Source organism: Procambarus clarkii, chromosome 1, assembly GCF_040958095.1.
Source record: "Procambarus clarkii isolate CNS0578487 chromosome 1, FALCON_Pclarkii_2.0, whole genome shotgun sequence".
Taxonomy (NCBI): domain Eukaryota; kingdom Metazoa; phylum Arthropoda; class Malacostraca; order Decapoda; family Cambaridae; genus Procambarus; species Procambarus clarkii.
In genome coordinates this window covers 47553251-47625339 of record NC_091150.1, presented here as the reverse complement: position 1 = coordinate 47625339, position 72089 = coordinate 47553251, and the positions used below count along the sequence as shown (strand labels likewise).

General features: G+C 40.6%; 3 protein-coding genes and 1 long non-coding RNA gene across 6 annotated transcripts in view; 1 reads left to right on the top strand and 3 right to left on the bottom strand.

The window, feature by feature from the left end:
• Positions 1-18425, bottom strand: part of LOC138353991 (uncharacterized) — a 20687-nt gene extending 2262 nt beyond the window's left edge. Inside the window, exons 1-10 of the mRNA XM_069307698.1 lie at positions 18168-18425; positions 15733-15947; positions 12217-12424; positions 10859-11082; positions 9460-9637; positions 7242-7323; positions 5768-5870; positions 1574-1754; positions 991-1109; positions 528-697 (exon numbers count right to left, since the gene is read on the bottom strand). Of these exons, the coding sequence (XP_069163799.1) occupies positions 528-697; positions 991-1109; positions 1574-1754; positions 5768-5870; positions 7242-7323; positions 9460-9637; positions 10859-11082; positions 12217-12424; positions 15733-15947; positions 18168-18219 (1532 nt within the window). The 5' untranslated portion in view covers positions 18220-18425. The remainder of the gene's footprint in view (positions 1-527; positions 698-990; positions 1110-1573; positions 1755-5767; positions 5871-7241; positions 7324-9459; positions 9638-10858; positions 11083-12216; positions 12425-15732; positions 15948-18167) is intronic.
• LOC138354079 (uncharacterized) lies at positions 9826-10852 on the bottom strand. Its single transcript, XR_011223412.1, has 2 exons — positions 10592-10852; positions 9826-9967 (listed from the first exon to the last, which is right to left on the bottom strand). It is a non-coding gene; the product is annotated as an uncharacterized lncRNA (long non-coding RNA).
• Positions 18426-36407: 17982 nt separating the features above from the next.
• Positions 36408-66738, bottom strand: LOC123772849 (RNA polymerase-associated protein LEO1). Of its 3 annotated transcripts, none has more exons than XM_045766324.2 (14): positions 66610-66721; positions 63921-64207; positions 63580-63675; positions 62604-62809; positions 55225-55513; positions 53467-53636; positions 51879-51969; positions 50489-50590; positions 49765-49888; positions 47981-48274; positions 45970-46127; positions 38410-38605; positions 37796-37962; positions 36408-37002 (listed from the first exon to the last, which is right to left on the bottom strand). In XM_045766324.2, exons 2-14 carry the CDS (start codon positions 64179-64181, stop codon positions 36910-36912), a joined length of 2247 nt encoding a protein of 748 aa, XP_045622280.2. In that variant the 5' UTR covers positions 64182-64207; positions 66610-66721; the 3' UTR covers positions 36408-36909. The 3 variants fall into 3 exon arrangements, with proteins under 3 accessions (XP_045622280.2, XP_045622188.2, XP_069163696.1); XM_045766232.2 differs by having other exon boundaries at positions 36724-37002; positions 55225-55558; positions 66610-66738; XM_069307595.1 differs by lacking the exon at positions 66610-66721 and adding an exon at positions 66216-66234 and having other exon boundaries at positions 36724-37002; positions 55225-55558.
• A 2799-nt stretch (positions 66739-69537) lies between these two features.
• On the top strand, positions 69538-70173 carry LOC123754425 (putative uncharacterized protein FLJ45035). Its single transcript, XM_045736832.2, has one exon. It carries the CDS (start codon positions 69538-69540, stop codon positions 70171-70173), a length of 636 nt encoding a protein of 211 aa, XP_045592788.2.
• The last annotated feature ends 1916 nt before the right edge of the window (positions 70174-72089 follow it).

Below are 72089 nucleotides of genomic sequence, written 5' to 3'. Positions count from 1 at the left end.
ATCTTAATGGAAAACTGAACAAATTCTCAAGAGCATGTGAGCATTACTAAAAACGTGTATATGTCATTGACAAACTTATACAAATTGTGAAAGTTATTTTGATGTTGAAGGTGATGAAAACATTCTTATTAGGAGGTACATTTAGAAAGAGGTACTATTTGAAGGTGGCACTTATCTGGGAGGCACACATGAGGATGACATGAAAACGAAGTATTACAACTGATCGACAACTAATATTTGTTGAGGTTGTAAAATAGGAGATGGCACTAGTGGGAGGAGGCCCTAGTCGGTAGTGGCAATGAGAGGTTACACTAGTGGAAGGCTGCACTAGCGGAAGGTTACACTAGCAGAAGGCTGCACTGGTGGAAGGTTCCGCTAATGGAAAGGGCCCAAGCGGAAGGTTACAGTAGTGGTATAACAAGGATGTGGCAACAGTTAGATGTGGTAGGTGTAGAGGCCAGGTATTGGGAGATGGTTATACTGGGAGTCGGACTAAATACGTTGGTACAAGTGTGAGTGTAACTGACCTGCCGAGGCGGTCCATAGCCACCACATGGAAGTTGTTACCGTGGAGGTGGAAGGGATGGTTCTCATCACCAATGATGCCCTCATCCACCAACACCAGCTCCACTGTCTCCCCTAACGCCACCTCCATCACGTAGGTGCAGCTGCAGTAGTTTCCGATACAAGGCGGCTCCTGGTTACGTGAAAAATTATGTTACTTAATTCGTATTAATTGTAAGACCTTCCACAACCCTCCAATAAGCATAGTTATTCCTAGCAAGGCACAAACCATCCTCCCGCCTTGCTGCGGTCGTCCCCAAACAGGCAGCCATTAATTTTGTATACAAATTAATGACTTCATATAATATAGTTTTGTGCGTAGTTAGATTAGTGTTTGAGTTCCATTGACCACAATTTATACGTAGAATCAGCGGGTGAAGCATATTAAGAGGTGCTGAAGCATAGGAAGCATTAGTGTTGACTCACCTCGCCGTAGAAGCAGACGGTGGGCTGAGGGTCCTGTGGCTGGGAGAGCGGAGGGGAGAGCGGTAACCTGAAGCTGATGTTGTTCAGCTGGGGGGTGTTTGCTTGCCATCCCGCAGACACTGCAGGAACCAAGTTTTCGTTATAAAACTTGATTGACTAGGTTAACCAAGTTTTGCCATAATGTATCATTATACTTTATTAAATACTCTGAAAAAATATCACGGGAGGTCAAAGTTATGGGAAATATATCTACAATAATAATGAAATGTGGGTATTTGATTTAGAAACAAAAAATGTATTTGAGATAACAATATGTGCATTTCCCCTACAAATCCCAGTTTTCGATTAAAGTTACGTAAATGTTACTAGCAAGGCGTAGTCTGTTAAGCACTGCTGGATTTGGCCAGTAACTGGTTGAGTGACTGAGGACAGCCTCGCCCTTTGCTAGGTGGGCTTCTATAGGCTGAGGTGAGCTCCAGCCTCCAATAACAGTACAGCATGATAACCATGGGATTTAAGGCATCTGGGAGCCTATCATCTGTGTTCTATCTTCTGAGGTGCTGAAGTGGCTCCTCGAACTCACCTTCGAAGTAGGAGTATAACTCAGGGTTATACATCAAAAGGTTGTCGATCTGGTTGAAGTTAAAGCCAAGAAAAAACTGCTTGTCGACGTGTTCCTCTAAGGTGCTAGGGACGAGGGAGGTAAGTTCAGCCATGGTAACCTCTTCTAAGGGGACTCCGGCTGTGTTGAGGGGATTCACCACCTGAGGACAGCACAGATGAGATCATTACCTTAGGGTATTACAGAGTTGAGAAGGTTCCCTACTTTGGTCACACAAGAATTTAAGAGTTCACCCGTTTGGGATGTAATAATATTGAAAGATATTAGATTCAGGTAGAAAGCATGTTAAATTAAGGACCTGCCCGAAACGCTATGCTTGTTAGCGGCTTTTTGAGAATGTAAAAATACCAATCTTATGTAATCTCATATGTGGGAAATTTTTACCCACTATATCTATATTATTATCTAAGAAATGTATTATTTCTATATCATATCAAAATCATATCAGAATCACTATAGCTTCATTATACATCTTGATCCTAGATGACAATGCCTATGATCACGTAGACCATAGGGCCCTTGGTTGCCTACATGACTTTGTGCATGATTTCTCAAGGATCCAGAAGCTTCTAGAAGGATTTCTTAATTAAAAAACTATTGGAACATAGAATCAATTTCCGGTAAGGATTAAATGAAATCCTTAATAAGAATCAGTGGTACTATCAACTACTACTTATAATCTTTATATCCTATATCTAATTATATTATAATCACATCTTATCTCAATCATATGTCTAGACAGTAAAAATAATCAATCAATATTCATAGAAGGCTACCGTGCTCAGGGAGCATGGGGTGGGGGGGGGGGGGGGCGATGGCTGGGAGAGAAGCGCCCACCACACCCCGAGGGCGAGAACGCGTGTGTTTACAAACAGTGAACAAGTGTCGCGTGCCTTAGAGAACATTAATCGACTCAGAACACCTTATCGAATTATCTTTATCACCAGTGATTACTCTCTAGAACTGGGGGTGTACCTGGACAATATATCTACAAGGAAAAATTCCTATATAAGTGTAGAGTGGAGCACACAAAGTGACACTGTCTCCACCTAAACCATCATCATCCTACTGCAAACGCAATTAAGGACAATCACGTAGCAATGCTACTAGATCATCTACAGCAAAGCTGTTATATAAAATATCGTGCCTAAACTCAACAAGAGAGTTATCCAGTCTGGCACACTGTCAAACAGGCACCCGGCAATCAGAGAAGTACATTGAATGTTATTTAGTATATTAATTGACCGCCAATTGTATGCTTGTATTACTTTAATATATTTAATAAGTCTGTCTGTCGGTTATAGAGTGAGGCAACGCCTCATATTTCAGTAAGTTTATCAATATCGTAGTGCAGCTGTTGAATCTTTTTCCAAGCATAGAAAAGCTCATGAGTGTCCCTTGTGTGGGAAAAGATTCAATCAGGCTGACTGAACCTCTTCATATAAATTGAATATATCTATATATATATACTTGAATATATAAATTCAGTTAACAATTGCTTGCTTAGTTATCTTTAATTTATCATATAAGTTTATATAATTGAATATAATCTTTAGTGCTTATTTAATAGTACTTAGACTACATTTAAGGTAATTTAATATCATACTTCTACAATTTAAATTGTTGTTTATAGTATAAGAATATATTGGCTGTTGATAGTTATGGTTCTAGGCTGGAATATGTATATGTTTAAATCCCTGATTTAAACAGAACCAGTCTTCAGTCATAGAATTGAATTGATTAAAATCTTATCCTTGTATAAAATACAAGTTAATGTGAGATACCTGTCTGCAGGTGGACTGAAACTTCAATCAACTAATTCATTTACCCCACCTGCCCCTTACAGCCAACAATCTGTCATTAGGAAAAGAGGGGCTAGGATTTACGACCCTAGCTAGAGACTTTAGTTGAATTAATTTGCAGACAGTAATTTTTAATTTAGTTCAGTACAAGTCCCTGGTAGTTCTCCTCTCATATCAATCCCGGCAGGTTTTTCCCATATCATAAACCCATTGTACCTTTTTGTAATTCTAATTATTATAATTGTAATTATAAAGACACTTCCTTGGCAAAAAAAATAGTATGTTATTATGGTGAGTGCAGCCCTGGCCATGATGGGAGACCGCTTGCCGTGCACTGTTAGGATACCACAGTCCGTCATAGACTAAACCGGTCTTCATCGAGTCTTATGCACATACACTAGCACAAGGGACTGAGGCCAATGTTTGTACTGAAATATACAAATTTATGTAATAAGACTGATGTTTAATGTAATATTTAGGGTCAAAATGACGCTCTGTTGTGGTCTAACGCAATATCCGTTGACGATGCTTTATAGGTCATGTGACCCGTGATTATGGTACAGAACGTCACTTGTTTAAGGTCACCGAATGTGTGTGTGTTCGCCCTCTATGTTTTGCGCTCATTTAAATCTTATTCTATCTGAGCCTCCATAAGCAGAACCGAGCCAAAGTTTTGAGCAGAGGCAATCTGTTTGATGCAGAAAAATCAGACGACCCACTATTAAACAGAACTAATCAATGTCAAGGAAATGCTTGTGACTGGCAGAAAATCAGAGGTGTCCTCTGCAGTGTGACAAGAGTTAAGGTCTGTGTGACAGTTGTCAATGCGAAATACTGCTGATATCTTTTAGTTCGGCAAGAAGTCATTTAAAGTTTGGAGGTGTAACATGGATTATTACTTCTCCATATACATACTGTACTGCATACTTCAGGCCACGGTTGTGACCCGTGCATCATCACATGAAGTCATACTCATTGTTTGGTAGAAAAAGTCCTACTTTTTGTGCTGATAAACGTTTGTGAGGAAGTTGTCTTGAGAAGTTGATTTTTGTCTCGACAAGATAAAGTGAAACTGGACAACCATTATCCATAGAATAGGAATCACCTCAACAGAACACATATACACTATTGTTTACAGGTAACTCTTCACTGGTGTGACGTTGAGTGACCAGGGTCATCTCACTGGCTCTCTAGTACTGTTATCACAACATCAGTGATTGTCTTAACAATCTTGGAAGGTTGTAAGAGACACACATACATCCGGCAATAATCTTGGCACAGTTATTTCATCAATTCAGCGAACATGGAGGCTAGTAGCCTCACCAACTTTTCAAGTTGACACGTGAGGGGTAGGGGAGCTGGGGTTGGCTCTAGTGTCACTTTTTTTTTTTTAGATATATACAAGGGTTGTTACATTCTTGTACAACCACTAGTACGCGTAGCGTTTCGGGCAGGTCCCCGAAATACGACCCCCACGAAGAATCGTTTTTACAACCAAGTACCCATTTTACTGTTGAGTTAAACAGAGGCTACAGTTAAGGATTTGCACCCAGTAAATCCTCCCCGGCCAGGATACGAACCCATGACAAAGCATGACTCTTAAAGCAACATCATCTACTATAGCGACCTCTGCAATTTTTATAACGTCTGAAATCTGGGATTCGTTTCTTGATGAATGTTTAGCAGTTTTCAACACCTCATAATATTAATTTGTCATCATGATTGAGAGAGAAGGTGGGAGAGGGGGGAAGGGAGAAAGGGAAGGAGATGGAGGAGGAGAGAGATACTCCCTCTCCTTCCCCACCTTCCCTACTCTTCATCACATTCCTTCTACACCACATACACTAAAATGTGAGATACCCTACACTAAAATAGTTATCCGTTTGTTTTGAATTCGTTTCAAAGTATGGGGCAGCCTTCAGAAGAAGGGGACGGAGGGAAGGGAGGAAGATTGTACTGAAGTTACGTGTTTTGTGGTGCTATGGCCAAATTAAGAATTTCTGTTCATTTTCCCATCAGTGAATAATGTTGTATATTAATGAAAGTGACGACTTTTGAGTCCGTCCTGGACCCTTATCAAGGCATGACAAGCAGGAGTGGGAGAGGCAGTCAGTATAAAGCTAGAGGGAAGGTAAGCAGCAGGGGGGGGAGGGGTAACCGAAGTAAACCATGATATCTGAGCCAATGTCTAAATTGCGTTTACTCATTACAAATAAAACCATGAAAATATATAAATATATAATAGGCATTATGAGATGTGTCGACTCAAGTCAGGGAAATTGTTAGTGAGACATCAGGGCGGTTAAGGTTGCCTGTAGAGTGTTAGAGAAATACTGAAGAATGACAGACTCACGACTCCTGGCGGGTAGTTGGGGTCGTAGGCCAGGATGGCGGCCGGGTCCTCCTCCGGGGCGCCCTCGTACCGGAGCACCGCTCCCTGCATGCACTCGTTTGGCCTGGTGGCCAAGATGACGATCACTCACAAGACAACAGCTGGACAAGCACCAGGCTTTGTCGCACGCAAATATATTTGTTCGCACACACACATACACTCGTGCACAGTGCACGCAAAAGTGTACTTACGTGTTTACACACTCGTGCACAGTGCACGCGAATATGCACTTGCACTCATGTACTAGCAGCATTAATGAACAAATTATATTATATTTTAATCTAAACATTGTTCCCACTGTGTATGCGATGCACGTATACACTTCGACATGCACTGTACACCGAGAGACGTACCCAGCCTCTGTGTATTTATGCTGAAAGTTTACTTTAGTCCTGAACAATGTACAGGACTTTAGTATATATGATACTTTTTGGATAGAAAGTGTACTTTTTAAGATCTAAATATTTTAAAATGTTCATATACGATACATTTTTAATGGAAGCGGTACTTTTTAAAGATTTAAATTATTTTAAACTCACGCTTTTTTAATTTCTGAATGTGTATGTTTATGTGTATAAATATGCCTTAAATTAATATTATGTATCATAGAAATGTTCACCATTGTTTTCAAGGTGGCAGTTTAGGAACTATTTCTCATGAATAGTATTTTGGGGGATTCTTTCGGTCAATAAATATGTCTGAGGTCACATAATGTGCTGTATGTGTGTCTGGGGGTCACATAATGTGCTGTATGTGTGTCTGGGGGTCACATAATGTGCTGTATGTGTGTCTGGGGGTCACATAATGTGCTGTATGTGTGTCTGGGGGTCACATAATGTGCTGTATGTGTGTCTGGGGGTCACATAATGTGCTGTATGTGTGTCTGGGGGTCACATAATGTGCTGTATGTGTGTCTGGGGGTCACATAATGTGCTGTATGTGTGTCTGGGGGTCACATAATGTGCTGTATGTGTGTCTGGGGGTCACATAATGTGCTGTATGTGTGTCTGGGGGTCACATAATGTGCTGTATGTGTGTCACATAATGTGCTGTATGTGTGTCTGGGGGTCACATAACGTGCTGTATGTGTGTCTGGGGGTCACATAATGTGCTGTATGTGTGTCTGGGGGTCACATAATGTGCTGTATGTGTGTCTGGGGGTCACATAATGTGCTGTATGTGTGTCTGGGGGTCACATAATGTGCTGTATGTGTGTCTGGGGTCACATAATGTGATGTAGGTGTCCCTGGGAGGAGAGGAGAGAAATAATGAGAGAAGAACTAACGGGAAGAATATAAGGAGATGGATCTAAGTGTTTTTGGACGGTTTTTGAAGTGTTTGATGTTGACCACGGTTATCAGCGGTCGCGTCCGCGACGACGCTGTGGTGGTCATTTAGAAGGTATCTGACATCGCAACATAAATGTGATTCTTACTGGCAGTCGATGAGGCCGTTGAAGCGGATCCAGTAGTTGTCGACGGGCTGGTCGGCCGCCAACACCACATCAAACCTCTCTCCTGTGGGACGCCACCTTAATTATTATTGTGGTTTAGTTCCCATCGTCGAGGACAGCATCCCTGTGAGGATAACTGAGCGCCTCCCATAGGTTGACTCGCCTGCCCCAAGATACAACCCACAACAGTTGATAAACTCCAGAGTATCTATTTACTGCTGGATAAAGAGAGGCCTCAGAAGATATGAAACATACACAAATGCATATGTCCTGCTGCAGGAATCGCACACGGGATCTTTCGGGTGTGTGCCGACTGCGTAGGCTACGACGCTACAGGACTGCTACATTGTAGGGAAGTGAACTCTCTACTTAGTCGGGGGCAACTCGCAGGTGAATTTACAAAAGTATACACTTAACTTTGGCGCAGAGAAGCGAGGTTTATCGCAAATGTTCACAACTAATATTAAATTCTGAGATTATTCTGTAAGAGATAGTGCAGGCAAAATATAGGAGGGTGGGGGGGGGGGTGCTGTAACTTACACTACGAGTCTAACTTACATGGTGGAACTGTAACTTACAATGTCGGACTGTAACTTACAATGTCGGACTGTAATTTACACGGTGGGTCTAACATATATTATGGGACTGTAAGTTACACTGTGTAGCAATGGCCTGCATTATATTGAATATAATTTACACTTTGGAACTGTAACATACTGTGAGACTGTACCTTACACTATGAGTCTTCAAGGCAGTTGTGTTCACATCTCTTTTGAAGCCAGGTGAGGTATATTTGATGTTGGATTTAGAGCATATCAACTGCACGAGGCTTATTAAGGCCATGACACTAGCTTAGTGACCAACCAGCATTAATATACTATAGCCATATTCAAACTCCAAGACTTTACTAAATATACAGAGTTTATGCACCGAGAAATGGGGCACACTTATAAGTGTATAAACCCTGATGCAAGTTATCCAAATTCCTGATATTAAGAAATCTTTTAGTAATTACATAGAACTAGTAGGACATCTGAACTGTTGGGACTGACTAGAACTTTGCCTGTATTCGCTGAAACGGAGATTAAAGACATTTTTGATGGTGTATACGTATGGTTACTCAAAGAAAGAGACAACCAAGAGACGGCCTATCACAGTCTCTTGGTGTGATAGCCTATTAACAAATATTATCTTTAAGGAGAACCCTCTAGTCTCGCGTTAACACAGTGAATATAGCACAAGTTGTTAAATTGTTCAAAATAAAACAATATACTTTCGTCAACACTACAGCTGTGAATACATTGGCACTGCGGTATTTGTTTGCACTTACAAAAAACTTATAAGTATGCAGCAGAAAATGACTCGACAGAATAGACACAACAGTAGTCATCAGAGTATATGATGACACAACAGGACTCACCAGAGTACATGACGACACAACAGGACTCACCAGAGTACATGACGACACAATAGGACTCACCAGAGTACATGACGACACAACAGGACTCACCAGAGTACATGACGACACAACAGGACTCACCAGAGTACATGACGACACAACAGGACTCACCAGAGTACATGATGACACAACAGGACTCACCAGAGTACATGATAACACAACAGGACTCACCAGAGTACATGATGACACAACAGGACTCACCAGAGTACATGATGACACAACAGGACTCACCAGAGTACATGACGACACAACAGGACTCACCAGAGTACATGACGACACAATAGGACTCACCAGAGTACATGACGACACAACAGGACTCACCAGAGTACATGATGACACAACAGGACTCACCAGAGTACATGACGACACAACAGGACTCACCAGAGTACATGACGACACAACAGGACTCACCAGAGTACATGACGACACAACAGGACTCACCAGAGTACATGATGACACAACAGGACTCACCAGAGTACATGATAACACAACAGGACTCACCAGAGTACATGATGACACAACAGGACTCACCAGAGTACATGATGACACAACAGGACTCACCAGAGTACATGATGACACAACAGGACTCACCAGAGTACATGATGACACAACAGGACTCACCAGAGTACATGATAACACAACAGGACTCACCAGAGTACATGATGACACAACAGGACTCACCAGAGTACATGATGACACAACAGGACTCACCAGAGTACATGATGGCACAACAGGACTCACCAGAGTACATGACGACAGAATCAGCCGTGTAAGGAAGAATGGGCTGGCCATCAGTGGCGATGACGACAAGTTTGTGGTCGTCGACCGAGACAATTATTGGACAGTTGAGGCCCCCGGCGTTGATGAGACGCAGACGGTGACGCAAGCCAGGGGTCACATGCACCACCTCCAGCGGCGTCTGCAGAGGAACGCAGAGGGTGTCAGTGAACACTGATGGTTAACTGGGTCTCAATGTCTAAATGTGAAACTAATTTGTTCATGCCACAAGTGTGAACACAAGGGAATACAAACTCCTTGTGTAATGCAGGATACCTTTACTCAACGTGTCGTTGAGGGGCACCGACTTAGGCAATAGAAACACACACGAAATAATCACGTTCTTTAAGCCCACATCCTGGTCACGATTAGTGTTTACAGTTACAATGTTTAGTGTGAGCTTCTGTTCGTGTTTCTGTTGAGGAAGCTGGTTACCAGGAAGTAACGTTGTCTTCACCCAGCAAAGGTGTTTCTGCTCCAAAGAAAAAAATAATATACTTACTGTTAAGAAGATATTAAATTAATGAAGAACAATTATTTGGAGATTCTGGTAAACTTTAGTTAAATATTACAACTTGCTTCTTTAGGCTTCAAACGAGTATTAAATATTTAATAGAAAGTAATAATCACCATTGGCAACACATATAACATTAACGTTACTGTTAAATCAGCAGGAGCTCTGAGGTGACTCGAACTGAGGTTTGAGTCACCTCGGAGCTCCAGCTGATTTTCTCGTTGACTATATTACAGTGTGTGTTTTCTCTTTGTATCTGTAATTAACATTACTATTAAACAGTAAATTTTATTGGCCATAAACAAAGAGAGTCTATGGCCAATAAAATTCTAAAATTCTATGGTCAATTCTAGGGTGTCAAATTTAGGTTGTCCTAACTGGAAAAGAATATGAATATGACAAACTAAACATGATGGGGATGATCTCATTGAGACCTTGAACATACTGAACAAGTTGGAGGATATTTAACCAGACCACTTCTTTAAAAGGGGCAACAGTTTTTAACTCAACAAGCCATACTGTAGGACAGAAAACAGGAGATCCCCTTTCACCCATAGGATTATAAACCCATGTACCACCTACCCGCCGAATTGTTGTTGTTTTAGATTCATCTACTCAGAACAGTCCCGTAGTGGACTTGCCTGACACAGGAGCGGGGCTGTGTCTGTTGTACCCGCCTAGGTCTTGCACGGCAAGACATTACTACATTCATAATTAAGTTGGAAAAAATCCTCAGAAGCAATGGAGATGACCTTCGAAAAGCCGGCCGTCTCCTGTCCCAGTTTAGGCCACTTAAAGAGATAATGGCCTTCTGGTAAAGGCATGAGACCCCCTTTTTTCACTCTTTACCATGGTGGCAGATGTCCTGCCCTTGGCGTTGACGAGGATGTTTGAGGCGAATTCGTCCCCAGTGTAATGGATGCGACCAAAAAACTTGTCGGTGACGGAGCTATGGATCCAGTCGAACATCATAAGGACGTGTTCGGGGGAATCTACGTCGTAAGTTGAGGCCTGTTGATCCTCTGCCTCTCGCACCACGAAGGGGCCGAACACTCCACTTCCTCGGTGAAGTCCTGAGAGGGAGACACTGGGACTGTATGTGTGGGTATTGGGCATTATGTATGGTTCAGACCTACCGATGAGAGCTCATTCATCTATTTGAGAATTATCTGATTGATTGCGTCTCACTCGCCGCTCAAGTCCCACTAGGACAGCTGTACTTGTGACATAATATGAAATACAATATCGTGCCAATAATGCAGGTGCAGTGACGTATATGGCGGTAAATGTACCACATTGTAATTATAAAGTGTGCAAGCACATTTTGATGTGTCTTAACGCTGTTTTTGTGGCGAATGTACTCATGAAGTTCAGTAGGTTAGGTTAGGTAAAGTTTGGGAAGGGTTAAGCCATGGTGACGTTATGTTAAGCTAGGCTAGGGTGACGTTAGGTTAAGCTAGGCTAGGGTCATATTATGTTAAGCTAGGCTAGGGTGACGTTAGGTTAAGTTATGCTAGGGTCATATGATATTAAACTAGGCTAGGGTGACTTTAGGTTATTGTAAGTTAAGCTAGGCTAGCGTGACGTTATTTTAAGCTAAGCTAGGGGGTGATGTTGTTAAGCTAGGGTGACGTAATGTTAAGCTAGGCTAGGGTGGTTAGGTTAAGCTAGGCTAGGATGCCTTTAGGTTAAGTTACGCTAGAGTCATATTATGTTAAGCTAAGCTAGGTGACGTTATGTTAAGCTAGGCTAGGGTGACGTTAGGTTAAGCTGGGCTAGGGGTGACGTTGTAAAACTAGGGTGACGTTTTGTTAAGCTAGACTAGGGTGACGTTATGTTAAGCTAGGCTAGGGGTGATGTTGTTAAGCTAGGGTGACGTAATGTTAAGCTAGGCTAGGGTGGTTAGTTTAAGCTAGGCTAGGGTGACGTTAGGTTAAGCACGTGAGTGCTTGAACAAGTAACTAAGGTGCAGGTAACGTTATTTGTGAGCCCTAGCAAGAATCTAGGATGCAGGTAAAGTCATGTGTGAGCTTAAGCAAGTATCTTTGGTGCAGATAACGTCAAGTGTGAGCCATAGCAAGTATCTAGGATGAAGGTAACGTCATGTGTGACCTCAAGCAAGTGACTATGGTGCAGGAACATCATATGCGAGCCCCAGCATGTTTCTCAAGTGCCGTTTTCCTTGTGCGTGTTGGCTGCCAGCATACCTGAGTGAGAGTGCCACCAGTGAGTGCCAGTGGTGGTAGCGAGGAAGTTATAGCGGAAGGAGCCACCTAAGATCGGGCACTGGGTGAGGAATGGGACACCGTCGTAGTACTGGAAGTCTTGCATGTGTTGACCGTGCCAGTGAATAGTCTCCGTGTCCGACAGCAGCCAGTTGTACACGTCCACCACAACCCGGTCGCCCTCGCACACCTGACCAACACAACACACACACCTGTCACTTTAAAACATATTATGATACAATGCAGTGGGATCTAACTCGCGTCTCTGGACTTGCCAGAAACACACACACACACGCACAGTCAGCTATGGTAATTGGAGCGCCTGTTGGCTAAGGTTGTCTGGCATAATAATATAAGTTTTATTATGGTGCAGACAAGGGTGCAGCATCAGAATATAATAACCCATGGTTTAATAGACAGTGTCAGAAAGCAAAAATGAGAAGTAGAAGGGAGTGGAGGAAGTACAGAAGACAAAGGACAGAGGACAACACGATTAGATGTAACAGAGCTAGGAACGATTACATTAACATAAGAAGAGTATCGGTAAAAAATTATGAGAATGATATTGCAATCAAAGCGAAAAAGCAACCTAAATTACTACATAGCCATATAAGAAGAAAGATGTCGGTGAACGACCACGTGACAAGACTAAGGAAAACAGAAGGGGCATATACTGAAAATGACAAGGAAATCTGCGAGGCACTGAATGCCAGTTTCCATGGAGTGTTCACAACCGAGCATGAGCAGCTCCCATTGTTAGAAGAGTTTACCCTAGATGAAAGACTCAGATATAGAAGTGACAGCCGAGGAGGTAATGAAACAGTTAACAACCCTGGATGCAACTAAAGTGGTTGGACCAGACAAAGTATCACCGTGGATACTAAACGAGGCAGTGCAGGCCCTCAGCGTGTCTCTGGCAATGATCTTTAATGAGTCACTTATATCAGGAGAATTGCCCAGTTGCTGGAAGAAGGCAAATGTACCTATTTTCAAGAAAGAAGATAGTGAGGAGGCACTTAACTACAGACCCATTTCACTGACAAGCATCCCCTGCAAAATACTTGAAAGAATAGACTAAGACCTAATGACTGTGTCACTTTAGAGGTTTTGATTAGAGAATTTGATGTGGGTACATTTTCTGTTTATTCAATATAGGCATTAAGTGCCTGGTTTGCTTGTTTATTATTTACTACATTACGCAAAAATGCTAATATATTCTTCATTGTCAGGACAGTATTATTTTGATATGAATATAATTCATTTAGCACCTCTCTAGACAATTTTCTTTGGATGACAATTTTAGTCATCCACTCAGCAGTGGGTTGATCCACTTCACTGCTGAAGGATTTTAACAGTGACTCGAGATTTAAAATAAATGTTTGCAAGGAGTCAACCGATTGATCTGGTTGAGTTAGGTCCAGTAGTTGGTGAACGTGATTTATGATAGCGTTTTCTTTATTATTAGGACTATCAGTAATTTGGCTTAAGGCATCTTGCTTAGCCTCAGTTTCAATTTCAGCTTCAGGTTTTAATACAGCTTCAGTTTTTAATTCAACTTCAGCAACTAATTCAGCTTCAGCTACTAATTCAGCTTCAGCTACTAATTCAGCTTCAGCTGCATCTTCATCTTCAATTGCAACTTCATTTGTTTCTCTGGAAGGCTTGTTAATTCAGTAGCTTCATGAATTGAATTCACAGAACCCATGGAATATGAGCTTTCTGAAAGCTGTTCTGATTCTGTTAATGTAACATTACGTGAAGTGGTATTAGATGAGACTGTAGAAAATGAAAGTTTAACTACAATTATTGATCCAGTGTAAGGATCTAATTTAATTAGAGGAGTATCATCTTGATTTAGCTCATTTATTTCATCTGAGCTGGATGCTTGCTTTGGTATAGGAAGACTATAAAAGTGTTCCAACCCAACAGGAACATTTTCTGTTGCAAGCACTTTGTAATAATGATCTAACTTGGCCTGTATTTTGTCTTCATAGTTGGCAAGGCCAGATTCAATTAGACTTATTTCGTCTGGGTCAGTATTACTGACAAGGATCATATATCTATAAGACTTGATTATACCCTTTACTAGGTAAAATTTTTGTCTAGCCACTTTTGTGGAAATTCCTAGCCTGATTATGTCAACTGGATCTGTTTCTAACCAGTTGTCACATTTGTTGAGTAGCCTTTCAAGATTCTTCTAGTCTGGGGTAGCCATGTTGGCTATGGGTTTGAGCCTTATAGGGCTTATATAGCTAATTATTGACAGCTATGGTACTTGCTCATATATGTGGAGCAGATATGGTTATTAATAGCCTACTATTTAATTTCTTAGTTAGGCTGATTTTAATCTTATCTCGTATTGAGGTTTGCTTACCTACATAATAGTAAATAGCTAAGATTTGAGTGATACTTAAATGTTACTGCGGTTGTACATCCGGTTAGCTCTTCCATATCACCATCAGTCGGTATAGTGACACCTAGTAGCACTCAAAGGTGAATACAATAAGAAATATTATGAAACAGATACACAGTTTGTGTAAAATAATAATTCATCCTGTTTAGGGTTTGCACAACATTAAATAGTAATACACCAGTACTGTCTAACACAGTACTAGTTAGAAATTAAACTACTTAATAATGTAGCTAAATTAGTTTAGGCTAGAGTTATACACACCTAAGTACAATTCCAGTCTAAAGATATCCTACCTCTGTGGAATGGCATAAAATAGTGTAAATGAAGTGCAGATATTGGTATACATATAGTGCTATGTTTTTTGGATTTTTATAGTTTTTGTTATATATAATATATACACTTGTAGGTACTTGTAATAACTTGTAATTTGTATAAGAAATTTAACTATATACAGTTAATGTTGGCTTGCTAGCCACAATCTTCTGTAGAGATTAATAGTATTAATTAACTGACTGGTTACATATGCCCTAGACTCTCGTGACAATTTTTCACGAATTAATCTGGCAAAAATGAACGTAAATGGTATTAACACAAAGAAAATAATGGTTATATGATGTGATAAATGTAATGTAGTTATTAAAACAAATATCGTTCATTTGCTAAAAATAATTAAGTTTGTTGTATTTTCAAATGTAATTCTACAATTTACAAGGAAAACAACTTGTGAAATTATTGTTTTTATTACTTAAAATAGTTTATGTAATCAGGCACTACTGACCTGATGACAACACTACTGACCTGATGGCAGCACAACTAACCTGATGGTAGCCCTACTGACCTGATGACAGCACCACTGACCTGGTGACAACACTCCTGGCGTGGTGACAACACTCCTGGCGTGATGACAGCACCACTGACCTGGTGACAACACCACTGACCTGGTGACAACACTCCTGGCGTGATGACAGCACCACTGACCTGGTGACAGCACCACTGACCTGGTGACAGCAGTACTGACCTGGTGACAGCACTACTAATGACCTGATGACAGCACTAATGACCTAATGACAGAACCATGCACTGACCTGTACGCTGGGTCCAGGCAGTTGACGGTTGATAGCAACTAGCGGTCTGGCCACTCCGTCGCCGGCCACACACTCGGGACGGGAGCAGTCAGTGAGGTTGTGGGGGCAGTCGAAGCAGGCGCGACTCATGGTGTGGTACTCCTGGAGGTGGAAGGTGTAGCGGCAGGTGCGGGTGTCGCTGGCCACGCACTCTCTCTCGCACTCATGAGCGCCGTCTGACACCATTACATGGCCAAGAATTTGCTCTCGTTAATCTTAAATGATTCTCACATTAAAGACAATTAAGTCTTGTAGGGGCCTGACAGCAGTTAGGTTTTATATACCTGTACTGAGTTTTAGTACTTAACAGAAGAATGTCAAATACAGCAAACTATATTCTTGCAAGAATATAAGAACTTTCGTATACATAAATGAATAAATATATATTTTTTAACAATTAATCTTCATATTATTTGTTTTCTTACGAGGCAAATAATAAAGTATTGTTTGTTATAAGATTATTGCAGCTCGTCCTCATAAACAAAGGCCAAAAGTGATTCCATGCACCCGCCAAACCCCCTGTTTATGAATGAAAAGCGATTTACACACGACTCACAACTGCTGAAGTTCGAACATATCCGGAACAAGTGCTTCACTGACGAATTTTGTTCGAATCACAACGCTATAAATGCTTCACCCACGGACTACAAATACAAATAATCGCCAACAGAACCTAAACACCTAACCTAACCTATCCTATGCCTATATATGCACAATATGCTAATATATTATAATATTAATTTATACTTGAGAAAATTCCCGTTTTGAATGAACAGCAAGTTAAAATTTATGAATACGTCTGTGGGGTCGACCGCTGGATGTAATGGACTTGAGTCGAAAACGGGTTGTGTGAAAACCGCTTTTCATTCATAAACAGGGGGTTTGGCGGGTGGATGGAATCACTTTTGGATCTTTGTTTGGAGGACGGGCTGATTTATTATACGTGGGTGAAGCATTTATAGCGCTGTGGTTCGAACAAAAGTTGTCAGTGAAGCACTTGTTCCGGAAGTGTTCGGACGAAATCAGTTATGAGTCGTGTGTAAACCGTTTTTCAATCATAAACAGGGGGGTTTGGCGGGTGCATGGAATCACTTTTGGGTCTTTGTTTGGAGGACGGGCTGGATAACGTCCGAACACTTCCGGAACAAGTGCTTCGCTGACAACTTTTGTTCGAACCACAGCGCTATAAATGCTTCACCCACGTACTACAAATACAAATAATCGCCAGCAGAACCTAAACACCTAACCATACTTAACCTATGCCTATATATATGCACAATATGCTAATATATTATAATATTAATTTATATTTGAGAAAATTTCTGTTTTGAATGACCTGCATGTTAAATTTATGAATGCATCTGTGCGGTCGACCGCTGGATGGAATGGACTTGGTCGGAAGACGGATTAGATAATTGAGAGTTGCGTGCAGACAGCCACCGCTGCATTGGTAACTTGTTAATTGATAGTACTTAATGGTATTGTAAATCAGTGGTATTTTAAGTCAGTCAGTGGTATTGTTAGTCAGTGATATTGTAAGTCGGTGGTATTGTTAGACAGTAGTATTCCAAGTTAGTGGTATTGTACGTAAAGAGTTTTGCATTGTAAATTAGTAAGTTGTATTGTAAATGAGTCAGTGGTTCTGTAAGTTGTAAATCAGGGGTATTGCAAGTCAGTGATGTTATAAGTCAATGGTATTGTGTCAGTTGTATTGTAAGTTTGTGGTATTTTAAGGTAGTGGTATTGTAAGTTAGTGGTATTGTTAGAAGTATTATTATTCAGTGGTACTGTAAGTTAGTGGTATTGTTAGAAGTATTATTATTCAGTGGTACTGTAAGTTAGTAAATATTAGTCAGTAAGTCAATCGGTGGTATTGCAAGTCAGTGATATTTTAAATCAGTGGTATTGTAAGTCAGTCAGTCGAATTATAAGTCAGTCAATGGTATTGTAAGTCAGTCAGTCGAATTATAAGTCAGTCAATGGTATTGTAAGTCAGTGGTATTGTAAGTCAGTGATACTGTACGTCAGTAGTATTTTTTGTCAATGGTATTGTAAGTCAGTCAGTGGCATTGTAAATTTAAATTACATCGTTAAATCTCATCATTCTAATTTTTGCTTTAGATTTCATTACAATCACTCCTAAATGTAAAAAATTTTGCTGAATAAATTTAGTTAATTTAAATTGTTGAGTTGGTATAAAACTTATTTTGCATGATACAATTGTATAAGATCTCTCGCTATCTAGTTGGGAATGTAGATCTAATTCTAAACTGGATGAGATGAATAATTGTGTGGCATTGTATAACAATTGCTTGTTATACTGGGGTGACAGACTATGCAGTGAGACCTACATGATGTGGCAGCATATACATATAATATGTGGTGACAATACTCACGTGCGAGGGAGGCCAACACCACCACGCTGATGACACCCGCAAGGAGCCTCATGTTGCTCTCGGGAACACCTTCTGCAGCTCTCTTCAGCGCCTCTACTCTATTTATAGAATTATTTATAATTTATATATATTTTACTGTTCTTTTTTTTGTTTTAATGTAAGTATGCTAAGGAAAAGTGGTAATGAAAATAAGTGCGAGTAGGGAAGGTAGCCTAAGAAATCTTGCACGCACTGGTGCAGAGGTCTCCTCTGGCTGTGACTTATCAGTAAGTCAGACATATATATATATACCTGTACACGTGCAGTCAGGTCTGAGTGCATATCTGTCCACGTGGGAAACTAAAGCTGTCGCTGAGATGTTTTTCTATTTTCCACATTTTTGGGTTAGTTTTTAATTATTAGTGTCGGTTATTTTTTATATATTGGCTCTGTGGTTCCAGATTATAAACTTCCTAGAACCTATCGTTGAGTATTTAATGTGCGTTCTTATCATGTGCTGTGTTCATACTCCTGTTGTGGCGCAATACTTTCTCACTCACTGACATCTCCCTGATGATTCTCAACTTTGGATACCATGACATTCTTTGTCTATCAGTCGTATAATGCCAACGTACTTGTCCTTCCTCTTTTGTTGCTAGTCTTCTCGGCTTGTTACCTAATTAATTATTTTAATAATTACTTACCTGCTTTTTCGTTGTCTGTTCTCTGTATTTCTTCCTTACTAGTTCCATTTGTTGATCCATGGGAAGGTGTGTTGTGCTAGGCTGCCTTTCTTCGTAAAGGTAGCACGGTGCTTCTCTCAGATGTTTTGTAATTTACTCCTTACTTTGCACAGTACGTCTTAAATTGTCTTCTCTTTGAATTCACAATCAGTGTTGTGTCAAACTGACATTTCTAGATTGTAAATAAAATATGAGCGTCACTTGTTTACCGCTGCTTTGCCCAGGTTCCATTGGTTGTAGAAATTACATTACCCAAGTAAGCCAGTACCCAAGATGTCAAGAGGGTTCCCCTTCGGATAAAATCCTATCAGTGATCGGAGAGTTCAACAGCATGAGTGACTGGTTCACGGAATACCAAATCCCAGAAGACATTGATACATTTGTTGATGACCTTAATCACCAAATTGAGAGCTGTCTCAGAGTTCCGCGCCGTACGACTGGGCGAAGTAACCCTCAGAGAAAGAAAATAAAATGGTATGAGAGCGATTACATAAAGATGCTTAACGCAAATGTAAGAGACATGAGTAGAGAGTACCGGAGACATCCCACTGAAAGTAACCAAGAGTTGTTTAAAAGTGTGTGTCAAGAAGCCAGGGAAGAGAAGAGTAAAGAACGGGAAAAACAATGGCTTGAGTTCACTAGCTCTATTGGACGGGAAACATCTGCAAGACAAGTGTGGGTAAAAATTCAGATAGCTAAAGGGGGGGGGGGCAGAGCCCAGCCTGCTGCTCACAAAGACCCCCAGGGTAAGGCTGAAAAACTAATTCACAAGTGGAGTGATGCAGCATCCTCCTCCTCCCTCCCTGCAGAAATCAGCAGGGAACAGCTCCTGCGACATGATAACAGAAAAATTAGGATAACAAGAGCACTGTCTAATGATGACGAATATGGGGAACCGATCACAGCTCAGGAAGTAAGGGGCGCTATGAAAAAGGGTAAAAGTACAGCACCTGGTGAAGATGGCATCGCCTACAACATACTCGATGCACTGTGTGAAGTGCCTGGGAATCCACTACTCCACCTGTTTACCAAGTCATTCCTAAGTGGAGTGTTGCCTACACAATGGAAACACGCAATAATTGTTCACATGCCGAATCCTAATGACCCTGGCAATTACAGACCTATCAGTCTCGTGTCATGCACTTGCAAGATGCTAGAAAGGATCATCCTAAACCGACTGTTGCACAAAATACGCAGGCTTGGGGAGGGGTCAATGGATTTGTTAAAGGACGGAGCACAGCAAACTGTATAGTTAATTACTTGGCTAATGACACGGCTAGGTTTCTCTGTATTTGTCGGCATCAAAGGAGCCTTCGACAAAGCGCAGGGGGATTGAGATCCTGGACGAGCTTGCATGCATGGGTGTCAAGGGAAGACTCATGAAATGGGTTGATGACTACCTCACAGGGAGGAAAGCCAAGGTCTGCTTCAATGGAGCAGTCTTCAGAACAATGAATATGGAACTCAGAAGAAGGTTTTGGTGGTTGACAGTGTCAAAAGCCTTATGCAGGTCCACAAATAACCCAACAGGGAACTCATTTTTATCAAAAGCTGCATGTATCAAGTTAATCATACTAATAAGTGCATCGTTAGTGCTTTTTTTTGGGTCTGAAGCCATATTGACAGGAGCTAAGTATATTGTGTTTGGCTAGATAAGAGTAAAGCTCCTTGTAGATTAGTTTTTCAAATATTTTTGACAAGTTTTTCAGAATTGATATAGGTCTGAAATTGTTGACATCAGTGAGATCAACACATTTATGGACTGAGGTTACTCTCGCTTTATTTTTAGAATATCTGGAAAGGTTTGGAGTTCAAGTGACTTATTGTTGAGCAATGCAATGGCAGGAGCTAAAAATCTGGAGTTTTTTTTTGAAAATTAGAGTTGGTATCTCATCAAGGGCACTAGACTTTGTTTTAAGGGAAAGGACTATCTCCCTGACATCATTGGAATTAGTGGGAGATAGGTGCAGAGACTCTGGATAGATACTTGTAAGGTAGTCCATAACATTAGTACGGGAAGATGGAATATCATTAGCAAGGGATGACCCAATTTATGAGAAGAACCTATTGAATTCAATAGCAGTGTCGGAGGCTGAAAGCCCACCATCGTTATTGGAGAGGAGTATTGGTTTTTTATTTAAAATATTTTTTTATCCTAATATTTGGGAAATAGTGCTCCATGTTTGTTTGTGCTCCGTGTTTTTTTGTGGGTCTGTGGTCCTATCAATGATTATGTTGCCCTGTATTTGGGTGAATTTATTTTCACAGTATTTTATTTTGGCTCTCCTAATTATTTTTGACAGTACTGATGAGTAAATCTTTGAAATTTCTTTGGAGACAACTCCTAACCTATACTTCTTCTTAAGGTCATGTTTTTTATTAATAGATGTAAGTGTTCCCCTTTGAAATCCATGGATTATTTAACCTTTTAGTTGTGATTGTTTCGTTTGCAGAGGACAGTGGGTGTTATAAAGGCTGAGTTTTCTGAAGAAATGTTTGCACAGCTAGGTTGATGTTCCCTATGTTACCTAATTCAGTCTCCCAGTTGATATTAGCAGCAGCAGCAGCAATAAAATTGCTTATAGAAGTTTCATTACGCCTTAAGCCATATTGATGCTCTGTCCACAGAGCATTCTCTCTCTCTCAAATCATATACACTGATGGTTCCCTACACCGCACCACGGGTGCAGCTGGAACTGCAGTTGTCCTGACAATGGGTGATGGCTTATACTTTGAGTGGGGAGTCCGTATAAACAACTGGGCCTCTACCCTTCAGACCGAACTATTTGCCTTGATCCTTGCACTGAAATGTGAACAAGTCTCCAAACTTGATACATTAATTGTAAGTGACTCCTTATCATCCTTAAATGCTCTCAACTCTTTAAGACATAACTGTAACATGCTCGTGTCCGAAGCTAGACTCAAATACAACAAAATTATTAAGGATGGTAACAGAGTCCATTTCATGTGGTCTCCATCTCATGTTGGCCTCCGAATGCATGATAGAGCTGATAAGTTAGCCAAAGAATCTGCCTTTAAAGGAGCCGTTGAGTGTAACCTTGGATTGTCATTGAGCAATCTGAGAGCAGCAGTACACCGAGAACTTCAACAAGATCTTGTAGATCTGAGGCAAAGTGAAATTGACACCAGTAATTCCATCTATCATCATACTATCATGCAAGAGGAGTCACACATCTATGGATCATCCAATAAAATCAGCAGACTTCTAGATGTTACTACTGCTCGGCTTAGACTCGGTTACAAGTATCTCTGGGAATTCTCATCTGCTGATGTAGACCTGACCAAATGTAAACTGTGTCAACAAAATTATTCGCACACCCTCCGTCACTATGTGATGGAGTGCGAAAAGATACGTGAATTTAGAGACAATTCTGTAACCAATGTTCCAGCGATGTGTAAATATATCATTCAAAATGATCTGCTACCAGAAATTTTAGCCAAATATCCCCAGTTTGCTAACTGTAGGTAGTAACCGTGACTGTAACCTATCCACCGCTGCCCACTGGATGGGGGGGGCGGTGTGTGCAGGACAAACATAAATTTTGACACTAACTCTCCACATATGTCAGTTGCTTAATTTAGAACCTGTACTTGAGGTCGATCTCGAACCCATTGTTGATGTGACGACTTATATTGAATTTTGTAACTAGCTCATCAAGATTGTAACTTGCTTAGCTAAATGAATTGTGGGGTTCAGTCCCTGAGCCCATTATGTGCCTCTGTAACCCTTTCTACTACCGCCCACAAGATGGGTATGGGGTGCATAATAAATGAACTAAACTAAACTAACTAGTTTCATTGTGCAGCCTAAAACTTAAGTTCCTTGTTTCTGAGGTGGTTTATTAATGTTGGTTAGGAGAAATGTGGGGTAATGGTCTGTGGTCCTATCAATGATTATCCCTGAAGTAAGTGGAGAGGTTATATTAGTCCAGATGTGGTCAAAAGTAGAGGCAGTACTGTCAGTGATTCTAGTAGGTCTAGTGATTAAGGGTATGAGGAGGCAGGAATTCATACAGTTGAGGAAACTAGCAGCAGGAGGGTTATCAGGCTCGCAGAAGTCAATATTAAAATCCCCTGAGATAATTAGATGATTTTTGTTCAGTCTGTTATTTAGCATTGGATTTCTGAGGTTAGAGTTGAATTCAGACACATCAGTATTAGGAATTCTGTAGACTGCTCCCACAGTCAGGACAGCCTCGCCACACTTGACTCTGAAGCAAGCAAAGATAAACTCTATACAGGAGTCTCTAGTTTTAATTACTTTTTAAGCATGTCAGTTCTTGGTGGTAGTAAAGAGCAGTACCACCACCTCTCTGAATAGGTCGACAGTTGTGAAATGCTGAGTAGTTTCATAAGTTGAAGAGTTGAGTAGTATCATCTTTTAACCACGTTTCAGTAAGCACAACAAAAAAGAATTTGTTGTCAGCTGTTTGAATTAGGGCACTAACATCATCAAAGTGTTTGCTTAGATAACTTACATTCAAGTTAATTACAAAAACATTGTGATTATGTGTTAATATTGTTTACATCATGTGCTGTATAATACCTGCAATTTTGATCATTAAAGTGATGATTGTTATAGATACTAGATAAGAGGCTTAGTTCTGGGCCTATACTAGTTTGCATAAGAAGGCTGTTTGATGAAAGAAGGCAAAAAAGGCAATTATAAAAAAGATCTAGAAATAAAAATATACAAAAATTGAGGTAGATTGCTTTAAGGTACTTTCAGGTACACTGAAAGTAATAATTTGCACTAGAAGACACAGGCAAAGCCAAGAGAATAATGGAGCAAGGGAGTATGGGGTGGCTAGGCATCCTAGATTACAAAGAAAAATAAGTTGAATAAAAATCTTAAAGTAATATAAACTTAATGATAATTTAATAAAAAAAAATAGTTAAGATCCTAAATCGAACTTAAGAAAATAAAAATGAACTAGAATAATTTAACAAGAATAATTAATTCCAAAAGATGACCAATATAAATAAAAATTACTTAGATCTATATTAAACACCTAAAGTAAAATTTACTATACTAAAGTAATTACTCTATAGTAAATTTCTAAATTTACTCTGTAACAAAATGAGGTAGATTACTTTGAGGTACACAGGTACACTGAAAGCAATGGTTTTACACTAGAGAACATAGGCAATGCCAGGTACAATGGAGCAAGGGAGTATGGGGAAGCTAGGCAACCCAGGTAACAATGAAGTACAGGTTACCTAGCCTGCACTTGGTGACAAGGGGAGTTAGATAAGAAGAGGCACAAGTGAAAAGGTTATGTCAGGACAGTCTGGCCTGACTAACTGATAGGGACAGTCAAACCACACTCGTTGAGAAATGTTTCGAAGGTATCCTTATTTGAGATTGTAAACATTTTACCTGAGGAAGCTTTTCTCACTTTTATCATACTGTTTCTCACGAAGCATTACTGGATCACACCCTGATTATTTTTCCGGATTTGACGCAGGCAGAAGAGGAGTCCCTGCCTTTTTCTGGTCAAGTACTCATTGATGTAAATCCCCTTACGTGAGGATACTGCTGACTGGACAAGATCAGATTTTATGGACTGGGTAGCTAGCTTGAGGCGAATTTTTCTCTTGTTTTGTCCTGAGGGTTCCTTTTACCTACTCTGTAGGCAGCAATTATCAACTGTTTCAATGTCCCCATTTTCTTCTAGATGATATCTTAAAGCATATTTAATGTCTAACAGGACGTGATCACTCTTTCCCAAGGGAGGAAGGTCCTGGATGTCAAATATCTCTTCTTCTTTCCTAGTGAATACTAGATCCCGTACTGACGGTACATCTCCTTCCCTCATTCTTGAGGCCTGCTTGATGTGTTGATACAAGAATGTCTCCAGAATGAGGTTCACAAATCTGCATGTCCAAAAGTCCTCCGTTCTTGCTTCATAGGCCTCCCAATCTATTGCTTTAAAGTTGAAATCCCCCAGTATCAACAGTCGTGATTTATCTTTATCTGCTTTTGAGATTTTTTTTTTGAGATATATACAAGAGTTGTTACATTTTTGTACAGCCACTAGTACGCATAGCGTTTCGGGCAGGTCCCTGGAATACGATCCCCGCCGCGAAGAATCGTTTTTACAACAAAGTACTCATTTTACTGTTGAGTTAAACAGAGGCTACAGTTAAGGATTTGCGCCTAGTAAATCCTCCCCGGCCAGGATATGAACCCATGACAAAGCGCTCGCAGAATGCCAGGCGAGTGTCTTACCACTACACGACGGAGACTGGTGGCTTGTACAATAATATCTCTCATGACCATTATGAGGCCCTCTCGTTTGTCATCCATTTCTTCCTTTGTCCGTGTGTTGCTTGTTGGTAGGCTGTAGGCAGTTAAAATTATCAGCTTATCATCCTGATTCCAGACCTGCAATGCCATTATGTCAATATTTGGAGGGTTTTCAAATATTAACTCTCTTACCTTCAGGTGTTCTTTCACCAGCACAGCCACTCCTCCCTTCCTAGTTTTCCTGTCACGTCTCCAAGCTGAATAGCCCCTTGGGATTACGACTTCATTTAATATATTTCCTTCGAGTTTAATCTCTGATAATGCGACAATATCTGGGACCTTAAGCTGAATTATATCTTGCAACTCCAAAGTTTTTGACCTCACTCCGTTTATGCTGGTATATACAATTTTCAGGACCATGTTCCATTTCCCTTCGCTCTCTACTCTTCCTTTCACTTTTCAGAAAAAAATTCTGTCTTCTTCATTTCTATCCCCATTTAGACGTTTTGCTTCAATTAGGCTCATTTTCAGCTTTTCTCTGTCTTCCTTTGAGAGGTCTTGTCTTATTGACCAGTTTGCCAGCCTCATCACTCTACATTTTGCTGGCATTTCTAAGCACTTCCATCATGTTTTTATCTCCATTAAACGTCACCCTTAAGGGGCGGTTCTTGTCTTTTTCATATTTTCCTATTCCTCTAAAATCACTAACATTTTCCTTTGAGCCTTCTCCTCAACCTATTATTTTCTCTATGATTTTCATCTCTTCTGCTGCTCGGTCCATCCTAGATGAAATTTCCTTCTCTAAACATCCAAAAATTATTATGGACTTACTTCTATCTGCAGTGACTTCCGAACACACTTCCTTGATTGTCTCTTTCTCTTTTACAACTTGGGCATGTCTCTTTTATTTCTTCTTTATACTTTTCTAGTTCTTTATTAGCCTCCTCTATTTGAGTTGCCAATGAAGTTTCTCATTGCATCTCCTTGCCTAACTCCACGTTAGCCCTCAAGGTCCCTTGGAGTTGTTTACCATATGAGTCTATTTTCTTGTTAATTTCTTCAAATTCCCTACTCTTCACTTTCCATGCCTCATTATCCTTTATGTGTTCCTCCTGTATCCTTACCTTATCAGTCAAGCTGGTAATTTCCTTACCTTGCTGGAAAATACTCCCTTTTAAATTACAAAACTCAATCTTGAGACCTTCATTTTCTTGTTCTAATTTAATAACCTTTTCTTCATAATTCTTTAGCATGCCCTCAATAATCACTAACCTGCCAAGAAAACCACCTTTCATTGCATCTTGTTTTGAGAAACCTGCAAAAGATTCCTTTGTTGGGGTACTGTCCTCCACTGTGGTGGTGGCCATTTTGTTGTTATTCTGCTGTTTTGAAAGATCAACTTTTCTACCCAAGATTTTTCATTTACTAACACTTATTTCTTATTTTCAAATTCCCTACACCTTCGTGTATTCCATGACACCACTTGCAACCCTCACCCTACTCCCAACACTTAGATAATTTGAATTATCCAGAAGCCTACAGCAATGTGACTCTTCAGTGTGATTATGCTCTCTCTCTCTCTCTCCTCATGTGTGTGTGTGTGTACTCACCTATTTGTACTTGCAGGATCGAGCATTGACTCTTGGATCCCGCCTTTCCAGCCATCGGTTGTTTACAGCAATGACTCCTGTCCCATTTCCCTATCATATCTAGTTTTGATATTATGAATAGAGTTTGCTTCCACAACCTGCTCCTTAAGTACATTCCATTTTTCCACTACTCTCACGCTAAAGAAAGTTTTCCTAACATCTCTGTGATTCATCAGAGTTTCCAGCTTCCACCCATGTCCCTTCGTTCTGTTAGTATTACGTGTGAACATTTCATCTATTTCCACTTTATCAATTCCCCTGAGTATTTTATACGTTCCTATCATATCCCCCTTTTCCCTTCTTTTTTCTAGTGTTGTAAGATCCAGTTCCTTCAGGCGCTCTTCATATCCCATCCCTCGTAACTCTGGAACAAGTCTCGTCACAAACTTCAGAACCTTTTCCAGTTTCCTTATGTGTTTCTTCAGGTGAGGACTCCATAATGGTGTGGCATACTCTAAGACTGGTCTCACGTAGGCAGTGTAAAGCGCCCTAAAAGCCTCCTCACTTAGGTTTCCCGAATGATGTTCTAACTCAAGTTCAAGTATGTTTATTGAGACAAAAAAAAATACATCTCAAAGGGACAGAATAGCTTAGGCTATTTCTACCCCCCCCCCTGTGGGAACCGACCTATGAGATTTATATTTATTTAATTTATATGAATATATATAGAATTTATATTTACGTTAATTTATATACTTCGATAGCAATTTGTATAATGATAAGTGGACTGTATTTCTGCAATAATCTCTTAATCTCACAAATCGATCCTCTACACATTAGGGGGGGTTTATATTTATATATATGCAGCCAATCAAACTACAGTATTAACTACATACATTGAAAAGGTTCCTTATCTTATAGTACAGCAGGTTAGTCCACCAGGTATAACTAGGGTGTAGACACCAAATTATCCTCTTTGAGGTAGCTTCCATCACCCAGTAACTGGTGCACAAAATCTTGCTTCCTCGTCTTGACCTGTCAAAAGGGCGCTAACTGTGAAGCCAGATTCTATATATGACAAGCTATATCAGAGAAAATACTATACATGGAACAATGAAGACCTGGCTTAATTACCTTTAGTATGAGGCGATTTCGCGTTCTAACCGGCTAACCCTACCCAATGACATTAATGGCCACTAATGATAGATAATGGGTTTCGGAAAGAACACTTAACTTGATTTGATGACAGCGTGTTGAAAATGGTACACTTTTGGTTTCCATAACACTACGTCCAAGTAAATTTAACAGGAGCCGAATTTGCTCCCGTGTGAGCCTCTGGTCTCAATATCAACAATGGCAATGTCTAACACTCCATACTACTGACGCCTGGCCGACATTGTCCAGATATGATAGGAGCCAAATTTGCTCCACATGTCTCGGAGGTGACACAACAATGGCTCCCTCCTTCCCCACTCTGACGCCTGGCTTACATTGTCCACATGTCAGAAAGTGATAGAAGGGTCACATTTACTCTACTTTAATATTGATAATTAAGTTAATTTATATAAGATGTTTTATGATGGTAAAGTCCAAAGACTAATGTATTTAAGAACAATTCCCAGCAGAATAGCTGGTGAATTATAATAGTATGTGGTGATATCCCGTTTTCTATAGACGGTAATTCCACTACAAGTTACGTTTTCTATGGGTAACTTGTTTATACAACACAGCTATTATCTGTATGATTATTAAATGGTGTCGGATTTTCCGACACCCCCCCCCGATGTTCGAACTTTTGCCAGTGTAGAGTGTAGTGTGCTGTAGTTATCCTATTTATATGTGCCTCAGGAGTTAGTGTGTTTTGTACTCACCTAGTTGTGCTTGCGGGGGTTGAGCTTTAGCTCTTTGGTCCCGCCTCTCAACCGTCAACCTACAGGTGTACAGGTTCCCGAGCCTATTGGGCTCTATCATATCTACACTTGAAGCTGTGTATGGAGTCAGCCTCCACCACATCACTTCCTAATGCATTCCGTTTGTCTACTACTCTGACACTGAAAAAAAAATTCTAACGTCTCTATGACTTATTTGGGCACTCAATTTCCACCTGTGTCCCCTAGTGCGTGTGCCCCTTGTGGTAAATAGTCTGTCTTTATCTACCCTATCAATTCCTCTGAGAATCTTGTATGTGGTGATCATGTGTGTGTGTGTGTGTTTGTGTGTGTGGATATATATTTAATCTGCCTGCACGATCGAGCTATTAGCTCTTGGACCTCGCCTTTCTAACCAATCTATTTTTCCTTTATTATATTTCTATATATAGTTCTCTCGTACACCCAGGAAGCAGCCCGTAGCAGCTAACTCACAGATACCTATTTACTGTAACGTGAACAAGTGCATCAGGGTGAAAAACTGCCCATTTATTTTCGCCTCTGCCGGGAATCGAACCCGGGTCATTAGGACTACGACCCCCTTCCCCAAGTGCTGTCCACTCAGCGCTCAAGGCACACTGAAAACTAAGAACTCCCAGAACTAAGAGGCATGAGTTACGAGGAAAGGCTGCGGGAAATGCACCTTACGACACTGGAAGACAGAAGAGTAAGGGGAGACATGATCACAACCTACAAAATCCTCAGGGAAATCGACCGGGTAAACAAGGATAAACTATTCAACACTGGTGGGACGCGAACAAGGGGACACAGGTGGGAACTGAGTACCCACATGAGCCACAGGGACGTTAGAAGGAACTTTTTTAGTGTCAGAGTAGTTAACGGATGGAATGCATTAGGCAGTGATGTGGTGGAGGCTGACTCCATACACAGTTTTCAGTGTAGATACGATAGAGTCCAGTAGGCTCAGGAATTTGTACACCAGTTGATTGACAGTTGAGAGGCGGGACCAAAGAGCCAAAGCTCAACCCCCGCTAGCACAAATAGGTGAGTACACTGCTCAGTAAAACTGACACTAGTGTGCTTTTGAATCCTCTGGCGAGCCACGGGAGACATCTCCCGTCACGCAGGGTGCAGTCGCACCTCCACAGATCTTCAGTATCATCTATTGATACTGGTAATGGCTCAAAAGGGCCACCACTTACGGGCTATTCATGCCCGTGCCATCTTTTGGGTGGCTTAATCTTCATCAATCAATCAATCTCTCGCGAGTGACCCAGACACTGGCTGCCCTCTATGTACCGTGGTGGGGCCCATGTGCGGCAGGTACTAACAAAGATAACTAGTAGTGCTGAGAGTCTGCCACCTGACTGGTTACACGTCTCTCCAAGAACGAGTGTTGAAATAATGATATCTCAAGGGTTGTTATCCATGGCTCCCACACCTCGTATACGCGGCCTGGGACGCACTCGCTAATTCAGTATGTTCTTTGAGCACAGAATTAGCACAGTTTTAGATAACAAAAACTGATTATGTACAGTATCGGTAAATTGATATGTCTTGTCTATTGTACCCATTCAAAAGGTGCTTGTGATGAAATAGGTGAAAGGTGAACTAGATATAACCTATTTCTGGATGTCTGTCCGGTAGATATAACTTATTTATGGTTCTAAGTAGACCCTGGAAAAATGTTGATGTTTATTGAATAAAAAAGCTATGAAATGTAATGGGGTTTTTGTTTGGGTAGTTGTTATTTTGATTTCAGTCATTGACATAGTTGTTCGACAGCCTCCACAGTCTCGACAGGAGAAGGAAAACGGAAGCGGTCAACATGAAGATCGCTCTACCGATACCGAAACAGGAGGACGGACAGGCGACGTGGAGGGGGGCCAAAAGACAGAGGGGAGGGCTGGGGAAAAGGGAAAGAAGACTCAGGAGACAGGGCAGACTAGGAAGGGAGGAGGGAAACACCAGATGAAGAACTAGGAGGAAGACCTTCCTGGTCAGAACGTAAAGGAGCAGGTGAGATGTGGTGGGTGTGTCCGGGTCCAAGGCCTGGAAACGGTTGAGACTGGGGAAGGAGGGAAGGGTGAGAAGTGGAACGCAACACACGAGCATAAGACACGCCAGCGAAAGAGGAGAGACAGCGGACTCGGCGTCTCGCCTTAGGAAAAGACAAACGATCGCAGTGCTTCAAATTGAGGATGGCTTCCTCAAATTTTAGCAGTCTCCGTTGTGTAGTGGTAAGACACTCGCCTGGCGTTCCGCGAGCGCTATGTCATGGGTTCGTATCCTGGCCGGGGAGGATTTAATGGGCGCAATTCCTTAACTGTAGCCTCTGTTTAACGCAACAGTAAAATGTGTACTTGGATGAAAAAACGATTCTTCGCGGCAGGGGATCGTATTCCAGGGACCATAGGATTAAGGACTTGCCCGAAACGCTACGCGTACTAGTGGCTGTACAAGAATGTAACAACTCTTGTATATATCTCAAAAAAAAAAAAAAAATTGTAGTGTACACACGCGCGGGAGAAGGTGCGATGGGCGTCACCGCAATTGATGCAGTGAGCCTGGGAAGAAGAGCACTCTTAGAGTGACCCAGGTCTTCCCACAAGGGGGATACACAGCACTCGTGCATTTGAGGGCACCATGCCCAAATTTCCAGCACCTATTGCAAAATCTAGGAGAGGGAAAGTACTCCTCAAAGGAGCACCTGGCCCTAGCAAAAATGATAGAAGGCAGAAGGGTCCTACTATCAAAAATCATCTTCACACCTCAAAGAGGCTGATGTCGACGACCATGAGGGGGTCGAGTGAACGTATTAACCTGAAGGACAGAATGGCCTTGGACTTCAAGGATATATATGTTTAATATTCTCGTGGCAGTGTTTCGGGTCCCTAACACCAGTCGCAATATGGCGAGGAAGGATAACAGTGTCGATATTGGCATTTAATCAGGCCTTTTAGGAGATCCTAATAGGAAGGGGGGGGGTCTTCCTAATGCTGGACAACGAGGCTAAGCGGGCAGCTGCTTCCTGAGGAGCAACAGCAACGATACGCATACCAGAACGGGTGGTGTTAAAAGTAACAAGGTTATTCACAAAATCGACGAGGTGTTTATAGAGGGAGAAATCATACACACATAGAATCCAGATGGTTGAGGTCAAAGTACCTAGTCCATGTAGCAGGACCAAACAAGGCCTGGGACATATGAGAACTGGAATGAATCATGCGAGTGCGTCTGCAGGAAGGGGGTAAAAAGGCAGTCCTCACAATGAGAGAATGGGCTCTAGTGCTTTAGGACACCAGCAAGGTCACAAACACTAGCCCCCCCAGCCAATGTACTGACAACCCAACATAACACACACGCAAACAAACAACACATACACAAATGTCAACCCATGGTGGACAGGCCACCGAACTTTCAAACCTCCTCTCTCTCTACACTTGCATCCTCTTCCTGAATTTCATCTCCCCATCCCTCTACATCCCCCATCCTTTCCAATCCCTTTGGACATCAAAGCTAAAGTCACTCCAGGTGACGAGGTAGTGGTCACCACTGGGAGCTTGGGGCTCGACCCTGCCACAGAGGTGGGAAGTCGGGAGGGTCAATGGAGCAGCCTGGTCTGGGCCCAATGTAGCGGAGGCTACAGAGCCCGGTCTTCCAACAGTTTGACTCGGGGACCTGGTCGCCCACCCCACGAGCCTGGGAAGTTAAGAGAGGGTCATTCGTCGGTATATAAATGAGCAGGTAATTTCATTCACGAATAAGCCCCATACCCACCATTGAGACACATTTAGAGGATAGGACACCTGACATGATGGGGCCCTCCCAGGAGTGCATCGTGAGTACACGCCCGGCAATCACCACCTTAAGAACTGTCAGTCCGTCGAGATCAGGTTCAGCAATAAGTGTCCCCTTGCTCGAAATGTCGGGTACCACACACAGTTCTACGGGTGAGCCTTCCCAAACACCGGGACATTAAAACAGAACATGTCCGAAAGAATAATCAAGAATGGCAAAAAGTCGGTGGGAAATGACAATTAGAAAGAAGAGGAGGAAAAATGAAACATAAGGAAGAGGAAATACTATCCAGCACAATTAATGAAGATGGCAGCAGGATCATAAGGCTTCATAAGGACAGAGGACTGTCCCACAGAGCATCACACCCTGGCAGCCACCCACCAAGTCCCCTCATGAAAACAATGGTCTGGAAAGGGAGGGAGGGGGGGGGGGGCCAACGTCATTAAACTGATGTACTAAATTGCCCAAACCTAACCAAACTGAGGACCCACGAACAGACAATGGGACATGTCAATTTTATAAGCTGCCATTATTTTTTTTGTGCATCAGTTTTTTGGCTTTAAGATACTGTATTCATACGTCAAAATGCAATACATTACTCAAGAGGACGGGTTCCTTCTCCAATATAACACGTGCTCATTTGGGTTCTGTGGCCAGTTTCCCTTCTGATCCCCAATCCTGGACCATTAAAGTTCTTGTTCCTGAAGCTTCCACCAACACCATGATCCATTTTTATTTTTTAATTCACAAGCTTAGGTAGGTCTGATACTGAGACTATCCCACATGGTAATTTTCTATGTACTCTTCCTTTATTCCCTAACCGTTCTTGTGTGGATCTGCTCTATGCTTTCCAGCTCTTCGACAGAGGCGAGAGGAAGGATGTTGCAAGGACCGCGCAAGATAGCGGAGACAGTAGCGATCACGGTGGTCCTGGAGAGATAGGAAGCCAGTGTCAACAGACAAGCTGAGGACGGGACCCGAACGAAATGCACCAGAACCGAGGCGCAACCCAGTATGGTGCAAAGCATCATGACAGCAAAGAGTAGGAGCAGCAGCAGACGAGTAAGCAAGGCAACCATAATCGGGCTTAGACAGGACGAGAAAGGAATGTAAAGCGAGTATTGATTGTTGCCGCCGAAGGCGGCTAGTTTATTGTGTATCCTGCAGCCTCTCCGAGACAAACCAGGTTCGAATCCTCGTCACGGCTCTTGTGGATTTGTTTTATTTGATGCATCACGCCATTGTGACGGGTGTATAATAGGATTGCAGATTTACAGAACAAATTACTGGGTAACATCAAGGAAGCCTAGTTGAGGACCGGGCCAGGGAACTTTGAGCCCGAAATCAAATCATTGCAAGGTAACATTAGATTCAGGACTGCCGATTGCCTCAAACAAAAGTCGAGTCATTTGAGTTTAGTGTCAGTATAATTAGCTGCTGCTTTGTATTGACAAGTCTTCAGCAGTTTTGTATAATGTTCACAAACAAGTACCAATAAATTTGTTATTGCCAAATTATTAGCTCTTCATAACATGGGTTACATAGTCTTCCAAGCTTTGCACCTTTTGATAATTACTTCATATGTGGTACTAAAAACTGGGTAGAAAAAAAAAATTCAGGTTTATTTGTGTATTGGCCAAAAGCCATAAGATTAGAACCTCCTCAATATCCTCATGTTGAAAATGCAACTAAGGTAGACTGGGTTGAAGACATCTTGAACAACAAACAACCTCCATTTAATGTGCAGTTGTTCTACTCTACCTTATTATTTAGTAAATTACCATTTAACAGAAAAAAAGTATCCTACAATACTGCTAACATATGGTAATTAATCACATAATACACATGAGTTTGTAGCAGTGGAAAGATTACATGCAGATTGGGCAATATTTACTTTCATATTAATTACAACTCCATGAAGAAACTGGAAAAGAAATGTGTACAAAACACATGTTACTTGATTTCTTATTGAAAGAAAATGTACGCACCAGATTCGGCATGTTTATTCCTCTTCCATTCCGTAAGAAATGTTAAGGAAAACAATCAACAGAGAAATGCACTATTAAACAATTTATTTACACAACAAAATTGTGCATACAATTTTGTATTTGGCAAAGATAAATTATGACAAATCTATCAATAAAAAATTATTAAATGGCTAGAAATTGCATGTAAGAAACTAAATATAAATGAACATTGCTTGAAATACAACAAAAATATATATATTGATGGTAACATTCAGACCATCACGATAGAATAGCAAGCACAAGTATTTCTATTTGTTACAGTGAGTGTGAGAGTGTGTGAGAGAGTGTGAGAGAGAGTGTGAGAGTGTGAGAGAGAGTGTGAGAGAGTGAGAGAGAGTGAGAGAGAGAGTGAGAGAGAGAGTGAGAGAGAGAGTGAGAGAGAGAGTGAGAGAGAGTGAGAGAGAGAGTGTGAGAGAGAGTGTGAGAGTGTGAGAGAGTGTGAGAGAGCGTGAGAGAGTGTGAGAGAGTGTGAGAGAGTATGAGAGTGTGAGAGAGTATGAGAGTGTGAAAGAGAGTGTAAGTGAGTGTGAGAGAGAGAGAGAGAGAGAGAGAGAGAGAGAGAGAGAGAGCGAGTGTGTGCGCTCTTGAGTGAGATGATAATGATAATAGAGCAGCATATTGATATGCATTAATGTAATCACACAAATGCATGAATCAATGAGAAAATCTGCAGGAGCCATGAGGAGGATTCAAACCCGCACACTTGGTATCCCCAAGCACACACACCTGACCTCTACACCATGACATGGTCACAAGCAATGCAACCTGGGATTTAGCTGAATTTTCTAATGGTCCTGACGCTTCCACTGAATCCCAATCTGGGTTTCTCACATTGTGGTCTAGGACTCCTGGACCAGAGCCACAGTGCATAGTGGCAACACATGAAACCCAGATTGGGCTTCAGTGGAAGGATCAGGAACCCTAGAGGATTCAGCTAAATCCCAGGTTACATTGCTTTTGACCATGTCGTGGCATAGTAGTCTAGGGCATATGCTTGGTGTAGGTCAAAAACCTGCTTTCCTACAAAAACCTAAGTACTGAACCAAAAAGGTTCAAATCCTCATGGCGCCTAATATTTTCTCATTATTATTTTTATATAATTATCATAACTATAGTGTAATTATATAATTATTATAATACAATAATTATGTAATTACTATATATAATAATTTTATTTGCATACATCAATGTGTGATGTATGCACGCACACATGCTTGAATTATAATAATTGTAATAATATTATAATTATGTAATTATACAATTATAATAATAAAACATTTATATGATGGAAAAAGGGATAAACTGGCTGGTGGTTGAGCAAATGAGATATTCTTTAATTAAAGGATACCTACATCACATCCATATGCTCTATCAAACAGTATACTGTACCAAGAAAATATGTTGCCATAGAATTTCCCAAAAATATTTTATAAAATAATAACTCCCTTAATTAGGTCCCAATTGTTAAAACCTTTCTTGTTGAAATTTTTCTTTTTCAAAATTATAACTCTTTAATAATCCGTATTTTTTGTCAAGAATTTTACTAAATTTATGAACATTCATTAACCGAATATTAGTTTTAGTTTGTCTCTAAAGAAAATGGTGATGTCAAGAAAAAATTGTTGTCGTTTTAACGCAGAAAGAATTCGTGTATAATATGTAGTTTACCAGCTTCTCAAAATTCCTAACCAATTTATAATATTGTAAATTTCTTAATAAGGAATCTTAATGAATAAAGTACAGCATTTAAAAAATAAAATTATTAAAAAAAAAAAAAAAATACATATAATTTTGAATACCATATTGTAATCCAAATGTAGAGGCAATCCTTATTTTAAAGATCAACATTTAATGTACCTAACTTATGTTGAATATGTCTCAAATATTTGTTTTAAAAAGGCATGAGTACAAAAGGAATGCCACGATTTCCAAAAGGAAAACTGCAAATGGGTCGTTAAAAAAAAATTTTACTTTCTATTAATGATCAAGAGCTTATTGGTAAAATATAACCAAATTTTATTTCAGCTCTTTATCACTACAATTAATAAAGTTTCTTAAAACTACATCTTGTTGACTACAAGAATTTTAATAAAGAACTTTTTGTGGAAATAAATCTGCATGAAATATAATGTTTAAAACACACTTTACTTTCATTTGAGGAACCTGCACTTGCCAGTTCCCATGAGCTAATGATGCATATTGTTACTTGTAACATTTCTCTTAATAGCTATCCTACAATAAACCACAGACACCAATAAAACAATTCAAGTGAAGATAAGCATTCTTGCTCTATAAAGTATGACCAAACCTGCCATTCACAAACTGTACTTTACAACCAGCTCCAATGCCTCTTCACATTTGAGGAGGCAGTAGATTCAATACCACCACAACGTGGCAAGACTACCTCTCATTGGAACACGTCAATTTACTAGCACTCACCAGTTCATTCATCAGTAAAGTCATCCCCAACTTCATCTAGAGCTTCTTTTTCCAAAGTGGAGTCTTGACTTTTGTTTACCGTTTCATCATCAGGCAACTAGAAGTACAGAATTTTTTTTTTTTAGAAACAATAGCACACTAACCATTTAGCAAAAAAGCAATTTTATTTTATTTATAGCCCAAAAGCCCATAGACAAGGTCTCAATCTTCCAGTAAAACTGCACCAAAATATCACCAGAGAATCATCATACATATAAAGAGGACCACTTGATTTGCGAACTTAAGTTATCCGAAAGTTTCAGTTTCCCGATTGGGGTTGGGGATTCCCGCTACACGAGCTAAGTTTGGGTCCACCAAGCCTCATGCCGGCCGGGGTGGGGGTTACCCAACACGAACCAAGTTCGGGTGAGGAAGTGGTCCGCCAAGCGTCACGCCAACCTGGGGTGGTGGGTGAGAGATGGTCTAGTTTGCTCATTGACCATGTCAGGCGCCATCACTAATGCCTTCTACCCTGTGACGTCACAGATTCACAGCCTATTGTTCCCATTGTTTTGATTTGTCACGAGGCTGAGTGTTCATTTCGTGACTTTGTTGGATATACCTGTATCTGCACAATCAAGGAACATCCGTGCACCATATCGGCTCCAAATGCACGCATTTTGTCAGTGAAAGCATCAACAAGTGGGATACATAAAAGAAAGAGGTCAGTGAGGATATTTGAAAAGAAAGTTGAAACAATTAAGAAGGTGGAGAGCAGTGCCCCGAGAAATGTCGTGTGCTCTGAATATGGCATTAGCAAAAGTACTGTTTTTGATCTTTTTAATGCTAGAGACGACATTGTTCACAATAAATACAGCAAACGTTTAAACAAAAACTTTATATGTACTAACCTTAGTAGCTGTGTTATCTTTTTTAGTATCTTGCACATCTTCCTTACTTGTCTTGGCACAATCCTTCTCCACATCCTCCTCCTCCTTTTCCTCCATCCCATTGACTTTCTCCCCTTTGTTTGGATCTTCTGTAGCATCCTCACCCTCTATTTCCGTGAGGATTTCACCTAAAAAATAGATAAATAAATAAGAGAGGACATGCCTACAACAATAATAAAATTATAAGAATGAATACAAAGATGGTTTGGTCACAGTAACAATGTGTGGTCATAAATAATCGGGTAATATTTTGCTTAAATTAAGTTTTTAGAGTTATTATTGTTTGATGACATTTGGCAAGCAAGCTGGTTATCTCACTGACGGCCAGCAATGCAATGTATAAATGAAGACCTTTTCCAAAGTACAAACTGAACATGAGCACTGTTCTAATTGTGTTTTTCTGGGAGTCACTGAGGAAGCCATTCATACTGGATTTTCAAAATGCCCTAGCTTAAAAAATTTATTTAGTAAAATTCTATAGTTAAAAATTTTCAAACCTTGCCTACATTCTGTAGCTCAAATGAAGATTCTCATATGAAGAAATTCTCACAAATTTAAAACACAGAAACACTCACCCTGAAGAGCAGTAAGGCCCTTATCAACTTCTTCCCAGAGTTTGTCCTGGTCCGGGTCTTCCTCAAGTTCACCGTCACCTTCACCCTCGCCCTCGCCCTCACCCTCGCCTTCGCCTTCGCCCTCACCCTCGCCTTCGCCCTCACCCTCGCCTTCGCCCTCACCTTCGCCTTCGCCCTCACCCTCGCCCTCTTCTCCCTGAAATAATTTGCAAACCACTTCATAAACAAAAATATAGCTCCATTTTACAATGTTAGCTAAAAATAAAAATATGGAGTTCACTAACAGCAAAAGCACCATATCATGAACTAATCTCTATAAATATCCATGTACCAAGTAATACCCAGACCAATATTTTCTATCACAAAAGTGGCAATTATACCTGTTTTTACACATACCTCATTTTAATAATATGGAACAAATTACCATCTCATGAGATTCTTAACCCTTCAAATGATCATGACAAACAAGAATGACCATGGCATATCAGACAATACTGTGCAAGTCAATGAGGAATGATTTAAAGTACTGTGGAAGATTTATAAATCCCACAGGTAGACAGGGATGGTGACTCACTTGCTTCATCAGGCCTCCAGTAAACAGATAACATCTTAAGATAAAATTTGCAAGCACACCCCCTTCTGGGTATGAGGACCTCATTATTGGAAGGGTGACCCTGGGTAACCCATGCTGCAGCAGTTCACAGCACTGCTGTGCAGCTTGTGCCTCGGCATCACTTAATAGTGATGAAATATGTAAATAACCGACTACTGTACTTTGCGATGATAGTGTCGAAGATGATACTGACTGCGATAAAGACTATGTACAAGGTTCAGGTATCAGTGAACATAAGAACAGGTTATGATGTTCAATGGCAGCCAGTTTCATGCATCTACACATTATGAAACAAAACTTCATGTTACTTAAGAAATTAAACTTCTGCAAAATTATTCATTCGTGATTTAGTGACAAATCTGATAATGCAGTGTTGTTCCTAGAATTAGAAATGTATGTAATATATTGAGATATTTTATTCGTTGTGCCATCCTTTGCTGGTAGTGTGGGGCACTATGCTGTGCTTGGATTTCATTCCACACCCACCAGACCTGCTTAGTGATTTGTCATGGTGCATAAAACAATATAGTTATATATAACTGTTGTATGTACCTGACTGAGGTTCTGGGAGTTCTACTTCCCAAGCCTGGCCCGAGGCCAGGCTCGACTTGCAAGAGCTTGGTCCAACAGGCTGTTGCTTGGAGTGGCCCTCAGGCCCCACATATCCACTACAGCCTAGTTCATCTGACATTTCTTGAAGACTTCCCCTTATGTTCTGGCAATATTTCTTATACGTGCTGCAATGACACTGAACAACCATGAACCTCTGATGTTCATAGTGTTCTCTGATTGTGCCTATGGCAAATCTACTCTTCACTGGCTCTATTCTGCATTTCCTTCCATATAGTTCACTCCAGTATATTGTTATTTTAATATGTAAACTTAAGACCTGGCCCTCCAGCATTTACCATGTAAATATTATTTGATACCTCACGTCTCCTTTCTAGAGAATACATTTTGAGAGCTTTGAGATGCCAATAATTTAGGTGGATTATTGTGTGCCTAAATGTATTTCCATTTCAGAAATTTCTCTTGCTTTGAAAGGGAAAATGAGTACCAAGCAGAATTTCAAGAAGGAAAACACAAATGATTTAAATATTAAAAACTGTGTGGTGGAATTCCTGGATTTGGAGGTTTTCATAATCCACATATTTTATGGGTTGATGCTGTTTGCTTTGTAATTTTCACTAAATGTTAGGCTATCTGATATTATCATTCCCAGATACATACTTGACTTTTTTTTTTTCCTTCTTTGAGATCTGATTGTGTCCTGTACCTTGTATTTTGTTTTAAATTCATTTTTACCAGACTTAAGTATTTTGAATTTATCAGTTAAACATGTTATTTTCTGTTGCCCTATAGAAGACTTTACTGATATTTGCTTGAAGTTCTCCAATGTCTTTTGCAAAAGTAATTTTTGTGCTGAATTTTGTACCATGTGCAAAGAATGACATGAAGCCAAGACATTTTTATCTAATTTAAGTGAAAATAAGCAAGCAGTGGTGTAAAGACTGGCTTGGGGTACAGAACTTTTTTCCACTGTACTTTTTTTTTACTCTTTGCATTCTGTTTGACAAGAAATTAATATCCATCACCTTTCTATTTATCTCATTTTATGGATAATCACTCCATGGTCAAATTTATTAAATGCCTTAACAAAGTAAATGTATACATCTGCATTTTGTTTTTATTCTGATAATTGCTCTTGGAACTGTGAATGGTGGTTGCTACTACTACCTCTGGTTCAACCTCACTTCACATGATGTACCTGGATGGGGTTCTGGGAGTGGTTCTACTCCCCAGACCCGGCCAGAGGCCAGGCTCGACTTGTGAGAGCTTTGTCCAACAGGCTGTTGCTTGGAGTGGCCTGTAGGCCCACATAGCCACCACAGCCTGGTTGGCCCAGTACTTCTTGAAGAAAACTATCTAGTCTTTTCTTGAAAGTGTTCAGCACTTAACCATTCTCATTGTGTATCTTACATTTCTCTGGCTTAATTGTTGAAACATTTACCTCAGCCCTCTTCTGTTCTTTTAAGAAAAACTTTCCAAATAGTAAATTCTCAGTATCATGGACTTGTTCTTGTGGGTTCTGCATGTTTTGTATGTTTATTGTGCATATATTTTTAGTACATACACAGCAGCATCTACAAAATCCATTTTACATTTCCAACCCAGTTCAGATTTGCACAAAATCCAGATTTCTGGAAACTTGCCCTTTTTTGGACTGTTTATCACCAACTGTTCTGCATTTCGCTTATAACATATGCCAAATTTTGTGAAATATAAGATGAAGGCATACAAACATGCATACCAAAACAAGAGATGCAGAACCAGAAAACAGGATTGGTTGAAAAGAAATTGTGAGGCCAAAGAGGAAAAAACAAGATGGGTTCAATATAGGAAGAGTCCTAACCTTCAAACATACCAGCATTACAAGCAAGGAAGAAACATACAAAGCACTGAGGAGAGGGAGAAAGTCACTTTGAGAGAGGAATACCATACACAATGTATAACAGATCCAGGCCTTTTCAATAAATTCAATAAAAACAAGCTGCATGTAAAGGATACAATCCAGAGATTGAGAACGGGGAACAGGACTACTGAGAATGAAAAAGAAATGTGTCAAATGCTAAATGAACAGTTCCAAGGTGTGTTAATAAAAAATTAAAATTTCAGAGAGCTGGACCCAATGTCAATTCCAGAGCACACACAGTTATCTCAAGATTAAGTGGAAAAATTACTCTAGGGGCTAGGAAGAAATAAGGCAGGTTGGACTGATGGAGTTTCACCTTGGGTGCTGCAAGAATGTGCAACTGTACTGTGCATTTTAATCCAATTAATATTCCCGACATCCTTGTGTACACAAATTTTAGCCGATATATGGAAAAAGACAAACATAGTTCCAATCTACAAAAATAGTAGCAGAGAGGAGAACCTCTAATTATAGACCCCATATCATTAACAAGCGTGGTAGTCAAAACACTAGAAAAAGTTAAAAACACCTGGAGAGTAATGACATAACGGACAGACAGTATGATCTTCGAGTAGGAAGATCCTGTGTAACAAATCTGCTTAGTTTTTATGATTAAGCCACAGAGATTCTACAGGAAAGAGATGGTTGGGTTGACTGTCTATTTAGACCTAAAAATAAAGGCCTAAAAAAAGGCTTTTGAGAGTCCCACACAAAAGGTTGTTCTGCAGAGGAACACAAAGAACATTGTGAGAGGAGCTTGTATCACTTTCCAACTTCACCCTTGCTTTTAATTACATGGATGAGGAAATACTAAAACTGTTCCTGACTTCTGAGACTAAAATTGGAATATGCAGCTGTTGTATGATGCCCATTTCTCAAGCACATAAACTGGAAAAGGTGCAAAGGCATGCTACAAAATGGCTTGTGGATCTGAAAAACCAGATTACAAGGAGAGACTAAAGGCAGTAAACATACCAAAACTAGAAGATAAAAGAAAAAGAGGGGATATGATCACCACTTACAAATAACTAACAGGAATCTACCAAATTGACAAAGTGGAATTCCTGAAACCAGCAACTTCAAGAACAAGAGGACACAGATTCAAGCTAACAAAGGTGGGAGAAAAAAAAATTAGAAAGTTCTCTTTTGCAAACAGATTGGTAGGCAGTTGAGTTAGGTGAGAAGGTGGTGGAGGCCAAAACCATCAATACTGTCTCCACTCGATCATCCGGACTATATGGGAAGGCCCCCCAGCCGGAGTATCACATTTTCAGGATAATGGTACTTTTTCACCTACGAGTCCAAACTAACCATTTCCAACTATTTTTATACTACAAACAACAATTTGAATTGCCTTGCCACATATAATTATTAAATATTCAACTAGAAACCTCAACTTACCTTGTTGTTCATCGTCTTGATTGATGCCACACATCTTGAAGTTAAAAATTCTTGACAATTTACGTAACTTATACTAACACAACACTAAAATTAACACTTAAAATTATTGTACAGTTCATTAGGCAAAGTTAGTTTTCACTGTCAGCTGCGGAAGCCTCACTGGTTGAAGGCATTTGGCTTGCTTGTGCTGCCTCACTTGTTGAAGGCCCTTGGTTTGATTTTCGTACCATATAAGAATCAAGTGTTGCTTGCCTTCTGTGTTCACTGGTCAGTTGTATGATCAGCTCTTTTGTTCGCCTCAGGTATCGATACATGTTTCCAACTTCTGGATGAGCACAATTGGATGAAAAATTAATTAACAAGTCAACAGAAGACATGAGTTCACTGCATTTCGTGGTCATTGGTGTTTGTTCTTCACTTCCTTCTTCATCCTCCATCTCTACGTCGACCTCACCAGTAACAGACTGGAGAATCTCGTCTTCACTCAATACACAAGATCCTGGGTCATTGGCATCTTTTTTCAAGCCAATCAACCACATTCTGTCTTTCTAAGTTTTCGCCAGCATTTTTAAACATTCCATGGATTTCATCTGTAAATCCTTCAAAATCCATTTCTGCATCCTCCTCATTGCTGACTGTAGACATGAGTTTTTTCCAGGAATTTTTCAAAGTCAATTCCTTTAATTCACTCCACACCTTGGCCCAGTTATAGAGAGCTTCCTTGATTGTATAGTTCTTCAAATTCTGAAGGCTTTTTTTAGCCCTGTTATCCACACCGAGTTCAATATCTTCCGGAAGAGCCAAAACCATCAAAACTTCGTTTATCATCTTTTTGGTGTACAAGCTGTTCGTGGCACATATAACTTCCTGATCCATAGGCTGGATGAGAGAGGTTGTGTTAGGAGAAAGTGCCATACACATTATCTTGCCATCTTGTGAGGTTAATGTGTCAATTTTGGGGTGGGCAGGCGCATTATCAAGCACCAGCAAAGCCCAAACTTCGCTTGGCCTTACTTTGAGTTTCTTAACTTGATAGGTACGAACTTCCCTGCAGAACACATCATGAAACCAGGAAAAAAAGATCTCGTGTAAATCATGCATTTTGTGAGCTATAATATTTGACTGGCAGTCTGTCCATGCAATGTTGCAAGGCTCTTGGTTTCTTAGATTTGCCAACAATTGCACACGTGATTCTGTCTGTGCCGTCGGCATTCACACACATCATGGCCGAAAGCCTGTCCTTATTGACCTTACGTCCTGGCACACAACCCTCACTCCTTGTTGCTAGAGTTTTTTCTGGTAAACGCCTCCAATACAACCTAGTTTCATCTGCATTATAAATTTGATACGAATATAAATTATTTGCCACAATGTATGCTCTTAATTTCTGTTTAAATGGTTCTACACTGCTTTCATCTGCACTCAATTTTTCACCGACAATTTTCCTCTTCACAATATTGTGCCTACACTTGAACCTTGCAACCCATCCTTCACTCGCTTCGAAATCCTTTATTCCAAGGCTTGCAGCAAACCTGCTTGCAGCATTTTGTATTTCTGGGCCGCGAATTGTCACGCCAGCTGTGCGGTGCTGAGCAACCACTTGTACGCGGCCTCATCCAACTGTACATGCGTCGAAGTTTTCATAGTCTTTTTACCACACCCTCTGCTAGTGCTTGCACTTTCACAAGTTGAAATTAATTTCATAAGTTTCTCTTTGTTTCCTTATATCAGAAAGTGTCTTATATAGTGCCTATATTAAATCCCTTGGCAACACTTGAGGTCGACCGGCCATTTTTACAAAGTTGTATAACACATAGCTTGTCCTTATTTGTTAGGACAACCTTCTTCCTCTTAACACCTCCAGAACGATTCATGCTGCTACCATAGTCTTGGCCTAAAATGTTCAAAGTTACTATGAAAATAAAAAAGGTATTTAAAAAAAATATTTCACTAATGGCACGGCACTGTGGAGTAACATGAGGGTAGAGAGCACATGGCTTGACCAGGCCTGGACGGGTCCAGTTGGGGCAGGGAGGAGGCACGTTACGTAGGCCGCCAGCAGGGAAAAAAATATTTTTGAAGGAAACTTCAGCCTGTGCAAATTGTCTTTAGGAAACTTGTATGGTATTTTTTATTACATAATTACTAGTATTTCTTTTGATTTTGTCTATGATAAATTTTTCTAAAATCTATGGTAATTCCTGTACTGTAGTGTATAGGCCGTTCCCCATCCCCCCCAGGTGGTCCCTCCCAATGCCCCCTTCTCTCCCACCACCACCCACCCACCCCACCCCCTCCAACACCATGCGCCTCGAGCCACAGGCAGACGGGATTAATACGGTATGGCCCGCCTCATGGTTTTCATATACGGACAATTCCATGATTATCCAGCTGACTGTCCGGATAGTGTAACATCGGCAGCAAATTAACCGGCTCCGATATTTTATCCGGCTAAACCAGCTTTTATCCGGCTCCTGTGGCCATTTTAGACAGATATTGAGAACTTTATCCTGTCACGATTTTGGCGTTTTCCGGATGTTCGAATCCCAGATAATCGCGGGGTTACAGTAATTTCAAAGCATTATACGACAAAGAGTACAGGGAAGACGGGACACCACGAGTGTAGCTCTCATCCTGTAACTACACTAGTGGAAAATGTGGCTAGATGTGTGCCCCCTCACAACAGGTCTGGATGCTTAAGTGAAAATGTCAAACTCATTTGTACAATTTTAAGTACAGTACAAGTTTAGCAAAACATGTACAATTTTAAACAAAACCAAGATTAGCAACTAAGTAAGCATATATTAGTTGATAGAAATTGCATGGCAATTTGGATTTCAATATACCCCTCTCCAGGATCAGGATGTTATTCTTCTGAAATGTAAATCTTGGAAGGAAATTCACTAGGTGGAATTGATGCATTGTTAATAGGGGATCCAATTATTGGACTGTGCATTATTTCAAGCACAGTACAGTATTTACATTATTATTTTTTGTTGGGCTTGTGTGTTTCCTTTACAACCTACATGCAATACAAATGTATATCTCTACAATAAATACAATCTCAGCCTACCTGGTGTGATGCTGGATGATGGTCCCAATAATGAGAGAGGTGATTGAATGATCGACAGTGGCGCTGAACAGCTCGTGAACCCAAAGAAGAATCCGCACGAATAATTTTAAAACAGAGGCTACAGAAGTAAGCTTCAATGCGGCGTACATACTCTGTTCCTGTGGAAACAATGAACACAACTAAGTTCCAGGAGTATATGATCAGAAAGGTCAGGAGACACTTCATTATTTTAACTGTAATTACACCTTTTAAGAATGCATGTGTCACTCAAGATCTTTATGCGTAAATTTCTAATACCAAAACTATATTTTTTAAATTCTCAATATATGGATTAAAATTTATAAGGAATTTGTTTCTTCGTGAGGGATCTTCACTTCTGCAACTACAAACAATAAAATTATATTAACATATGAACTATCAAGGCTAAAACATTTGCATCAAGTTTTCAAAACAATTATGACCAATCTTTGAATAGTCACAAGCTTGGTACACACATGCTTCAAAAGAAAAGTAAGGGCAAAACAATGAAATACTCGAATAAAAAATATATATATATACTGTATAATCATACAATATCCTGCAGAAGGCTTCCAAAATAATCCCAAAATATAAAATAAGGAAATTCTTTTTGCTAATTAAACTCTTCAACCATTAAAGCTGCAACTTCAACATGCAAATTACCTAGAGAATTGCAAGCCTCCATGCCCGCCGGCTGACCTGCCCGCATGCATGCCCGCCGGCTGACCTGCCCGCATGCATGCCCGCCGGCTGACCTGCCCGCATGCATGCCCGCCGGCTGACCTGCCCGCATGCATGCCCGCCGGCTGACCTGCCCGCATGCATGCCCGCCGGCTGACCTGCCCGCATGCATGCCCGCCGGCTGACCTGCCCGCATGCATGCCCGCCGGCTGACCTGCCCGCATGCATGCCCGCCGGCTGACCTGCCCGCATGCATGCCCGCCGGCTGACCTGCCCGCATGCATGCCCGCCGGCTGACCTGCCCGCATGCATGCCCGCCGGCTGACCTGCCCGCATGCATGCCCGCCGGCTGACCTGCCCGCATGCATGCCCGCCGGCTGACCTGCCCGCATGCATGCCCGCCGGCTGACCTGCCCGCATGTATGCCCGCCGGCTGACATGCCCGTATGCCCACCTGCTGACTTGCCTGCATGCCCACCTGCTGACTTGCCTGCATGCCCACCTGCTGACTTGCCTGCATGCCCACCCACTGATAAGCCTCCATGCCCACCTAATGACTTGCCAACATGCCCACCTGCTGACCTACCTGCCTGCCTGCATGCCCACCTGCTGGCCTGCCTGCATGCCCACCTGCTGACCTACCTGAGATAGTCAGGTTGAAAAGTTCACTTTTTGTAATATGGCATGGCCACCTGAACCTGCCAACCTTCATGCATACCAATGTGAAGACCTTATTCCATGCATACACAGCAAAAACAACAAAGCTCTATCAAAGATTACATTTCTACACACAATGAGACCATCATCAGAGAGATCCTTCACAAAAACAATTTAATCAAGCGATAAAACGAGAACACTGTACAGGATTAGGCATAGCCCGAACACAAATCAAACAGAATTACCAGTTGACACCATGCTTACTAACCCAGCCAGTAAATGAGAATGCAGGACAAGATTACTCACTTCTCTGAACAGGGTAACACCTCATCTCATAAATAAAATATTTATGACTTCAATCAAAACCTGCCCAACAGCCTTGACAGGACTGTTGAGCGATGGTCTAGCTTCTTGTAGGTTGGTGTTCAATCCCAGAAATCCAAGCGGTTGTGTAATATATTCCTTCCCTCTTTCCTATCCCAAATCCTTACCCTCATCTCCCTCCCAAGTGCCATACAGTTTTAATGGCTAAGCACCTTCTCCTTATAATTACTTTACCTTCAGTGAGAACCTGTTGATAGTGAAAAAAAATACAACTGACAATACACTACTATCCAAATTAAGTATCATAAGATCAGAGTTAAATCAAATTTACCAAGTGGCTTATGGCCTTCTTCTTCTTCATCCTCGGGTTGCTCTTTCTCCCAATCACTCTCCAACGGAACATCATCATCGTCATCATCATCATCACGCCCTCTGTTTCGTCTTCCTTTTGATTTGTCACCCAGCTCTCGTAAGCCACTTTTTGAAGCACCGCGGCCACCTCTCTTTCTCTGGACATGGCCCTCTTCTAAATCGTCTTCGTCCTCTCCAGTTGCCGCCTTCTCTGCTGCCTCTGCAGCATCTAGGCCTCCAGTTATTTCTTCATGCTCAGAGCCAACCTCATCATCTTCAAGACAAAGTACCAGTAATATAGTAATATCCAAAACAGCAAGCCTAAACACATTATTTAATATTTCTAAATATAAAAATATTTAGATTATATGATTGTATTTTCGTAAACAGATTACTACTGTATAATGTGCACAGCTGTCTGTTCTACAATCCCTATACAATTGATTTTTCATAAAACTGTAAACGTTTGAAATTATAAATCTCGGTTGTCTAAATTTGCGCATATTTCAAATGCGATATTGACAATTTTTTTTTACAGTAAACAATACTGAAAACCTATATTCTAAATATATGAATATGATGATCATATGCTATCCTGAGAGCATAACAACACCAAATGAACAGTCGGTGATATTTTTATATTTTTGCAGCCGATTTCAAAATCTGAAGATTTCAATATTCAATTTCATAATTATTTTTTATTTTCTTGTTTTTCAAGTTACACTGGTATCATTTAGACAAAGTTAGAGCATTTGCCTAGTATATTATTCACAAAACATTTGAATGTTTCAGAAAATTTTAAGAACCGAGCTCAATGTCACACATCATATGAGGTTTTTGCGCAGGTTAAGGGTTAAGTAGAGTACCATGTTTACAATTATATTTTTACCTCACCAAGTAGCATAAACTTTACACATTTCTTCATTCTAATTCAGACAATGTGTGTGTGCGCTGTTATTGTGAATATTAAATACCGCAAACGTGCTCTTATTATATAGTTACTGCTAAAATTTTAAAATCTCCAAGTAGTCTACACCTTTCATCATAAAGAAGTACTTTAGAAAACTGTGTATCATTTGCTATGTTAGCTTACACATTCCTACACAGAAGAGGCCCTGACAGCTGAGTGGACAGCGCTCAGGATTCGTAGTCCTGAGGTTTCGGGTTCAATCCCCGGTGGAGGCGGAAACAAATGGGCAGTTTCTTTCACCCTGATGGTCTGTTCACCTAGTAGTAAATAGGTACCTGGTAGACATACAGCCAGCTGCTTCCTAGGAGTGTGTAACAAAAGAGGCCTGGTCGAGGACCTGCTCGAGGACCAGGCTGCTGGGACGCTAAATCCCAAAATCATCTCAAGATAACACCAAATACTGTTTAATATTAAATATTGTTCCAAAATGTCAAACTCTATTACACTTATTAAGTGGTGCCTGAAATGCTGTGCATGAATAGTCGGTTTATACAACATACAAATACTTTATCAAATGACCCAAATGATGATTTTGACACTTCCACTGACAAAATGTGACTGCCACTGATGACAAAAGTGACACTTCCACTGTGGAAAATGTCTATTACTACACAACGAAATCACAATTACATCATGTATCTATTGAGAAAACACTGAGGTCATATAATAGGATCCAACTTACATCCCAGTGGGAAATTAACATGTGTAAATTGCTCCTCTTGTCCACCAACAAGCTTGTCTTCTGTAAGCTATTTACTACACAGCATATAAATGTTCAGCATAAGTACACTTACCATCTTCTCCAACTGAATCAAGAGTCATAAAATTAGCCAGGTCTAGATCATCACCCTCGTCCTCTTGAGCGTGATCATCAGTCTGGTGACTGCCGCCCTGGTTGTCAATTGTGGCCGTCCTTACCTGCAATTCAGTCAATTGCATTAAGAAACACCCATGCCGTGTAGGAAACACTCGAGCTGCACTGAAAACTTTACATGTACATTAAGAAAATGTATGGGGTTTTGAATATTATACACTTACTATTACCAAATTTCTTTACAGACATTTGTGTCCAGCAATGTTCTATAGCTTTTAATAAACATTTATATAAATCAAACTTTACCTTACGTGGACAAGCTCAGAATAAATGCTTAAGAGTTATTACAGTATTCCCACTTATTAGTAGTTTTTTTTTGTTTAAACATCTCGCACAGTATAACATTCAAATTCTGCCAAATTCTCCAAGCAAATTCCATGCTTCATTATTGGTGCCTTCAGCTTTGCCACATGTCAACATGTACACTAACATTCTTTTATTAACCTTGGATACATTTCTTAGCACTCTTATACCAGCAAAATGATTCACATTTACATTTTTACTACTTTCATCAATTTCACCCAATAAATTAATTTTACTGGGTGCTTTCTCCAACCACCATATAATTTTTTTACCTGTTAAAATTTTGCATCTTTAATATTACTTCCAAATGACTGAGAAGTAGGGTAACAATATTAACCTACCCTTAAATGGTTTATTGAAGCAATATGATGCTCGTATACCATACGACTGGGAAAGGTAATGCGGCAGAGACCACATCTTGGATGGAGGTAGTGGCGCTGCATCTGAAATGAAAGAGTTGCGATATTTATACAATGAGATATATGATTATCAATGTCTTGTATGACCATACCATTTTGAAGAGATCGTTAAACAGAACTAAACACAAATTATCATCATCTGGCATAACAATGTGGTGTTCCTAGTACCCCAGTGGTGAAGGCAGCTCTGCCTACAATGTAATAAGTATTCTCACTGGATAACCCTAATTAGGAATACTGTATGGTCAAGAAATGAAGCACATACAATATACCCTTGCTTGGAAGAACTACATGGGGCAAACCGATTCGTTCCACAAGGGATCAGCCCTAATCCCTTTCCCCACCTCCAGAAAAGGAGGGGGGGGGGGGGGAGAAAACATAGTTATGGCCTTCATCCACAATAACGCATAATGGTCAGTGACTTACTTTACTAGGAGAGTAGTGTAGGAAAATATCTTCATAATAACCCTGAAGCACATTTAGGTAACTACAAATCCATCTTTTTTCAAGTTTATAGTACCTTAAAATCAAAGAAAATCTATAATGTATTATCATTTTAACTGAATTCAAGCAAAATACTGAATTTTCTCAGGAAACTGGCAAGGGTGGAGTGAGGCAGCTATTTATTAGTCTTCAGCATTATGAGTGCTCCAGTAAGACATCTTGGTAATAAAAAAAAAAACAAATTACAGGGCAGCTTACAAATTACATTGATGATAATATCTGATCAAGACAACCAACTAGCAATGGTATTTAAACACCTATGTAGGAGTGGCTTAACAAAATTCACTTTAGGCTGTTGTGTATATTTTGTTAATATTAGTATTTTATAATATAAACTGTAAAATATTACAGTACGTCTTATTCAAGAGAACTGACAATTGTTTACACTTTCATTAAGTAGATAATGAATGAATAATAACACAGCTACCTCCCGATGCTCAGCCTCGGTGATGGCCAAGATGAGCCATCCTCGCTTCATTTGTATATTCAACTGAACAGTTTGTTCTGACCATTCAGGAATTTGAAAGAGCAGGGTTCATTAGAGTGAGAATGCACTGCACTTGCATACAAAATTTTTGATGTACTGTAATAACTGTGTTCTTTAATAAATTCAAATTGGCAAATAACTTACCTGACCACTGCACGTATGGTTTAGCAGAATTAGACTATTGGCTGTTTATGATTCATACAATGGAATAAGCCTCATTAGGTTAAGAGTTATTTACAGCTTACAAGATAAAGCTTACAACATGGAGCCATAGGCTTGAGAAGATGATACATGAAGCATATGATAAACTTTCAAACTGACCCTGTGTAGCTTGCTACGGTTGTGATAACTGATGCCATCGCTGGTATTACTGCCCTGGCATTTAAAGGCCAGCTTGCATGTGCCACAGAATCTGCAAAATGAAAATTAGTTATTAAAGCTGATCAAGATCTCCGATCACAGTGCCAGGCGTATCTAACATGCAAACAATATTACTAAAACAGTTTTTAAAGAAACAGTAAACTTATTATGATGGCTAATAAAATGAGATTTCAGTATCATGAAGGAGTTAAATGTGACTGGTGTTCTAAGCGAGTGGTATGCGAGTGGTACACCAGCGGTTCAGTAAACATTCTTTTCAGATAATGTATTACAAAAGCAGGAAACTTAAATATAAAAGTTTCTTAACCTAGTTTGAATACTGATTTAATTTAACTTTTTATACTTTTATTGGAACCACCTAGAATGAAGTCTTAATCAGTGGACTGAGCCAGCCGAGAAAACTCGGTTGGTGCGAAACTGCACGAATTGAGAACACACCTTTTTAATATTTCATACCTATTCAAAACGTATGTGCGATAGGTTGTGCACAAAATGGACTCTCAAGGCCTCCAGTGAGAGGTAGCCATCTTGGAGGAAAAAAAATCCAAAATACCCTAGGGCTGCTGGCTGGTTTAGTACCGAGTGAGCAACCATGGGTCGTGCAAACGGGGTGAGAATAGCTTGAGCTACCTCATCCCTTTATGTATATTTTATCTCGATAAACTTATTTCAATTTCAATGGGTGGTGCATGCGCCTCTGGCTCCCAAACACTTGTCAGACACGGTGTTAAAAGATTGCTCTCTGTCGGTGAAATTCAGACCTTATCGTTTGAAGAACATAAGGGTTATGATATTATGATATTGATGAAGCTTGGCACAATAAGGACCTAACGAAAGGGGTCAGATGCAAGTGATACAAAACCGATAAGGACATCACAGTGAGCATATCCATTAGTAACCGAGTGCCACCCATGCTCACCCGTGTTATCTCCAATTTTTATAGATGATACATAGATGAAATATTTTCTGGGTTCAGTGATGATGCATCTGATACAAGTAGCATAGATGAACAGTGTTAGTGGCTTCCACAGTGGTGTTTTCCATAGATCTCTTCCAGAATACCTTAAAAGCAATCTTTTCAAGACTACCTTACACTTCACAAGCTTGGCTACATCCCACCTATAGGTACTAAAGCCAAGAGTGTACACGAGTGTTATTTGCAAGTGCACAGAATGAAGAAACAGGTGGCAAAAATCTGTTTGTTCCTGGTGCATCGAGAATGGAGTAGCACTGTATACCATGAACTGTATACCATAAGACTTCTGTTTTTTCTTTATAGATGCTGCCACAAATTGCATGTCAGGTAGCAAACAGACGAGCCAACTATCACTTCTATCGGTACTATTTGGTACTGTGTGATGCTAAATACTGTACCCCCTTTAAAAAAACTTTTATTTTAAAATTAATGATCCTTGTAGAGGAAGTAGACCTGCCATGACTGTGCACACTCCTCCAATGTGACCAGCAGTCCCCTGCCTGCATGAAAAATTTGTTAAAATTATTAGAGCAACAAATTACTAATATTTACCTTGAGACAGCAGTTTTAAATTCCTCATTTTCTTCTCTCCATTTAGCCTCAATTTCCTTCTGTTCCTGTCTTTGCTGGATCCGTATTTTCCGAAGTACCACTGAATGCTTCCGAGCTAGTCTGTTCAATTGCGATTTGTGATGGTCACTCACCAAATGCATCTTGTATTCCTGAAAATATGTTTTATGTATTGCAATTATCTCCACATGTATGCTTATAAAAATTAAAATCTAAAAACTTGGAAACAAAGGCAATTTTAACACAACATACTATTGCCTTGTATAAATATTGAAATTGAGAAAATCTGTAGGAGCATTCTCTCAATGATGCAGTCACGTTAGTGCAATAACTCTGAACATTGAAAATAGTAAAACATTACAATAGAGCAACCATTATAATTTGGACACACACAAATACCAGTCACTGGCTCCTCATTGAAACGAAACGTACTACCACACGTGTACGCCAATACAACTTCTGCAGGATCTCCCTCCATTAATCAGGAAGCAAATAAACCCTAGTCAATGCTATTCACGGGTAACGAGGCCACGATACTACCCTAAGGTACAGGCATTCCTTACCTGGCAGAATCTTAACATTAATCGAACGGTGCTCACATAGCTCAGGATCTCAGGGTGGGATGGGTTTTCCCTTTCCTCAAGCAGCATACAAGCAGTCCCAGCACCACACAGTTACCAGTGGCCCCACAGCAGTCAGTGACCCACACATGCACACCAGAAGCATGAAGACTGCTCCAGTTCCACCTCGACGACCTGGTTGTTGCATGAACATCAACCACAGTGGATGACAACAGGATAAAACCCAACATCATTCCTGTGTTCCTAAGGTATAGTCTGTTCCACCAGTCGACACCATCAGCGTCACCCCATTCCCCTTGCATCGAGCACGCCAGCACCTCTTACCCAAGCAATGAGCCCAGCAGCCAGATAGGCCATCCAAGAATGGCGTCGTGTGCCCAGCGAAGGACCATGCTCACTACAGTCAGGTGCTCGGCAACCACTCAGCTGACTCGTTTTCTTCCCCCCCTTCTCCCTTTCTATGTCTATATTCCAGCTCTGCTTTCCTCCGTGGCTTTCTTAGGTTATCTTGAGATGATTTCGGGGCTTTAGTGTCCCCGCGGCCCGGTCCTCGACCAGGCCTGCAGCCCGTGACAGCTGACTAACTCCCAGGTATCTATTTACTGCTAGGTAACAGGAGGCATCAGGGTGAAAATCTCTGCCCATTGTTTCTCGCCAGCGCCTGGGATCGAACCCGGGACCACAGGATCACGCGTCCAGTGTTCTGTCCGCTCAGCCACCGGCTCACCCACAAGTTAGGAGCCTAACTTGGCCTCCTGTCCCTGCATGCCCTGCCACCCCCCCCCCTCCCCCTTTCAGCTCTTTCTTCCCTTCTTGCCTCCACCCCCCCCTTACCTCGTTCCTTGTGTTTTCCTCCCCTCTTTGTGCTACCTTCCCTCTTCCCTTTTTGTGTCCTCTGTTTCCACGAAATCAGGGTTTTACACATAACCATCAGACACCTGGTCAGAGACCGGGCTGCCAAGACATTGCTCCTCAGAATCATCTAGAGGTAACCTCAAATTGTGGTCTTAAAAAGGAACAAATCTTAAAAAGCAACGATAAACAATTCTTAAAGAACAGGTTTAGTTAAAAAATAAAGACCTGAGGAAGCATATGGTTTATAAATACATAGTTGCAGCAGTGTACATATGTAATATTTGTATTGATTAAAAAAGCTTACCTTAAAAGTAATCGACTTCTGGTTTGGGCAATGAGGGCATCGTAATTCAACAAAGAGCCGTCCAGCAACTCGGCGTACATGTCCCTCACTGTTGACTGCTCGTTCACCATCAGCACGAATTGTCACCTGAACACCACTAGGACCACCTTCAGTTTCCTTATTTCCTCCTCCGCTGCTGCTCTCGACATCCCGTCTACCATGCTCTTCATCGGATATGGAACCATGCCGCTCTCGGTCACGTGATCTTTCATTTTCTTCCGGGCCTTCGTCTTCCATAAATTCATCATCTCTGTGATGTGCAATTTCACCTTCATCTGTCTCAAACCTCTCCATTCTGATGAACAGTGTCATTAAAACATTACTAATGCCAGTAATTTAACCAATCTTTGGTATTTCCCTCCAACTAAAAATAGGAAGAAAGTTGTTATATATTCTACAAAACAGGATTATTAAACTTTGCAAAATTTTCCAAGAACATATTTAGTTAAAATATGATATCACCTAAGAGTCAAAATATTCAGATGCATATCTCCCTAAATACAAGATTATTATAAACTCTGAGAAAAGTAAACCAGAGAAAATAACAATTCATTTACACACACACACACACACACACCTTAAACTTCCATTCCTTTACCACCTCTAAAAAGCAGAGGTAATCAAGAATTGCATGCAATTTGTTATCCAGTAATAATGAGAATGTAATCCAAGACCAAGACTAGAAAGGGGTTGGATGTAGAAGACAAATGAGGACGCTGATGATAAAGAAACTGAGACAGAGAGGAGGAAGGTAGATGAATTGTAAATGGGACAAGACATTGTCCCATACCTTAACCCCAACACTGCTTCAATCACTATTTGCAATTTCCTTCTGTGCTCCAATCTCTCTCTCTGCAATCCTCCCCCCTCCCCCATTTGCTGTTAACTATTTTTAAACATGTGCACCTCAATTTATAACTTATAAATAGCTGTACCGTTTGATAATTTTTAGGAACGTAGAAAGGCTAGAACAGTAACTGCTCGTTTCCATCTGCATAGGAGAGCCGAGAATAGCAAGCAGAAAGCTTTCTCAGTAGCTTACAGTGTCGGCTGGGGAATAGTTTGGAAGTGGCATTACATTGTGGAGAGAAAAGGCATAAAAATGAGACAGGAAACAGGGGGTTTGACTGCACAAGATCAATCCCAAAATGCATCCTCAGGCTAACAAAATTTAGGATATGAATTGGGTTGTGTCAAGTATAGATGCCATGAATAACCCTTAAACAGCCAGGTGTGTAATATTAAATATTTTCAAGAGTGCAAAGACTATGGTATGATCTATTAAGATCATGTGCCAAGCAGCATAGTGCAGTCAAGTTATGAAGTGTTGCCACCCAGTCCCAATGGTCAGCTCTGAAGCTCAAACTATTAGATAAAATACAATTTCAATTTGAATAAAATATGATGCATAATTGGTAAAAACTTAACATTCAACTCTGACACCACATTAAATAAGGTATAGTGTTATTTTTGTGTAAATGAAAAATAAAATATAGCAAACCCTAATATTAAGAGAATATTTGATTTGCAATAATTCCTGTGTAGTGTCACAGAAAACCCTCAAATATGAACTCACTCTCTTTCCAGGTTTCATTTTCCTTCAATAACTCCTTAATTTGACCCTTCTGCATCATTAGAGCATTCAACACATGACTCCCTTTACAAAATTCTCTCCTGTAAAAACTTCTTTTCCTTTTCAGTTCTTTATTTTCCTAATGCTAGAAAGTCCTCGTGAAGCTTTAGCCTCTCTCATTTTGACTAATCTGCCAAGAATGCCTTCCCTGCTTATTTCTTTCTTACAGAACCCCCCAAAAATCCTGTGTTGCCTGAGGAACCGGTGTATCCTCCAACACCATGTTTATGGTTTGTCTTATTGCCTTCACTGACCCTTACTCGAAATTCTCAGATTCATAGCTTTTTCAATGTGTCCGCCACCTTCTACTGCAGAGCTCTACATTTATGATGGCTGGGACCCCATTTACATGCCCCTCTCATTCACCTCATGCATGTGTCGGTGCATGCTTACCAATTTGTGGCTGCACCATAGATTCAAATCTTAGATGCCCCTTTTGAGCCATTAGTTGTCAAAAGCAGCGATTCCTGACCCCCTTTTTGTATCGTGTCTACTTTTGAAATTATAAATGGAATGTGCACATGTGCGTGTGTAAGACTACAAAACCATCTTATTATATCTCTCCTGTATCATATCTGTAAATTATTGGAATACTGTACATATAAATAACCAATTCTTAAATTTCTTGAACTACAAATGTATAATAATTGTTCAATTAACAACTTAAACCAAATTCATTTACACTTTAAGAAGACTACATAAAGCACTTAAATCCCACTCACTCAAAATTACTTAAAGGTAAATTATAAAATACATATTTAACGGCAGACGATGTCACAATAACGTGGCTGAAGACGTGATGACCAAACCACCCACCAGAAGGTGAAGAAACTGACATTTCGGTCCGTTCTGGACCATTATCAAGTCGCATGTGATAATGGCTTGATGACACACACTTGATAATGGTCTAGGAAGGACCGAAACGTCGTCATTTCTTCACCTTCTGGTGTGTGGTTTGGTCATCATACGTATTTAATTGTCTATGATCAGGAAATATTCTATACTTATCACTCCAAGTCCCATGTATTGTGTCCACCCATACTGTGGAGAACATGAGGAGGAGGGAGCTTCCTGGCTGCATAGGCTTCATCATCATCATTATTATACTCATGTTCATGGAATAGTTCTTTCTGTGGCTGACATTTCTTTGAATTTCTCAAGTCAAAATCATTTTCCATTTGTAGTGTCCTTCAAGTTCACTAATCAAGAGCTTTATAACTGATTACATTGATCGTGTGTATGTATATATATGTGTGTGATTATATATATATTTATATATATACAATCCAGTAATCCAACAAGGATTAAAATCCTCTTAAACATGACGCAGGCCCTATTACTCTTGTGTGGTATTAAAAGGATGAAGATAAAATGGCCTGTCTACAGTTAAGAGGATCCCAGTTCAAGTCCATGCAGGACTAGTGTGTGTATTTATATATAAATATGCACATGCATATATATATAGACACTCAAAACATATACACATACAAGTACAGATACAAATACATACAAGCACGAAAACACGCATACGTACACACACAACACAGTATATAAATTTTTCTCGTACCCAATAGAAAGAGCCGCATTTTGGCCTACAAATCCAAGACTCGAGGCAACACACATTCTACCTAATAGCCAGAGAGATTTTACATATTTTTCAAATATTGTACTGTATTTCCTTTTTTAAAGTTCACAACTATAATATTAATATAATAGAGAATTTCTAACTAAATTAGGCCTGGTTTTACCCATGCCAATCATTACTGAAGTAATCTGCATGGTTAGCTTTGACTTAAATGAAAAAAAATCACGTGAATTATAATTAAAAAGTAACATTTCATGGAAGAAAATTTTGGGCAAATTTAATATTTAAGAAAATTTGGCTTGTAAGATCAACTTTACCATTAGGTACAAAATACTTCATTATATAGTTATGTAATGTACTTTATGTATGGTTTTTTATACACACAGATATACACAATTACACACACAAACATCCTTATGAACACAAACATCCTCAAGATAACAAAAGATGAACAGGAAACCTAAACATGGAAAAAGGACAAACAGAACGAGGGGGTGGTGTGGCGCGGGAGAACGAGGGGGGGTAGGCAAGGGAGAACGAGGGGGGGTAGGCAAGGGAGAACGAGGGGGGGTAGGCGAGGGAGAACGAGGGGGGGGGGGTAGGCGAGGGAGAACGAGGGGGGGTAGGCGAGGGAGAACGGGAGGTAGGCGAGGAAGAACGGGGGGTAGACAAGGGAGAAAGGGGGGGGGAGACCCAGGCAAAGCTGGGTACATCTTTTAATGTTATATCTAATAAAACACATCAGCAAAATAGAAAATGTCAAAGACGTACTACCAAATGGCTTAAGACCTAAAATACAAGAGCTATGAGTTGACTCAAATAATTTCACATGTCAAAGCTATCAACTAGAAGAAAACGAGGAGATATGATCGCCGCATACAAAGCTGCGACAGGGATCGACAAGGTTGACAAGAAGGAATTTTTAAAACCTTCAACATCTACAACAAGAGGCCACAGACTGGAGTTTAGAAAACAAAGGTGCCAAAATATTATTATAGGGATGACAGAACACCACATATAACTCTCGATCTGTAATTACACACCCACTAAAAACACAGAAATCCCCATTAATTTTTAGATGAAAAGAAAAGCTAATGTCTAGGTCAGACAGACCCACAATAGTATCAATAGTATTAATGATAAATTAAATGGTTGGGTTAGCTTAAAGCCTTACAACCAAAGGTAATATTTATGGTTATAGAAGACGGAAAAGCAAAATAATCTTACTCTAAAAGTGACCCCTAGTAGAGCTAAACAAATGGCAGAAGTGTTTAAGAATGTCAGAAAATTCCACTGTGATGAGGATGGCAAAGTTTAGTTATTAAGACAAGATCTATCAAAAGAAGACAAGAAAAACAATCTTTAAATAGTAAAATGATTAGGGGTAGAAATGAGGGATGTGGGAATGTTCCTTCAATACTGGATTTGGTATTTAACAGTTAAAAAGCTATCCTTGATCCTCAATTTTTTCCTCATTTAGGAAAGAACAACCATGTGCTCTTGGAAATCAAACATGCAATCCATATCTATAAAAGAGAATGTCTTAATCTGAGGTTGGAGGCCAGATGCTTGCAGTTAGCTTCTCACAGTGTTCCATGGTGATTCTTGATTGTATGGAGTGCCATATGGGAATTGGGATCTACCCCCATGCCCCTAGTGTAGGATTTGCTCCTATTACACTAACCACTGACTCCTATAAAGTATGAAATGAGGGTTTGATTTTTCAGTTTTTCCAATAAATTTTCAGTTGGTCATCACACAAACAATACAACCACAACGTTAAAATTAATGCTGTGGTAACATTGTGTATCTGTGGATGCGTAAATATTGCATGTTTTGAGAGGCAGAAAACAGGAGGGAGGGAGAGAAAATGGGAGGGACGAGATGAAGGAGACAAACCCAGGCACCGTCAGGTACCTGGGTAACATATTACCTAATGTTATAATCTAGAAAAGAATAGGTCAAATGAAAAAGCAGAAAACTCAACTAGAAGAGGACACTATGGGGAACTTAGCAAGTTTTTCATGGCTTTAATTGAAAAGATTTAAGATAATAAACATGTACTGTATGCCAAATTTTGAGATGTGCAACACCCAAAATTTCATACTTAAATAGAAATGCAAAACTAGAAAACAGGATAGGCTCAACAGTAACTGTGAGGGGACCAGAAAAAAAAGTATTTGATATAGGAAAAGGCTTGCCTTCAAACATACCAGTAATACAAACAAGCACAAAACTACACAACAGTGAAAAGGAGGGGGGGGGGGGGGAGAACAAAACTTTGAGAAAGGGATAGCTGATATGTTAAACATGTGAAACAATCTTGCCAATTCTATAAATTCATAAAAAGCAAACTGCAAGTAAAAGATCAAATTCAGAAAATAGAAATGAGACAGCTATTTATGGACTGAAAAGGAAATGTGAAATATTAATTGAACAGTTCTAAAGTGTCTGTGCAAAATGAAACTGTCATAGAACTAGACCAGGCATTCTCAACAGGAGTGATATCATCTCCTAGGGAGTACCTTAATTAATTCTGGGTCATACATTAAATAAACACACAAAATGAAAGATGTAACACGAAAAGTTATGTCAGAACACTGGAAAGATATAAATAATTTTGTGATGATGAGCGTCCAAAATTAAAATATTTGTTAAAATTCTAGTTATTGTTCTATTATTAGGGGACTAGTTTTAAAATACGCGCCTTTAGATTGCGAACAATGATACCAAAATGAAAGACGTAACACGAAAATTGAGGTTATCAAACTGAATGACTACACACATTAGGCTGAGGTGTGCAAATTGGGGCTCGTTCACGGGTAACTTTAAGCTTTGCTGCGGGAAGTCATGCCGGGCTTTTGGACATTATATGCCTATACACCTACAGGGAATTTAATTGTGAACACAATGATACCAAAACGAATGACGTAGCACGAGAATTAAGGCGAGAAAACTGAAACGAGTACACACATTTTACGGATTTTGTGCGCTCATGGTTAACTTTTGCCGACTTTAGGCTTTGCTGCGGGAAGTCACGCCAGGCTTTTGGACATTATATGCCTATACACCTGTAGGGAATTCTATTGCGAACACTGATATCAAAACGAACGATGTAGCACGAGAATTAAGGCGAGAAAACTGAAATGAGTATACACATTTCGGTATCGCTACGCGCTAGCCGGGTGCACGACCTCTTGAGTTGGCGGCGAGCTTGCCCGGGGCCCGAAAGTGTTAAAAACAAATCTAGGGGAAATTCTGGATAGTAAATGGTCACCAGAGGACCACATCAAGGGCATTGTTAGAGCAGCCTACACTATGATTGCAAACTTCAAAATCTCTTAACTACAAGATAGAAAAATACGGAAGAAATTGTTCATGACATTTGCGAGCCCAAAATTGGAATATGCAGAAGTTGTATGGTGTCCATATCTCTATCTCAAGAATATCATCAATAAACTAGAAAGATTACAAACAAGCTACAAAATGTCTTTCAGAACTGAAAAACAAAGCTAAGAGAAGAGGCTGGAGGTGTTAAATAATGATAAAGCTAGACGGTAAAACAAGGAGATATGACCATCAAATACATAATAGTGACAGCTAACAAAAGGGAATTTTTGAACCCCAAAATTTTAAAAACACAAGGCCACAGATTTAAGCTGAGAAAACAGTTGCCACAAAAATTCTTTTTTCAGTTGGAACAATTCATAGGTAATGGTGGAAGCCAAAACCTTCAGCAATTTTAAAGCATCATATGCCAAAAAAAGATTATAGGCATGGGGAAGACAAGACACCACAAGCATAAGCTCTCATCCCATAACTACATTTAGGTAAACATGTACATTTAGGTAATTACATACATACACACATATATACACATGTGTACACACATACACATACATACACACAGTTTCACATATGATGCCACTGGTTTTGTTTCATCAAAGTTCATCAGTGTTTCAGTGGATTCTCAAATTTTGTTGGCTTGTGAATGTTAGCCTTTCGCATCCACAGTATGCACACTTTTCGACATCCAGTCACTACTGGCTTCCTTCATTGCTCAATTGCTGGAAGAATCAGAAATTCATTTAAATCATGACATGATGTCTCCGTGGTGTTTACCTCTGTCGCTTGTATGTGGGCCCAGGGTGGCCATGGGGAGAGGGCCGCCTCTTGGATGGGCCAGGGGTTCTGTTGCCATAACGGTAGCGAGGGGGGCCAGCAGAGGATTTCTCTCGTTCATAGTGATGGCCCCGCCCCTCCTCGTTGTACCACCTTGGTTCATATCTGCGGGGCTCAGCATATTGTCTGCGCAGTCGCATCTCCTCCTGAATGAATGAGACTCACGGCTTGAGGTTCATCACATCAGCCTAAGGCACTGCCTGGTGGCTGGCTGATGATAACCTCCAAACAATCTAATTAAGTACAGTATATACTACATCTAAGTGCCTAGAATGCACAGGGTTGCATCTCTTATAACATCAATTTAGATTCTTGGAATGCTACCCAAGTCCAATTAGAATATTTGTTGTCAGCAATCAAATGGGCAACCAGGAACTCTCATTCACAATGAACTCTGGCTAAAGGGCTTTCAGCAGCTTGTAATCTCTAGTGATGCTGCTTTATCTTCCAAGATCTGACATTGCAAGTTACTTTCATTTCAAAAATACAAATATCCCATATTTTCTACATTTACATTTTCATCAATCAAGAAGCAATCTCACTGGAGGCTTTAGGTTCCTGTTTAATGTTGAGATGTGCTTCCATAAGAGCTTGAATGTGAAATCTTTTGTTATTAATAATTAATTTAAGGTCAACATCGTTCCTGTCTTTATGTGGACTAATGGGTACAAAGACTCACCAATAGTTTCTTAACACTATTAAAGAAATATTTTAAACTAATATTTAAATTATGTCTGTCAGCTTAGCCTACCAGCACAATTAACCACAGCTTATTGTAAAATTTGTCTACTTTATATAATAATGCATATTTTATAATAAGAGCAGGGTTAATTGTCTTACTAGCTATCTACAGTCTAAGCTTGCCTGTAAATTATTTGAAACAGAATAAACAAGTCTAAAAGCAACAGCAACTTACCCTGTAATAACCTCCTCGACCTTCACGTCTTGTATCTCTCTGGTGGCGATAACTCATGTCACGGTCGTCCCGAAATCCACGGCTCTCTTTTTCTTCCTACATAAACATCCCATATTAGATTAAAAAAAAAAAATCTTAAATCTAATAACCCAGTCCCACCAATAGCATGTAATTTTCAACTAGGTGGGAAGAACAATCACATCTATGACAATACAGTATAGACAAGCATAGTTTTTCAGTTCCTTCGTATTTAAGTACTGTACACAGTAATACTTCAGGCAAGTGTACTGTTCACTGAATAAGTTCACATTTTACGAAGAAACTACATATCTAAAACTTACTGAAGTCTTCAGCACAGAATTTATAATTGCTGTTGTAAGAGCCAGCTGTGCATCAGGCCCCAATGAAGCCAAGAGTTTCTCAGGATCATGCTGCCGGTGGAAAGGACGTGGTGATCGACCCTCATGATTTGGCTGATAAAAATCTGGTCTTCCACCTCGATGGCCTCCACGATGAGCAGTCCAGAGACCGCCTCCTCGTGGTCCATAACCCCCTCGTATCCCACCCCCTCGGTGACCTCTTCCAAGTGCACGAGATGACATCTCAAATTCTTCCAAATCTGTTTAGTCTGAAATAAAGAAAATCAAGTATATACAGTATAGCTACACAATTTAAGCATGGGTTAAAAATATATACAGGAGGCCAAACAAAGTAACAAATGGGAGAGAAAACCACCCTGGGTTATATCACACCAACTGCCTCCCCTCAGGATATGAATTACATATACAAACATAGCCAACATACGAACTGCTGTTAGAAACTAATTTAGAATCATTTGAAACCCTGTATACCACACAAGTCGTACAAATTTTGAATAGGAGTCCTTGTCCTCTTAAAAATATATAACAGAGCTCGAGACAATCCAGAGGTATGCTACTAGCATACCTCTGGATTGCAAGTAACAAAAGAGCCGAGGAGGAGGGTTAAACCTCTTGTCAGTAGAAGTTAGAAAAAGACATGCTTACAGTACGAAATTCTTTGGGGGAAAGACAGGACAGACAAGGACAGTAAGAAATGGGTAGTATATGAACAAGAGGGGACAAACACAAACTAAACACCCTGAAGAGCCACAGAAACATCAATCTCTTTTCAGTGACAGTTGTGAACAAATACAATGGACTAAAGTGAAGTGGTGAAATCAGACTACATACACACAACAGACTCAAATGTATATATGATTTTAGTGAGGGTTAAGAGGCAGGATCAGAGCATAAACTCAACCTCCGCAAGCACAATTAAGTGAGCACACCTACTAACAACCATTCCTATTACCCCTCACTCAACCCTTCATGCGATAATCATTCCTACACCTCAAATCCCACTCATTTGTATTTAACAAAAATTTAATCTTTTCTCATCCACGGCTGGTCAACACTCGCCTTACCTGGATCTTACCTGGAGATGGTCTCTGGAATTCTACTCCCCAAGCCCAGCCTGAGGCCAGGCTCATCTTTGTGATAACTTTGTAAACAGGCTGTTGCTTGCAGCAGCATGAAGGCCCACATATCCACTACAGCTCGGTTGATCCAGTACGTCTTGCAAGAACTTACCTAATTGGTTCTTGAAGATATCAACCTTTGTTCTGGCAATATTTCTAATGCTTGCTGGGAGAATATTGAACAGCTGTGGAATCTGATGTTTAGACAGTGCTTTCTAATTGTGTCTATGGCACCTCTACTCCTCACTGGTTCTATTCTACATTTCCTTCCATATCTTTTGTTCCAGTATGTTGGTATTTTACTTAATTGTGGTTGCTAGGTTAAACCTCAGTTCTTTGATCTTGCCTCCGAACTAAGTTTAAGTATAGGGCAGATTGACTCCATTAGCGATTATTTTATTTTATCTGTGTGCAAGATTAATCTCCAGTGATTCATCACGACCCACTGAACCAGCACCACCCACTGCTCCTCCCACTACCCCAGCACGTACCACCACCCACTGCTCTAGGATGTTAGTGGAAAAAAACAATGTGCATCAGAATAGTTAAGCTATTAACTATTGTCCACTCAGCCTACAGCTGGGAGGACAGTGCTTCGGATTCGTAGTCCTGAGGTTCCGGGTTCGATCCCCGGTGGAGACGGATACAAATGGGCAAAATGTTTATCACCCTGATGCCCCTGTTACCTAACAGTAAATAGGTACCTGGGAGTTAGAGAACTGCTATGGACTGCTTCCTGGGGTTGTGTAACAAAAAGAAGGCCTGGTTGAGGACAGGGCCGCGGGGACGCTAAGTCCCAAGATCATCTCAAGATAACCTCAAGATAACTGTAATGCAACAAGTACAACAAGGATAATGGGCAGAGCATAGAGGCTAGACCTCACTTCCCCATAAGAATACCGCGACCCAGACGGACAAATGCAATTACAGTACTGCCAGGAAACTACTGCTACAGTTACAGCCTCGCTCCTGTGCCAGGTAAGTCCACTACGGGCTCACCATAGCCCGTGCTACATGCAACTTTTGGTTCCCAGCAGCTGAATCTTTAAACAAGTACTGGCCAAGTTCCACTCCCCCCCCCCCCCCAGCACTACCCGTTGCCCCAGCCCCCCCCCCTTCCCCGTTCAGCACCCCTCACCGCTCTGCCACACCCTTCAGTACCCCCCACACAGGAGGCCAGACACGACGATAACTGAAGATATTGGCGGGTGTCTTGGGCGGTAACTGAGGCGACGGCGTCGTCTCCCGCAGCGGTGCTCCCTCGCCTCCTTACTCACTTCCCCCAAACTGTACACAAACTTATGTCATTTGTGCTATGATGTGCTAACAGAACCGTGTCCCCGGCAACGCGAGATGCTGTGTAAGAAGCGTTGTTGTGAGGGGTAGAGGGCAAGGCATGCAGGGATCCCTTCCCATTGAGGACTTGCCAGCAGAGCCCGAGTGCACCCTTCCTATCTGGCCTGCCTCACTAGAACCGCAGGTGGCCAGTACACTCGAGATACACACCGGGGTGCACTACACCCCATACTTACACTGTCAACTGGTGTAGGCGACAGGAAGCGTGTTCAAGAGCGCGGGCGCCTGCAGGGAAGGTGGCGTTACCGCGTAATGGCGTCCCAGCCCGCTTCTCGCACTCACAACTCCCTAAACAACACACATTTTTATAATTCACAGAAACTATTGAAGAAATCTACACGGACACTAAAGCAAAATTTATACTCTGTATTCTAATATGCATATATAATGTTTATAATGGGAATCTCGTGTTTTGCGTACTATGCTTGATCACAAGTGAACGCGACTCCTGTGGGAGGCGGGGGGGGGGGGGCGTGCTCCTGAGGGAGGGTCACCTCGTACACCACACTGTAACCCCCCCCATCCCCCCACCCAGGGCAACCGTGACTTACCTAGCCTAACCTAACTTAAACCAAACCAATTTAACTCAACCATGACTAGGACAGCCAAACCTAAGCTAATACATCGTAACCTAACAATTAACAATATATACGGTATCAACAAATATAAAATGAGCTTTAATCGTCAATATGAAATCGTCTCGTGTACGATTCGACCATGACCTTGTGGTTCTCGGCCTCGCAGGAAAATAATTTTAATTTCCTGAATTTAACTGAGTCTACCTGAGGGTCACTATATTTCTAATGTCCTCGACGGGGACAGGAAGCCGGTAGCTTGTCAAAGGTCCCTACCCTTCTATCATTCCTGAAGATTTTTCCAACTCGATTTTGAATTGAAGTACTGCGGCTTCGGGGGTGCTTGACCTATCAGTGCTTAACGGGATGAGAATAGCTTGAGCTACCTCATCCCTTTGTGTGTATTTTACCTCAATAAACTTATTTCAATTTCAATATCAGTGCTTCGCTAGCAGTGATTACGATGAAGTGAAATTTAGCTCCTTATATGCACCGCCTCCTAGCCGTTTACTTAAGGCCTCCGAATGCATGATAGAGCTGATGAGTTGGCCAAAGAATCTGCCTTTAAAGGAGAAATTGAGTATAAACTTGGATTGTCAATAAGCGGTCTGAGAGCAATAGTTCACCAACAACTTCAATAAAATGATGTAGATCTGAGGCAAAGTGAAGGGGGCATAACTTAAAAATATGCCAAAATATGCAATAAATGAAAACTAGTTTGATTTCAATCAAACTTTTTTGACTAGTTGAATATGAAAAGGGCTTCATCTGGTCCGAGTCTCAGCATCGTAGCATAACATAGCATGGTTTAGTTTAGTATTCAGCGAGGACGAGTTGTGTGAATCGTGTGTAAACCATTTTCCATTCATAAACAGGGGGTTTGGCGGGTGCATGGAATCACTTTTGGGTCTTTGGAGGACGGGCTGCGGGCTGAGGTAAGTCCACTACGGGCTCACCATACAACCCGTCCTCGACTCAAATCCATTACATTCAGCGGTTGACCCCACAGACGCATTCATAAATTTTAACATGTTCATTCAGAACGGGAATTTTCTCAAGTATAAATTAATATTATAATATATTGGCATATTGTGTATATATAGGCATAGGATAGGTTAGGTCAGGTGTTTAGGTTCTGTTGGCGATTATTTGTATTTGCAGTACGTGGGTGAAGCATTTATAGCGTTGCGATTCGAACAAAATTCGTCAGTGAAGCACTTGTTCCGGATATGTTCGAACGTCAGCAGTTGTGAGTCGTGTGAAACCGCTTTTCATTCATAAACAGGGGGTTTAGCGGGTGGATGGAATCACTTTTGGATCTTTGTTTGGAGGACGGGCTGCACCATAGCCCGTGCTACTTCGAACTTTTTGTTTTGAGTAGCTGAATCTAAAACAAGAACAAGGTATGAGTAGTTGAGCCATTCCAGTGACCTGCCCGCCAGCAATAGGTGACAGGCCAGGTATAATATATTAAGGCAGGCACAACTCTTATTGTAATTATAATTTATCGTTTTCAATCTTTAATAACGAATATCATTTAAACATAAATATTAAGCAGCTGGCCGTCAGTCGTGACGTATACAGAACGCAACAAAATATTATTGAAAATTAGTATTTAAGGTGCAATATATCTAGTGAATGTGGGTGTTGAATGTTACCAGACTGGTGGCCGCGCACTTTGCCCTCAGTCTTTTACCTTAGTCAAAGACTGACAGTACACGATAATAACAATCGAATTTGATAAGAGATAACAGTATAGTTGAGGTATTGATAACGCCATGACAAGTGAGGGAGAGCACAGTGTGGCTCAGTAATGGGTTACAGTGTTCCTGGAGGCGGCATTGTATGAGGCTACTCCACGGCCACCTTCTCTGGGGTAAGTACTTCACTATATGCTTCACTATATTTTCACTGTATAATTCAATATATACTTCACTATATACTTCACTACTAGAGTGCCTACATTCTTGTACAGCCACTAGCACGCATAGCGTTTTGGGCAGGTACTTAATCTTAATTTTCCCCGGAATGCGACCCGCCAAATCGTTTAACAACCAGCTACCCATTCACTGCTGGGTGAACAGAAGCTACAGTTAAGGATTGGCGCCTAGTCAATCCTCCCCGGCCAGGATACGAACCCAGGCCAAAGCGCTTGCGAAACGCCGGGTGAATGCATTGCCACTGCGTCACTTGCTACATACACTCCTTAATGTAAGGACAGGGATGGGGGGGGGGGTAGAAATAGCCTAAGCTACTCTATCCCTTTGAGATGTATTTCTTTCTTGTCTCAATAAACATACTTGAACTTTAAGGACAGGGCTGTTATGTTCATAACTAGTAGAATACTTACAGATATATATTGTGGCAGCTACCGTGACTGGCTTCCTATCCTCGAGAGAGATAGTGGCCCTTAGGTAAATTCACGCCAAATATATGCATTAACACACACATATTTTAGAAATAATAATAATGATAATTCATTGTGTCGGGGGACAGGCAGCCAGAGTGTATTCATACACGTTAGTACATATGCCTGGTGCCTCGTACATCAGGCACGTTCTAGTGCCTGTAGGACAGTGTAAGCGTCTGGTGCCTGTAGAAGGACAGTGTAAGCGTCTGGTGCCTGTAGGACAGTGTAAGCGTCTGGTGCCTGTAGAAGGACAGTGTAAGCGTCTGGTGCCTGTAGAAGGACAGTGTAAGCGTCTGGTGCCTGTAGAAGGACAGTGTAAGCGTCTGGTGCCTGTAGAAGGACAGTGTAAGCGTCTGGTGCCTGTAGAAGGACAGTGTAAGCGTCTGGTGCCTGTAGAAGGACAGTGTAAGCGTCTGGTGCCTGTAGAAGGACAGTGTAAGCGTCTGGTGCCTGTAGAAGGACAGTGTAAGCGTCTGGTGTCTGTAGAAGGGCAGTGTAAGCGTCTGGTGCCTGTAGAAGGACAGTGTAAGCGTCTGGTGCCTGTAGAAGGACAGTGTAAGCGTCTGGTGCCTGTAGAAGGACAGTGTAAGCGTCTGGTGTCTGTAGAAGGACAGTGTAAGCGTCTGGTGCCTGTAGAAGGACAGTGTAAGCGTCTGGTGCCTGTAGAAGGACAGTGTAAGCGTCTGGTGCCTGTAGAAGGACAGTGTAAGCGTCTGGTGCCTGTAGAAAGCACCAGATTTCCACTTAAAATTTGATAAAATTAACTAATGTGTCATCAGAGTTGAAACCTCAATCTGGTTCACCTTATCAGTAATGGCATGAAAAATGATAGTGAAATATGTGAACTGATTAGAAATTATCTTTATGCAGCACAATTCATTAGTTTATATCTAAGGTGTATTGTCCTACAACAGAACGCTGGCAAATATAAGCGTTATTTACATGGTCGCTCTCCGTTGCTCCTTCAGTGGGTGCTTCATGACATCCAGGACGAGAGGCTTCTAGCTACATTGTATCAATACTTTGCTTCTAGTAGATAAAAGGAAATATATTTACCTGAATTTACCTGAGGGCCACTAATACTAGTGGCCTCGACGAGGACAGGAAGCCGGCGGCTTGTCGAATGTCCTCCCCCATTTACCTTGACGATCTTTTCCAGCTGTACTTTAAGGGTTAACAAGAGTTTTTGCCATTTATGGCTTTGGCGGGTAGGTGGTTCCATGGGTTAATAACCCGGTGGGTGAAAAAGCGTCTCCTCTTCTCAGTACTACACTGTGGCTTATTGAGCTTGAAACCGTTGCTCCTTGTTTGTGGTACATCTGACCTTTTGAAGAAATTTTCCGGATCAACATCCTCCAACTTGTTCAATATTTTAAAAGTTTCAATGAGATCCGCCCTGTCATCCCTGGTTTGTAGTGTTGTTAGTCCTGTGACCCTCAACCGTTCCTGATACGTGAGTTGACTTAGATCTGGAATGATTTTTGTTGCCCGATGTTGCACTTTCTCCAGAGCAACTATATCCTTCTGAAGATGAGGGCTCCATACTTTGATACAGTAACCAAAGTGACTACTACACCAGAGATTTATACCAGTGAATCATTATCTTCTTTTCCTTGAAGTCAAAGGTACGCTTGATTATTCCAAGTGTTTGGTTAGCTTTTTTGACTGCTGTTCCTACCTGCTGTGCAGTTCTCATTGCGTGGCGGATTTAGACTCCAATTGGTCCTTTTCTTCATCAATCTGTGGTAATGTAATGTTATTAATTTGGTAGTTGTGGCGTGGGTTTTTGTGCCTCACATTTGTCAATATTAAAAAGAATTTGCCAGTCATCTGACCATTTGTGGAGTTCCTGCAGATCTCTTTGCAAGGCTTCAACAACATTATAATTTCCCACTTTGCCATAAATCTTTCTGTCATCTACAAATTTGATAATGTGGTTTATAATATTCTCATCTGTCATTGATGTATGACAAAAATGATTGGTCCCAAAATGAACCCCTGTGGTACCCCGCTTACCACATTTCTCCAATCAGATTCATTCCCATTTAGCACCATTCTTTGTTTTCTTTGCCTTAACAATTGTTTTATCCATTCTAGTATTCTTTCATTTATTCCATTTGCCTGTATTTTTTTTGTCAGTCTTTCATGTGGTATCGTATCAAAGGCTTTAGCAAAATCCTTGTGTACTTCATCCACCGGGAGTACTTTTTTCTGAGTATTGTAGCTGGTTATCGTTTCCAAAAATGTAAACAGGTTAGTAAGGCAGGATATATTTTTAATAAAGCCATGTTTTGTCGATTTTACAAGTAATTAATTATCAAATAAGACACCAAGCCGGGATGGCTATGTAGCACCATCAAATACGATCAGATATTATGTACCCTACTCTGCTCTCCTCTCACTCTAATATGCCCTTATCTATCCCTATTTTACTTATGGTATCTGTGCTTGGGGTTCAACCTCTGCAAACTACCTCAAGCCCATCATCACCCAGCAAAAATATGCTATCAGGACAATAACAAACTCTGTTTTCAGACAGCACAAAGCTTCCCTGTTTAAATTCCTAAACACGCTAAACATAAATTCACTCCATACATTCTCTTGGGTCAATTACATTTATAGAACCCTTTTCTTAAGTGCAAAACCCTGTTCTGAAACTCTTCCTGGACAG

Excerpts from the sequence above, each read along its gene's own strand:
- LOC123772849 (XM_045766232.2), bottom strand. The coding sequence starts at position 64,181 with ATGTCATCTCGTGCACTTGGAAGAGGTCACCGAGGGGGTGGGATACGA. Across the intron at positions 46,128-47,980 it reads AGAAGGCCATAAGCCACTTG|GAACAGAGTATGTACGCCGC; the intron begins GTAAATTTGATT and ends TTGTTTCCACAG. Across the intron at positions 38,606-45,969 it reads ATCATCCAGCATCACACCAG|GGAGAAGAGGGCGAGGGTGA; the intron begins GTAGGCTGAGAT and ends AAATTATTTCAG.
- LOC123754425 (XM_045736832.2), top strand. The coding sequence starts at position 69,538 with ATGCCTGGTGCCTCGTACATCAGGCACGTTCTAGTGCCTGTAGGACAG.